The sequence below is a fragment of the Panicum virgatum genome, chromosome 5N (assembly GCF_016808335.1).
Source record: "Panicum virgatum strain AP13 chromosome 5N, P.virgatum_v5, whole genome shotgun sequence".
Taxonomy (NCBI): Eukaryota; Viridiplantae; Streptophyta; class Magnoliopsida; order Poales; family Poaceae; genus Panicum; species Panicum virgatum.
Genome location: NC_053149.1, coordinates 15,328,470 through 15,397,064, shown reverse-complemented (window position 1 = coordinate 15,397,064; position 68,595 = coordinate 15,328,470). Strand labels below are relative to the sequence as shown.

Below are 68,595 nucleotides of genomic sequence, written 5' to 3'. Positions count from 1 at the left end.
TGATCCGAGCTCCAAATCAACTTTCGCCCAAAACGAAAGTTGTAGATCTTCTTTTCCTCTACAACTTTTATTTTGGCCAAATTTCATGTTTCCATATGAAAATTTAAGTTTCAACTGGTCAAACTCGGGCAAAAATCATTTAAACGAAGAAACAGTGTCTCCACTGTGTTCGTCACTGTGAAGCTCGCCGGCCATACCGGCGACTGTGCTCGTCGGCGCCGCCTCCACGCGTCGGCAATCGCGCCCGACCTCGGCGTCGGTGCCCTTATCCTCGCGAACGCCTCGAAGGTTCTTGTCCCGTTCCGTTTTCCCCTTCTCCTTCCTCGGAGCAGCGAGCGGAAGTGAGCAGAGCTCGCCGTCGACGTTCCACTGGCCGAGCTTCGCCGCCCCGCCTCGATTCGTCGCACCCTGAGCTGCGCAGCCTCGCCGTCCACCCACTCTGACCACCCACGAGCGCGGCCGAGCCCCTACTCCGACGAATCGAGCCGCAGATCGCCCCGACCGCCATTGCAGTTCCCCGGAGCTTCGCCTCTCCGCCGACGACCTTCCTCCCGGCTACCCTCCGCCCCAAACCGAGCCGTGGTGAGCTCCTCGCAACCCCCTCCTACTCTCCGACCCCCTCCCCGCCCGAATCCGCAGCCGCCGCCGCCGTTTTGCCTCGCGCCGCCGCGGAACGCGCCGCCACCCTCACTGCGCACGCCGCCGGAGCTCCCTGCTCCAGCTCGCGGCCCCCTACCGCGCGCCCCTAGGCCTCTTGGCCTCCCTGAGGCTCACGCCGCCCGCTCCCGCCGCCGCCTTGCGCCGCAGTGGCCGGAACGTCGCCGCCGCCGCCGCGCCGCCGCTCCAAGCCGGGCGCGCCGCCACCACCGCCCCTGCGCCGCGCGCCCCTGTCCCACGCCCGCGCCCCGACCCCGCCTGCCGTCCTGGCCGTGGCGCCCCGCAACAGTGCCGCCGGCCGGCCCCTGCCAGCGGAAGCCCCGCTGCGGGCCCGTCAGCGCCGCGCCGGCCATGGCCGCGCAAGCGCGCGCGAAGCAGGGGAGGGGGAGCAGCTGGGCCGGCGCCCACTGCCAGGTGGGGCCCGGCTGTCAGCCCCCCCCCTTTTCATGTTTTCCAATTCTATTTATTCAGCTGATAGTTCTAAATTGTGTAAAAATTCGTAGAAAATTCCTAAAAATGCAAAGTTAATTTTGTTAGGTTTCTAAAACTGAGATCTTTAGAAGAAAAATAGCTGTGCAGAGCAATTGTCACTTTTGCTCTGAGGAAAATTCAATTTGTGTTTAACCTAGTTTATTTTGTACCACTTTTTCTGTTGTTCGAAAAATTATGAAAAATTTGTAGTGGCCTTATCCTTGCATGTGTAACCCACTGAAAAATTTTCAGGTGCATAGCCTGTGTGCTTGGTTGTGCATCTGTTAGTGTTTGTTTTCCTTTTCTAGGGCTAAAAGAAATGTGTTTCTATATCAATAAATGTTAGAAAAATTTAGGTGGCATGCTTTACTGGTTTTCACATTTTGCTGATTAATTTTGTTGATAGATCTTGTATGCAGGTTAGGGGTTTGCTTATAATTAACCCCTAGCTTTACTCTTTTCTTTATATAAATGTTGTTAGTTGTTTGTCTCTTGCATGCAAAACAAATCTCTGTTTTAATCCCTACTGCTCTAAGCAGTTAGTAGTTGTTTTTAGAAGGAAACACTTCAGGCTAAATGTTTGAACTTTGGTGTTCGCATCGTAAGCATATGCATTGCTCTGTGTCCTAATGGTTGCATGGCATATTTTATTCGTGTAGACGACGCGAACGCAGCTGTCCACGAGCTAGTTGCTGAGCCGGTCCAGGAGCCACGAGCAGAGGAGCAGCAGCAGGTCGCCGTTGAGCACGCTCCAGAAGATTTCGTTAACCCCGCTGACCTGCAAGGCAAGCCCCGGAGCATATCCATAATTTAATTATTCAATGTTTATTTAAGTATTGTGCATTTATGTTCTAGGAGTTGAATGGAACCATAGTATGCATGTTTTCCCTAGGTACCGTGGGCCTATACTAGTATGCAGGTGTCGATAGAAATGCTTTGCTAAATAGGATTTCGGTAGAAGTCGAGTGATTACTGTCACTCGCGAGTTTAGGATCTTGATCCCTTAGCTTTGGCTTGGTTTTTGCGTTGATGAGTAAAAAGAATTGGAGACCGGGCGGGAATGAGTTGGAATAGATGAGAAAATGAACTCCCGCCTGTGTCGATTGAGGACCGTACCGTTGTTGGCCCTGATGACCGAGTTTGAACAGTACTAACCACATACCGGAAGGAGGAGGTAGTCGAAACCGGTAAGCTGTGTACCACGTTACAGCGGTGATTTGAATTCCGTCATGCTACGCTGGGCGTGGGAGTTGGCGGGTGTTGGATAGGATGCCGCCTCCGGGTTCTCCGGGAGTTCACTGCGAGGGGCCCATCACCTGGGTTTTAGCAGGCGTAATTCAGATGCCGTGGTAATGTGGAAACAGTTGACGCGCATGGCCCGACGGGGCTTACATGTGTCGTGTGAGTTAGGTCCACCTTGCAAGGTTATATCGGATCGATTCGCCGTCTCTCTCGGTTAAGAGAACCTTGGTCACTGCGTCACATCGTAGTAAGAAAGTGAATTGAAAACGGAATGGAAAAAGGTTGATTTGTGAGTTCTGAAAGATAATCTGTTCCACCATGCGTGTTCTAGATAATTAGGCGAATTTAGTAAATACTTGGTATACTAAGTGGAGCTAAAATATTGAAAGTAAGGATTCACTCCTAGTAGCATTTCAGCAAAAGAACTCCAGAACCAAAAAGCCTTGCATGTCTAGGTATTGGGCTAAGTATACCCAGAATCGGGTAAGCCTTGTTGAGTATTAGTATACTCAGGGTTGTTGTTGTAACCCTTCTGAGCAGGTTGTGTCCCTGCGGACTTCGAGGAGATCTGTGCGTCCTGGATTGGACAGCCGCTTCCTCCGGGTTGGACCGTTGAGTGGGCCCCGTCTTCCCCGTGAAGGTTGGGCAGGTTGGCGTCACATCGGTGGGCAGGATGTGGAGCTCACCTTTTATCGTCATCGTAGCTATCGTATTGTATTTCGAACTCAGTTTTAAACTTCCGCTGTGCGTTTGAACTCTGTTGTTTGTATTTAAACCTTTTATGTAAAACCTGTGTTGTAAATTAATTTGAAGATTTTTGTATGCTGGTAACACCTGTGCTCGTCTTCGTACGGGTCTAAGTGCAATTGTGATCCTGGAGTACAGTAGTTTAATCGGGATTTTACCCGACAGCCTGTCAGGTTACACCGTTTTAAGTGCACAGTAACTTGATTAAGTATTAAGATGATGGTTAGTGCATTTAAGCCGGTTTAATTTGGACGGTGCTGCTACATGATCCATATATATCTGACATCTATGTCCCAATAAATAGTGTCTCCATATCTTCAAGGCATGCACCACGGCTGCTAGTTCCAAATCATGAGTGGGGTAGTTCTGCTCATGCTTCCTTAACTGACGAGACGCATAAGCAATCACATGTCCCTCTTGCATCAGCACACAACCTAGTCCTTGCCGAGATGCATCACAATATATATCAAAGCTCTTGTGGATATCCGGCATAGCCAACACTGGTGATGTGGTCAATCGTCTCCTCAATTCCTCAAAACTGGCTTGGCACTCATCTGACCATACAAACTCTTTTCCTTTCTCCAATACTTAGGTAAGGGGTTTCACTATCTTGGAGAAGCCTTATATAAATCTTCTGTAGTAGCCTGCGAGTCCTAAGAAACTCCGGATTTCTGACACTGTCTGAGGTGGTTCCCACTTCAACACATCTCTGACCTTGCTGGGATCAACTGCAATTCCTCCATCTATTATGACATGACCAAGAAATGAAACCTCTTTCAACCAGAATTCACATTTGCTGAACTTGGCATACAACTGATTTTCCCTGAGCTTCTGCAAAACAAGCCTCAAATGTTCCTCATGTTCTTCCTCATTCTTGGAGTACACCAATATATCATCAATGAACACCACTACGAACTTGTCGAGATACTCCATAAATACCTTATTCATCAAGTACATAAAGTAAGCTGGTGCATTGGTCAACCCGAAAGACATAACCGTATATTCATACAACCCATATCTGGTAGTGAAAGCAGTCTTGGGAATATCCGACGGTCTTATCCTCAACTGGTGATACCCTGACCTCAGATCGATCTTGGAGAATACCTTAGCTCCTCTCAGCTGATCAAACAAATCTTCTATACGAGGCAACAGATACTTGTTCTTGATGGTAACTTCATTTAATGACCTGTAGTCCACACACATCCTCTGTGTACCATCCTTCTTGTCCACAAAGAACACTGGTGCTCCCCATGGTGATGAACTAGCACGAATAAATTTCTTATCTAACAATTCCTTTAATTGTTTCTTAAGTTCTTCTAGTTCACCAGCGGACATCCTATATGGTCTCTTAGCAATAGGTGCAGTACCAGGTAAAAGATCTATAATGAACTCAATGTCACATTCAAGTGGCATACCTGGCAAGTCATCGGGGAACACATCTGAGTACTCACATGCTATCCTGATGTCCTCTATCAGAGCAGCCTTCATCTGATTCACCGTACAATCTGCTGGTGTTGGAGGGGTTGCAACAAACTCAAACCTCTCACCTGCTGGGCTGGTAAGGAGCACTGATCTCTTGGCACATTGAATGACAGCATCGTGCTTGGTTAACCAGTCCATCCCAAGGATAACATCAATTCCATCCGAATCCAAAACTATAGGTCTTGCATCAAACTCTCTACCCATAATCTGAATTTTAATTCCATGGCACTGGTACATAGATCTCATATTTCCCCCGGGTGAGTTTACTAGCATAGCTCTAGGCATGGTGCAAAGCGGTATGGAGTGCTTGGCCATGTATTGAGTAGATATAAAAGTATGTGATGCTCCAGAATCGAATAAAACTGATGCAGGGGCTGAGTTGACTAAGAACATACCGAATACAGCGTCCTGAGCCTCCTGGGCGGTGTCTGCAGCCACGTGGTTGACCCTGCCGTGGACGTAGCTCTGCTGTCCTCTGTTGCTCTGCGGGGTCTGATTGTTGTTCCTGGGCTGCTGCTGCGGAGTCTGCCTCTGTCCGCTGGCATTGTTCTGAGCAGGAGTGTTCTGAGGAGGATTGGTGCAACGGTTCGCATAGTGACCATGTCCACCACACTTGAAACACACGGTGGGCCCAGTAGGGGCTGTGTTGTTGTTCCTCACGGGGGTACCGACAGGAGTGCTCTGACGGTTCTGCTGGGAGTTGAAGCGTTGCGCCGACTGCTGATTCTGTTGATTCTGCTGAACTTGGCGCGGGTACTGATACTGGTTTTGCCCAAAGTTGGCATTATGTCCTCCTGGGCGAATCTGGTTTCCTTGTGGAGGTCCAAAGCGCGGGCGCGAGTTGCTAGACTGGCCTTGTGACTCGAACTTCCGCTTCTGTTCGCCCATTTCCTTGCGAGCATTCTCCACGGAGATGGCATTGTCCACCAGTTTCTGGAAACTTTCAAACCTGTGCACCAACAACTGATATCTGATGGGTGCAACCAACCCTAGCCTGAAGTAGTCCTGCTTCTGCCCATCTGTGGCCACGTCTGCGGAGGCATAGCGGGACAACTGGATGAACTTGTCCCGATACTCACTTACGGACATTCCACCTTGCTTCAGAGCTAGAAATTCCAACCTCTTCAGCTTCATCAAACCCTCAGGTATGTGGTGCTCTCTGAATTGAGTCCTGAACTCTTCCCAAGTGATGGTGTTTTGATCAACATGGGCGGCGGTATAAGCATCCCACCAGTCTGCTGTAGTTCCTTCCAATCTACCTGAAGCATACAGTACCTTCTCCCTGTCTGTACACTGAACTATGTTCAGCATCTTCTCAATGGTCTTGAGCCAGTCATCGGCGTGAAGAGGATCTGGTGAGTGGGAGAAAGTAGGAGGTCTGTGACTCATGAAGTCACGGTGGCGATCCCTCTGTGGCGGCTGTGGTACTGGAGCTTGGTTCGCTTGAGCTTGTAGATTGGCCATGGCATTGGCCATTTGAGTCAACAGCTGTGTCTGCGCAGCAAGGAACTGCTCCATCCCTGCTAGTGGTGGTGGCGGTGGCCCGTTGTTCTGGTTGTTGCCTCCACTCATGTTGTTGGGTTGCTGGTTGTTGCCTCTTCTCTGACGCTGCACTGGTGGCTGATCAACTCCTGATCCAGACCTGGTGTTCACCATCTGACCGGTTAGACAAGTAAGACTCATGAAATAATCATGGTAAAATATAGGTGTAAGGATGAGATAGAGACAATATAAAATAAAATAGATAACCCCAAGCTTTACTAACTAGCTAACTTTATTAAAAACTTGATGCAATTATGGTCATCACTCCATAATTACACCGCATTCATTACAAAAAGCCAACTCACAAGTGTTCACAAAACCAAGCATTGAAACACACTGATTAACTAACACACTTAAACAAACGTTCACGAGCTAGCGATTACAAAAATACTCTTTACAAGACTCAACCTAAACTCTTAAGCCTATCATCTAATAGAAACGGTTCTGGTAGCCACGGTCGCCGAAACGAAGCCTCTTGCGCGGGGGTGCCAAGGCGGGAAGCGGAGGCTCCTCCTCTGGAACAGGTGGAGGCGCCTCTCCTGCAAGCTGGGCCTCAAGTTGGCGAATCCTACGATGAGCTTCTCGCAGGCGGTCTTGGGTGTCGTCCAGCTGGTTGATGACGCTCCTTAGGTCCGTGTCAACTCCGGCGAGAGCCCGCACTGTGACATTGACGCGGTTCTCCTCATCCTCTCCAAGTGTCAACTCCGTATGTTCTGTCCCACGAGCACGGAGAGGAAGGTGCTGATAGTCTGTGCTCTCCAAGTCTCGACGGTTAGTGTGGTTGAGAGACCAGAGAGCCCTCCTGGCAGCATGGCTGACTGAGGCACGGTAGGTCGCCATGGGTGTCGAGGAGTCGTGTGCGGAGACGGTCATCATGCCTCGGGGCCCAGTATCCACCCTTATGTGGACCCGAGTGACGTAGTAGTCGCCGAGGGCTGGGTCTTCATAATGCCTTGTCTCGTACATGGGAGCCACGGGGTTGTGAAGCTCTTCCAGCACGTCCCGAAGCAGAAGGGGAAAGTGACCCTCATCATGGAATGAGGTGTAGACGCAGTACAGTGACCTTTCTTCTGGCGGGTCGTCGTCCTGATCATCTTCATCATCACCCTCGTCGTCCGGGTCCTCTAGGCCTTCCGGGTCTCCTCCAGCTGGTGTAGGCGCTGAAGCTGCTGGAGCAGGAGGTGCAGGTGGCGGTGCTGGGGCTTCATCCTCTGACATCGCCAGGGGCTCCTCCTCTTCTCCTCCTCCAGCGACGGCAGTCGCTGGAACCTGAGCTTTGAAATAGGCCAGTGGTGGGGCTAGATCGTGTGCTGGCATTGGCGATGGTAGAGATGGCTGTATGTTTCCGTCCGCATCAACTTCCCGGATGTTGCCTTCTTGGTCTTCGTCAAAGAAGTAATCCCTCCCGGGCACTTCCTCAACCTCTTCCTCCGGCTGAGCTGGCACTGGAGCAGGTGCTGGGGCGGGTACTGGCTCGGCGGGTGCAGGGACGGTACGACGGGCGAAGGCACGACCTCCAGTGCTCTTGCGTGCAGTCTGCCTGGTTCTGGCCATCTGAAGAACAGGATAGAAAGGTTTTAGAACATACTTGAAAGAAAAGACAAGTATGTGATCAAGGATGAGATAAAAGCTATCAAATAAGGATTAAGCAAATAAGCATGAAAGAGCATGGCAACTAAGCAAGATAGACCTTAATTTTTCGACCATTTCTATCTAGGCTAACGTCCTACAGTCAACACTACTCTGATACCACTTCTGTCACACCCGGTTTATGAAAGCAAACCGAATGCATCTCATATGTGCGCCAGGATCAGTTTACACACATATGATTAACCATAAAGTGAATATCACAACTAGTGCAAGCGTAAAGAGAGTATTAAAGACTTTATTACAAAACCAAATGTCTTAAGCGAAAAAATAAACGTCTATAGAGTAGCAGCGGACAGTTGTTATTACGGTCTGAGCAGCAAGTATGCAAGGGTGAGTACACTTATGGTTGGTACTAAACAAGTGGTAGGGAAACAACTATAATATATGCAAGGCTAATTCAAGGAATAGCTGACACGGTTTAACTACACTCGGCAAATTTTAGTTGATCATATTTTATTAGCAAGCATCAGCTAGATATAAGTATATACCATTAAACCCACAAGATAAGCATATATATAGAGATAAACAACAATTAACCATAAATTAGAGCATCGATTTAGATCAACTTCAAGTTCAATTATCATGTGAGGGTCCAAGCCGCTCTTGACCGTGAGCACGGCCTACCGGTTAGTTTTACACTCTACAGAGGTTGTACACTTTACCCACAACTCAGGTTTCCCATGTCGCCCGGGTTTGCAAAGCCCTTAAACACTTCCTTTGGTGAGTGGCTAGGGATTCACTACGAGGCTTTTCCAAAGAATCACTATATGTACGCACTGATCCCTTTTTCTGCGGTACCTCAGAAGACGAAGCTCCCTTCACCCGCTCCTCAAAGCACGATAACCCGAAAAATCCACCAATCACCGCCCCAGCACGACATATAGATCATCTAGTTACTTAGCCAAGACCAGAGCCATATAGTATTGTGGTTGCACTGTTTTCCTGGGTGGTTCTCCATGTTCCAATTAAATCATATACTCTTGATTAACAACATTAAGCATCATGAACATGGGATAAAAACAAGTATAACATTTGTATCATCATTAACCAACCATAACCCAAAGTATAGCAACTAGCATAGCTACCCAACATGAAATTAAACCCAAGTTGATCAAGGAATAAGATAAACAATACTAGGCATGTCCTTAACTCGGTTCCCATCATATTATAGACACATGCATGAACATAAAAGTAAATGTGATAGTTTTGGTGATTTCATGTGTAAAAAATATGATCAAGGGTCCACTTGCCTTCCTCAAACTGCTGCTGGTCCGATCCTCCGAAGCCTTGGTCTTGCTGCTGCTCCTCGAACTGCAGATCGTCTATCGCACCAAACACGCACATGCAAGCAAACAAATACAAACAATAAGAAACAGTACACCAAACAACATAAACAATACAAAAAGAGGTTACTAAACTATACTACTCGTTGTAACGATCGCGTGAGCGTAAAGATCATCGAAAACAGATCTAAAACGAGAAAGTTATGGCTAAAACAAGATCTAAGGGTTAGAACGCAATAAACCTTATACGCAGGGGCTAGATCATAAAAACAGGGGCTGTTTTGTAAATATTTTTCAACGGAAGTGGACGGCGGGTTAATTTTGGAAAAACAGAGGGGCTTAAGTGCAAAAAGACCATGGTTGACCGGTTCTAACTTAGTTGACTTGGATGGGATCTAATCTAGGCCGTTTGATTTAGATCCGACGGTCACCGAGGGTTGGGGCTGAGCGGCGGCGCTGGCGGCGGCGCAAACGATCGGCGGCGAGGCGTACGCGGCGGCGGGATGGCCGGACTTGGCCGGAACGGCCATCCGTGGCTCTTTTCGAGCGCGGGTTGCGCGGTTAGCGAGCTCGCGAGTTCGCGAACTCAATTAGGGGGGTTTGGGAGGGCGCTAGGGCAGCGGAGCGGCTTGCGGCGGCGCACGTGGAGCTGCGGCACCGGCGAGCTAAAGTGGGCGAACAGAGCGAGAGGGAGAAGGAAAACGGAGCTGGAGAGCTCCCTCACCTCGACGCGAAGCTTCGGGGCTGTGATGTCGTCGAGAAGGCGAAGTGGGGCGGCGGCGCAGCGCGGAGCTCCGAGCTCTGGCGCAGCAATGGCGGCGCGAGCTAGGTTTCGTGAAGGCGGCGGCTGCGGCTTCGGGTTTATGGTATCCAGGGGGGTCTAGGGTTCCTTTTATAGGGGCGGAGCGCGGGCCTTGGCGTGCGGGCCCAAGGGGGACGCGGTGGCGCAAGCGCGGAGATCTCGGTAGGTTTCGAGCTGGAGTCCGGCTCGGTCGGGAGAGGAAGACGGTCCCGACGGGCGGGGCCCGCCTGGCGGTCAGACAGGGAGGGGAGGGGCGCTGGGCCGGCTGGGCCAGGAGCGGGGAAGGGGCTGGCGGGGAGGAAAGGGGGATCGCCGGTTGGGCCGAAACAAAAGAAAACGGGCCGCGAAAAAGGAGAAAGGAAGAAAAAGAAAAGGTGGGCCGGGCTGAAAGGGGTGAGGGGAAAAAAGAAAGCCCTTTTCATTTTCTGAAAAGATTCAAACACTTTCAATTTAAATTTGAACTCAAAGATTTGAATTTAAGTTGAACAACAAGCAAATAAAAATGCAAACCAGCATGAGATGCACAAACCTATTTTCCTTACATTTATTTTATGGCTAAATATTTTATTTAAGCTTGCGATAAATGCTCTAAATTCAAGATAAAATAAATAGAACCTTATCGAACCTATAGAAACCTAATTAAATTTATTTAGGTTCCTAATTTGAAAATACGGTGTTACACCGGCGCGCGCCCCAGCTTCGCCTGGCCCTACTGGCCGCTGCGCCGGCTCGCTCCACCGCCGGTTTGCCTCGCCGCCGACGAGAACGCCGCCGCCATGGCCGCCTCCACCACGGCCACCGCGGACAGCTCATCTCCGGCCATCTCCCGCCGCGCCGAGCACCTCCCAAGGTAGCTCATGGCTCCCTCTTGCTTCTCCCCCACCTAATCCTCGCCGACGGCGAGCGAGCTCGCCGGATTTCGGCCTAGAACCGCCGCCGGCCATGCTAGGGGCCTCATGCAAGAATAGGAGTAACTTTAGTGGTTTCTTTGCAAAGTCTGTGACTCATTTGAATAGTTCTTAATAGTGCTGCGTAATTCTAGAAAAACTCAGGGGTCTTGCTGTAAAGTAGTCTTTTCTTTTATGCATAAATTAGCTGTTAACTTCTAAAATTCGTATAAAATCATAGAAAAATTAGAAAAATACAAACTAAAATTTGTTGGATTCCTTGTTCTAAGATCTACAACTTTCCTTACAGGTTGATCTTTGGTTTCTAAATAGTTTTTGCTCTAGTTTAAATATTAGTTTAAGTGGTGGTAAACTTTGAAAATGCATAGTAAATCATGGAAAAATCGTAAAATAAAAAATGAAGATGTTTTGGAATCCTTGTTAGTAGGTCTATGCAGTGGGTACATAATATGATATGTGTTAGTATAAAAATATTGTCATAGAATTTTATTTATATTTGTTAGGAATAAATTTATATTTATAGTTATATTGCTCCGTTTGCTATGAAATTTTTATGGTAGGCTGTTCATGTGATGCATATGCTGTGGCAAAGGTGTTAGATTTATTTGGTGCATGTATACATGAGTTAATGATTTAATGTTGATGCTTTAACGTTTCTTCTATTAAAAATAAATCCCTATAGATAAAAATCATGAGACTTAGTTCAAGACTTTAATTATGTAACATACATCAGTTTTTCATCTTTACAGGATCATAGGAGCTATAAGTGTTATCCGGTGCATTTCATTCCTTTTTGCATCAATGATGTTGTATTTAACAATAGTACTTTATAAAAGCTATTAAAAATCATCCAAACTATAGGCTCTGTAGTTATAATTAAAACCCCACTTTAGAGTAGTAGTATTTATTTTTGAACCAAAGCACCTGTCTTTATGAAATGTTTGCAAATTTTCTAGCTTGGCTTTGTAATTAAAATGACCGTTAAGTAGTAGTAAATATGATTTTATTTTAGTCTGACAAAATAAATAGTGCTATAGCTCAAAGCAATGTCTGTAAGTGCTGGTTTTAGATGATCATTTATTGATACATTTGTTTATGATAATTATGCTCTTTTCGAAGTGTGATTCATCTTTTCTTTAATATCAAATGATATATTGTATAGTGTGTTGCACTTTTGTGAATGCTTTGCGCGTTGTACTTTCATGCATTTATACATATGCATTGTTGCACCTCATTTAGGTACGATAGATGAATCACGTGAAGGACGTGATATTGGAACCGAACAAGAAGACGATGTTTGGTGGACATATCCAGAAGAGACGAAGAACCAGGAGTACATGCTTGGACCGGAATACTCGCCAAGCGAGTGTCATCTAACAAACACTGACCTAGTGTTAATCCCAGGCAAGACCCGGTGCACATCATATTATTTGAAATTATGATACCTATATATATATATATTTATTACTTGTGCATTACGTTTCAGGAGTTGAATGGAACCCTAGTTGCATGATCCCTATGTTTCCCTGAATTATACTAGCATGTATAGGACGATAGAAATGCTATGCTTAATAGTTCTCGATAGAAGTCGAGTGCCTTCTTGCACTCGCGAGATATAGGATATTTAGAAGTCGAGTGATTTCCAATCACTCGCGAGCTATAGGGCAAAATTCGAGTAATTTTCGGTTACTCGCGAGATTTATAGTTATCTTTATATTCCAGTATATGAGATATGGAATACAATATGGAATGATTGGAAATTTGAGACCGGACTGGGGAATGATGATGACATATAGGTATGGTAATAGGACAGGGTTCCTGGGTGTCTTAGCCCCGTCCGAGTCGGTTGAGGACCGTACCGTTGTTGGCCCTGTGAAAGCATCTAGGCCCCTAATTCTAGTTTTGGTAATTAATGACAACGGTTTGTGGATTAATGATTTCTTTTGAGATAATGAGTATAGGTTGATCCACGAATGAAAGAGATTTGATTGTGAACGTATGGAGTTTATGGAGTTAAACTGCGGACGGTCCGCTCCTGATGCGCGGACGGTCCGCAGGCTAATCTCAAAGTTGTTCCAGAGACGTTGTTAGTCTCTGGTGGTGTGGAACTCTTAACTGCGGACGGTCCGCCCCTGGGGCGCGGACGGTCCGCCAGGGCTTAACGGCTAGTTCTGACACGCATTAAATGCACTCTGACTCACTGGTTCATAACGGCGGACAGTCCGGTTTTTGAACCGCGGACGGTCCGCGACTTCGCAGAAAAGAGTGTAACGGCTAGTTTTTGAAGGGGTGTCTATATATACCCAATGCCCGGCCATTGGGTGACTCTCTTGGCCATTTGGATAGCATTCTTGACACATTAGAGCTAAGGCATCCCTCTCTCACACACACTTGCTTAGAGATTGCATTTTAGAGAGTGTGAGAGCTTCCTAGTGCATTGCATCAAGAGTTTGAGCTTTGTGGCATTAGGGAAACTTCAAGCAAGCGTCTTCAACTTGTTACTCTTGGGAGTTGCCGCTCCCTAGACGGCTTGGAGAAGTGGATTTCGTGGAGCTCCTCCAAGGAGATTGTTGAGGAGCCCCGATTTCGGTTGTGAGAGGTTTTGTGCTCACCTCACCGGAGTGGTGAAGAGCAACTCTAGTGGAATCGAGGTGTGGAGCGGTTCCTTGATTCAAGCCGGCTCAAGATCAAGAGGTTCTTGATAGAGGAGCGGTTGATTCTTGGAATCCACCTCAACGTGGATTAGGGGTGACCGGCAAGTCATCGACACCACAGAATAATTTCTTGTGTCAAGCTTGGTTACTTCTCTTGCTCTCTTTAATACTTGCTTTTACTTTGAACAATTCACTTTACTAGAGCTTGATTTGTGTTTTGTCACCCTAGGTTGCAAACCCATCTAGAGATAGTAATAGCATGACATAGGGCTTTCCTTTGTTACTAATTAAATTTCTCTAGTGTTATTGGTTTTAGATTTTAAACCGCCTATTCACCCCCCCCCTCTAGTCGGTGTTCTTGATCCTACAAGTGATACCAGAGCAAAGTACTCCATTAATTAAGGATTTAACCATCTTGGAGTAGAACAATGACTAGTGATCATGGGATTCATGTTGGGAAGCCACCGTTCTTTGATGGGAACAATTATGATTATTGGAAGACTAGGATGTCGGCTCATCTCAAAGCCATGAGTAGAAAGCTATGGAGAGTAGTAAATGATGGATATGTCATTTTGGATCCAAAGAGTTTGACACCCCTAGATGAGGAAAATGAGACACTAAATGATCAAGGGGTTAATTTGCTCTTTAGTGCTCTTGATGTAAATGAATTTAATAGAGTCAAGAGCCTCACAAATGCAAATGACATATGGAAGAAGCTCATGGAAATTCATGAGGGTACATCAACGGTGAAGGAGGCCAAGCTATATTTGCTTAAAGGAAATTTTAGTGAATTTACCATGAAGAAGGATGAGAGCATAGCCGAGATGTTCAACCGGCTAAATGACATTGTAAATGACCTCAAGGGACTTGGATTTGAGGTACCGGATGGGGATTTCAACCACAAGTTTCTTAGATGTCTTCCGGAAAGATATGACACAATTGTGACCTTACTTGTAAGGTCAAATGTGAAGACCGCAACTCCCACACAAATATTGGGAGAAATTCTCACCCATGACATGTTCAAGAAATCTCAAGATGAAGCTCATGGTGGAGAAATTGATATGAAAAAGAAAAGTGTGGCATTCAAAGCTCAAGATAGCAAAATTGAAGAAGAAAGTGGATGCCAAGAAGAAGAATCGGATGAGGAGATGGCTCTCTTTGTCAAGAGATTTAATAGAATGATGAGCAAGAAGAGCTTTGGCAAGAGAGGCCAATCATCAAGAAAAAATCCTTTTGTGGACAAGACTTGCTTCAATTGTGGTGAAGTAGGTCATATCATTGTCAATTGTCCAAACAAGAAAAAGAACAAGAAAAATGATGAAAAGAAGAAGAAGAAGTTCATCAAGAAGAAGAAGAATGGCCAAGCTTATTTTGTTGAATGGGATTCCGATGCAAGCTCCGATGATGATGATGATGATGACAAGCCATCCAAGGGAGTTGCTGGGATCGCCATCAAGGAGGCTCCATCACTCTTCTCTACACCACATTGTCTTATGGCAAAGGGTGGTGCAAAGGTACAACAAGATGGTGAACTTGATGAATTTTCATATGATGATCTTGTTGAAATGCTTAATGATGCCGATGAATTCATGACAAAGGAAAAGGCTAAGTTGAAGGACTTGAAGTTGAAGTTTACTTCTCTTCAAGATTCCTATGAAGAGCTAAAGACTTCTCATGAGAATCTCAAAGAAACTCATGAGAAGCTTGAGAAAGCTCACAATACCTTGCTTAGTCATGAAAGAAAAGCAACATTGAGCATTGGTGTTAGTTGTGATTTAATTGATGATAAATCTTGTGGCTCTAGCTCTACTAGTTCTTTGTGCACTAAAATTGATAACCCTTCTTGCAATGAATCTCTCATTATGGAAAATGATTTATTAAAGAAAGAGGTTATTTGCTTGACTAATGATTTGAGAAAATGCTATGATAGTAGAGCAAAGTTTAATCATTGTTGGGCAAGCCAAAAGTTCATCTTGAACAAGCAAGGGTTTGGATACATTCCTAAGAAAGGGAAAAAGGCTTTTGTGCAAACTAAAACTACTTTTGTGAAGAGTAGTGGCAAGTCATATTGTGAGAAATGCAAGAAGGTTGGCCATGTTGAGAAGAATTGCACCAACAAGAAAGTCATATCCTTTGATTCAAGTTACATGCTTATGAAAAATTCAAATGGCAATGTTAGTGCAAAATTTGTTGGTATACCTATAAATGGTGCTAAAAAGAATGCCATTTGGGTGCCAAAAGTCTTGGTCACTAATGTGATCACTAACGTTCAAGGACCAAAGAAAGTTTGGGTACCTAAAAGAGTTACTTCCTCTTTGTAGGTAAATTACAAGTCCGGAGGAAGACATTGGGTGCTTGATAGTGGATGCACTCAACACATGACCGGAGATCAAATGATGTTTTCTTCTCTAGATGAGAATGTTGGTGGCCATAGTGACATCATCTTTGGTGACAATAGCCGGGGAAAAGTCAAAGGAGTTGGTACAATTCCTATCTCAAGCAATCATTCTCTCTCAAATGTATTGTTAGTTGATTCTCTCAAGTTTAATCTCTTAGCGGTCACTCAACTTTGTGATTTTGGATATAAGTGTAGTTTCACTAAAGATGATGTTGTAGTAACTAGCTTGGATGGAAAAGATCACATCTTTACGGGATTTAGACATGAGGATGTATATCTTGTGGATTTTGCAACTAAAGAGGCAAATTTGTCCACTTGCTTATTCACTCAATCATCTTTGGGTTGGTTATGGCATAGAAGGCTTGGTCATGTTGGCATGAAACAACTCAACCGACTTTTGAAGCATGATTTAGTAGTTGGCTTGAAGAATGTGAAGTTTGATAAAGATAAGCTTTGTAGTGCATGTCAAGCCGGAAAGCAAGTTGCAAATACTCATCCCACTAAGAGTGTCATGTCAACCGAGAGACCTTTGGAATTATTGCATATGGATTTATTTGGTCCTACAACATATAGAAGTATTGGTGGAAATTGCTATTGTCTTGTGGTAGTGGATGATTACTCAAGATATACATGGGTTTTCTTTCTTCATGACAAGGCCGATACATATGATACATTCAAGAAATTCTTTACAAGGGCCGAAAATGAATTTGAGCTCAAGGTGAAGAAAGTGAGGAGTGACAATGGAAGTGAGTTTAGGAATACAAGGGTTGAGGAATGGTGTGATGAGAAAGGAATCAAGCATGAATTCTCAACCAAGTACACTCCGGAACAAAATGGTCTTGTTGAGAGGAAAAATAGAACCTTGATCGATATGGCAAGATCAATGCTCTCCGAGTATAATGTTTCGGATAGTTTTTGGGCCGAAGCAATCAACACGGCTTGTCATGCCTCAAATAGATTGTATTGCCATAGGTTTCATAACAAGACCCCATATGAGTTGCTCATTGGAAGAAAGCCAAATATATCTTATTTTAGAGTGTTTGGTTGCAAGTGCTATATTCTCAAGAAGGGAACTCGGTTATCCAAGTTTCAAAGCAAATGTGATGAGGGTTTTCTTCTTGGATATTCATCTAATAGCAAGGCTTATCGGGTCTACAACAAAACACATGGCATTGTGGAAGAAGCATATGATGTTGAGTTTGATGAAACAAATGGTTCACATAATGAACAAGAAAATCTTGATGATGTGAGAAGTAATGGTTTGAGAAATGCAATGAAAAACATGTCAATTGGTGATGTTAGACCAAGAGAAGAAGATGAAGATGAAGATGGTCCCTCTATATCTACAAGAGTTAATCCTTCAACTTCTATCTCAAATGATCAAGCACAACAAATTGTACAAGATTCAAGTAATGATGATTCTCAAGTACAAGATCAAGTTGGTTCATCTAGTGCACCATCTTCATCAACTCAAGAACCCATTGTTCCTCAAAGAATTCATCATGTTCTTGCAAAAGATCATCCGGTGGATCAAATCATGGGTGATATTAGTAAAGGTGTCCAAACTCGATCTCGCATTGCTTCTTTTTGTGAACATTATTCTTTTGTATCTTTTCTTGAACCTAACCGTGTAGATGAAGCATTGAGAGATCCGGATTGGGTGAATGCTATGCATGAAGAATTAAATAATTTCACCCGGAATCAAGTTTGGGATTTAGTTGAGAGGCCCAAGAATTATAATGTTATTGGCACTAAATGGGTCTTTAGAAACAAGCAAAATGAAGATGGAATGGTTGTGAGAAACAAGGCAAGATTGGTCGCTCAAGGCTTCACTCAAGTCGAAGGTTTGGATTTCGGTGAAACTTTTGCTCCCGTTGCTAGATTAGAAGCTATTAGAATTTTATTAGCTTATGCTTGCTCTCACAACATTAAACTTTTTCAAATGGATGTGAAAAGTGCTTTCTTGAATGGCAAGATTAGTGAACTTGTTTTTGTTGAGCAACCTCCCGGTTTTGAAGATCCCAAGAAGCCAAATCATGTATACAAGCTCTCTAAAGCTCTTTATGGTCTTAAGCAAGCTCCACGAGCTTGGTATGAAAGATTGAGGGATTTTCTTATCTCTAAGGGCTTCAAAATTGGTAAGGTTGATACTACCTTGTTCACTAAAGATATTGGTATAGACTTGTTTGTTTGTCAAATTTATGTCGATGATATTATCTTTGGTTCAACTAACCCAAGTTTTTGTGAGGAATTTGGTGAAATGATGTTTAGGGAATTTGAGATGTCCATGATTGGTGAATTGAGTTTCTTTCTTGGACTTCAAATCAAGCAACTCAAGGAAGGCACCTTTGTGTGTCAATCAAAATATGTGAAGGATATCTTGAAGAAATTTGGAATGGAAGATGCAAAACCAATCGAGACTCCTATGGCCACCAATGGGCATCTCGACCTAGATGAGGGAGGTAACCCGGTTGACCAAAAGCTTTATCGTTCTATGATTGGTAGTTTGCTTTATTTGACCGCATCAAGGCCCGACATCATGTTTAGTGTTTGCATGTGTGCACGATTTCAAGCCGCACCTAGAGAATGTCATTTGACCGCCGTCAAAAGGATCTTGAGATACTTGAAATATTCTCCTAATATTGGCTTATGGTATCCCAAGGGTGCTCATTTTGATTTGGTTGGATTCTCGGATTCGGATTATGCGGGGTGCAAGGTTGATAGAAAAAGCACATCCGGTGGTTGTCAATTTCTTGGAAGATCTCTTGTATCATGGTCATCAAAGAAGCAAAATTCCGTGGCTCTTTCAACCGCCGAAGCGGAATATATCTCGGCCGGAAGTTGTTGTGCACAATTATTATGGATGAAGCAAACTCTTCTTGACTATGGTGTGAAATTTGATGAAATTCTCTTGTTGTGTGATAATGAAAGTGCCGTGAAGATTGCCTCTAATCCGGTCCAACATTCAAGAACCAAGCATATTGATATCCGCCATCATTTTCTTAGAGATCATGTGAACAAGGGTGATATCAAGATTGATGGTATTGGCACGGATGATCAATTAGCCGATATCTTTACCAAGCCTTTGGATGAATCTCGGTTTTGCAAGTTGAGAAATGAGTTAAATATCATTGACTTCTCAAATGTGGCTTGAAAACTAGCACATGTGGCATATGGTTCTTTCATGCACTTCTTGTTTCATTTTTATGAATTTTTGAGGTATTTTTGAGCCATTTATGAGTTTTCATGATTCTACTCGATTTATTTTTGAATTCTTGTTGAAACTTGCTCATATAAGTCGTTTGAAGGTTTTCATGCAAGATTTGAGATTTTTAGATTTTTATATGAGCAATGATCCCAAATTGGAGTTGGAATTGAGAAAATTGGCAGAATTCAGACTTGTAAGATTTTTTGTAGCGCGGACAGTCCGCGAGTTATGGGCGGACAGTCCGCCGTTCATGAGAATGGTTTACCAGAGGCTCTGCAGAGAAGTTGTCAACCGCAGAAATTCATTGCGGACAGTCTGCCAAAGGACCGCGGACGGTCCGCATATGTTGGGCAGAGGCAGTTTCAGTCAATTGCAATGTAAAAATTTCAAAGGCGGACGGTCCGCCATATTACCGCGGACAGTCCGCGACTGGACAGAATTGTGGGGTCGGCCAGACTTGACTTATATTGGATGTCCCCCTCACCTCCCCCACCAAACCGAACACATACTCCAAAAGTGTCTCTCTCTTTCTCTCTCAAGCACGTGGGGAAGACGACAAGGTCAAGCCCTTTTGGAGTGGTTCCCGGACGGTCCGAGCACATCCTCGGACTCTTCTCAAGATAGTGCATCATGTCCTCTCGGTATTTCAATGAATCCCTAACTCTTGTTCTTGGATTTCTTTATTGGAAAGAGTTAGGGTTAGATGCTCCGATCTATTTTTTTGACCATGGATTCGTGCAAATACTTGGGGGATCTTATTCCTAGTGATGAGGAGTTGCTAGAGTTAAAATTTGGTTGGTTGAATTGAATCAAAACTCAAAATGTGGATGAATCAAAGATGAGGGCGATTTTGTGTTCCTGCGCAGAACAGATGGGTCGCGGACAGTCCGCCTGATGGACGCGGACGGTCCGCCGTGGTAGTTCATGAACCGCGGACGGTCCGCGTTCAGAAGTGCGGACGGTCCGCGAGTATCAGATTTTTCAGAATCAGTGCTGAATTGAGTTATATCATTAAGAATTGATTCTATGACTTTAGTAATTGTTCTCATGGTTAAATCTTGATCTCAGGCCACCCCGGAAGATCATCAAGGCTACTGCTTCAAAAATTAAGAAGGCAATGACTTCCAAGAGACAAAGAGACAGTGATGACTCGGATGATGTGGACTATGCTCCAAATGTTAGTGAGATGGCTGCTGCATCTTCAGTGGGAGATATTGGTGATGAGTCTTCAGAGGAAGATACTGAGGGGGTTGACAATGATGTTACAGATTTGATGGGACTAGATCTACCTAGCCGACAGTGGACTGCAGAAAGCTATGCAAATGCAAGAGCAGTGGATCAGTTTAGCTTGCCTCGGGACACCAACATTCTCTTCTTCAAAACCGAGGTACAAAAAGATGTTTACTTTGGTCATCTAATTAAGAAAAATGTCTTCAAACATCAGACCATTGACCTAGCCTATATGAGACAACATCAAGTCATGTCTGATCTAGTGGATAGATTTCACCAAATGGGGTTAGCTAATTTTCTGCAGCATAGGTGTGATTGGAATGAAACAGTGATTCGCCAGTTCTATGCCACTCTAGAGATAAACATGGTTGAGGAAACATTTAGGTGGACAACTGGCAAAAGAACCTATGGTGCTACATTTGCACAGTTTGCTGAGGCAAATCAATTGGATTATAATTTCATCAATAGTGAGCAAAGTATGAATGTTGTGCTAGAAAACCCTCTAAATGAAAATGACTACCCCATGTTCTATGAGCCTGCACATCTTGGAATTGCTAGAAGCTTTGGGGGCACTCAGGGTCTGAGGCATCATCCTGCAGTGATCAATAAAATTGTTAGAGTCACATTCATGCCTAAGAGTGGCAACAAGGACAAGATTAGAGGGCACTATTGGAATGTGATATCTCATATCATGAATGGAAATAGAATCAATATCATTGCTCTTATCATGGATCAGCTTGCAGACTTGAGGCTTAACATGGAGATGAACTTGTACTTTGCTCCATACATTATGTCCATCATCAAGGTTAAGACTAGCTTCAGAGGGTTATGTGAAAGCAAACACACTCCTTTCAGGCCATTTAAGAATGACAATACTTTTCTCTTGAGGCCTTTGACTCCCTTCCCTGGAGATGATATGGATGCCGAAGCACAGGGGCAAGATGATAGTGATGATGATGCTCATATGGGAGCAGCTGCAGCTCAGCATGCCATGCCACCACCGCATTCTCCAGCACAGCAGCAGTGGGCCCCTCCAGCTGGCTACTTTGAGTCATACTTTGCATCCATGCAGGAGAGCATGTCCTCTCAGATTGCGGGGTTGGCTAATCAGATGCAGAATCAGATGAACCTCAACTTTCAGAACATGCAGCAGCAGATGTTCCAGCCCATGATGACTCAGATGCAGGGGTTTCATGAGAGCTTACACTCAGACATAGCAGCTCTTGACTCACGTTTTGAGGATTTGCCCTCTTCTGAGCAGTTTGAGCAGCTTGAGCAGAGACAGGAGCAGCTAGAGCAGCGCTTTGATGCCTTCAGCACAGCCTTCACAGGGTTTACTAATCATTTCTACTCAGTGTTTCCGGCTCCAGTGCCGCCTCCAGAGTTCTACCCGCACCAGCCGTTCTATCCACCGCCACCTCCTCCGCCAGCCGTTTGACCTTATTGGAAATTGATGCCAAAGGGGGAGAAGGAGTTTTGGAGTGCTTGGATCTAGGGGGAGCTCATGGACTTCTAATGGAGATCATTCGTTTTTGGCTTCCGCTGGCCACTCATGATTATTTATGTTGAATTATTGCCACTCGTGTTTATTTGTGTCTTCCATGAACTCTATTTGAGACTTGTGTTTTGATTTGAACCATGGTTTGTAATGTGTGATGAACTATGTTAGTTTATGCTACTTTAATCTATTTATGTTCATCTTGTGGTTGTGAGGTTGTGCTAACCATGTTAAAATTCATATCATATATATCTTGTATCTTGTATGCCTCGATTTCCACTTGTAGGGAAAACTCCGTCAAAAGTTTCAAATATATATATGTGTGCTTGGTATTCATGAAAATTTATATGCACATATCAAGGGGGAGTTCTCTCTACTCATCGAACTTGGGAAATTTATTCATACCATATTCTGAAATTTTCAAGAAAATGAGTAAGTTCTTCCAAAGTTCAATTCCAAGTCCACCTTATGCCTAGTGTATAAAGTTGACTTGAAAATTTCTATCACTCCAAAATTTAGTGTCGTCATCAATTACCAAAAAGGGGGAGATTGAAAGCATCTAGGCCCCTAATTCTAGTTTTGGTAATTAATGATAACAGTTTGTGGATTAACGATTTCTTTTGAGATAATGAGTATAGGTTGATCCACGAATGAAAGAGATTTGATTGTGAACGTATGGAGTTTTTGGAGATGATGAGCAAAGCTCGGGCTCAAGGCAAAGGTATAAAATAGGGCCTTTGTATTTTACCGGTCACAAGGCGTTTAGTGGATGAAAAGTGACCGGATTTGTTGGATAGATAGCCGTACTATCAAGAGGGGTTGTGTACTCATGCTTGACGGGTCTTTAGTGCCATTTTGCTCAAAATGTCTAGTTGCATGCATGAGGGCTAACGGCGTTTTGAAAAGATTTGAAATAAACTAAGTTCTAGAGCTGACTGAGTAACGGCGGACAGTCCGCGCCTGAGGGGCGGACAGTCCGCGACCGTTCCAGAGAGCTTGCAGAGGCTCTGGTGGGCTGGCGGACAGTCCGGCCCAGGTGGGCGGACGGTCCGCCACTGTATTTCAAATTTGTACCAGAAATGGTGTCTAACTGGTGTGGGCTTCAAAGTTGAACGGCGGACAGTCCGGCCATGGTGCGCGGACGGTCCGCCGGCTAATTTCAAATTTGTACCAGAGAGGTTGTTTCTCTGGTTTGGGCTGAAAAGTTAAACTGCGGACGGTCCGCTCCTGATGCGCGGACGGTCCGCAGGCTAATCTCAAAGTTGTTCCAGAGACGTTGTTAGTCTCTGGTGGTGTGGAACTCTTAACTGCGGACGGTCCGCCCCTGGGGCGCGGACGGTCCGCCAGGGCTTAACGGCTAGTTCTGACACGCATTAAATGCACTCTGACTCACTGGTTCATAACGGCGGACAGTCCGGTTTTTGAACCGCGGACGGTCCGCGACTTCGCAGAAAAGAGTGTAACGGCTAGTTTTTGAAGGGGTGTCTATATATACCCAATGCCCGGCCATTGGGTGACTCTCTTGGCCATTTGGATAGCATTCTTGACACATTAGAGCTAAGGCATCCCTCTCTCACACACACTTGCTTAGAGATTGCATTTTAGAGAGTGTGAGAGCTTCCTAGTGCATTGCATCAAGAGTTTGAGCTTTGTGGCATTAGGGAAACTTCAAGCAAGCGTCTTCAACTTGTTACTCTTGGGAGTTGCCGCTCCCTAGACGGCTTGGAGAAGTGGATTTCGTGGAGCTCCTCCAAGGAGATTGTTGAGGAGCCCCGATTTCGGTTGTGAGAGGTTTTGTGCTCACCTCACCGGAGTGGTGAAGAGCAACTCTAGTGGAATCGAGGTGTGGAGCGGTTCCTTGATTCAAGCCGGCTCAAGATCAAGAGGTTCTTGATAGAGGAGCGGTTGATTCTTGGAATCCACCTCAACGTGGATTAGGGGTGACCGGCAAGTCATCGACACCACGGAATAATTTCTTGTGTCAAGCTTGGTTACTTCTCTTGCTCTCTTTAATACTTGCTTTTACTTTGAGCAATTCACTTTACTAGAGCTTGATTTGTGTTTTGTCACCCTAGGTTGCAAACCCATCTAGAGATAGTAATAGCATGACATAGGGCTTTCCTTTGTTACTAATTAAATTTCTCTAGTGTTATTAGTTTTAGATTTTAAACCGCCTATTCACCCCCCCTCTAGTCGGTGTTCTTGATCCTACACCCTGCTGATCATGTTTGAATTGTACTAACCGCATACCGGGAGTAGGAGGTAGTCGAAACCGGTAAGCTGAGTACTGCCTCACCTCGAAAGTACAGGGCTCCATCTCACCTCCTGGGGTAGTCGAGTAGTCGCGGAGAAATGGGGTTGCATATGTTTACTTTTGGTGGTCTCACGTTGAGCTCGGCTGACCATATGATGGTGGGGTGGTCCTGTAGTTCGAGACGGGGAGGGAAATGGTTGGCTCGTATAGTCCGACGGGGCATATGCGTGCCGTGTTGGTTAGGTCCACCTTGCAAGGTTAAATCGGATCGATTCGCCGTCAGTCGCTCTCGGACATGAGCACCTTGATCTCCGAGTCACATCGTAGTAAAAATATGGAAGGGAATGAAATGATCGATATGGTTGTACCTAATCAATTGTTTTTCCACACTAATTGTTGTATAAATGCAAACTGTAGAAAATAGGTACTCATTCCTAATTTTGAGCTAAAATATTGAAAGTAAGGACTCACTCTCAATTGTTTTTCCGCAAAACAACCCACAGCCAGAAAGTCGTGCATGTCTAGATAATGGGCTATGTATACCCATAGTCGGGTAAGTCTTGCTGAGTATTAATATACTCAGGGTTTGTTGTTTACCCTGTTTCAGGTATAGAAGCTAACCAGGAATCGCATCAGTGAGCTCGATGTGAAGTGCTCACGCGTTCATAGTTATCGTTTTGTTTTATTGGTTCTCAATCAAATTTCTTTCTCTCAGGTCATATTCTCTTCCGCTGCTGTCATTTATTTTATGTAAATTCTAAATTTAAAATTGTTTTATAAATATTTATGTTATTATATATTTTTGTGAAATTATATTATGCTGGTACCGTTTGTGCTCGCCGTCGCGCGAGACTTTTGGTGTGTTTCGATCGGCCTGTGGGTTGGAAACAGGCTGTCAGGTTACACTTAATTAAGCTAATGCACCTGATGCGTTCAAATAATGGTCATTACGCTTAATTAAACCGTTTAACTTGGCGGTTTTGTCACATAGATGGTGAAGGATCAAGTGTGGCATGCACTCTGTATATCAAAAATTTAAGAGCAGAAGGCCCGCACGCATACAGGATGTAGCCCAAACAAATCTGATTGAAATTAAACAAATAAAATTTTACAGTACTATATGTGTAGTCATTCAGACAATAACACAAATGGCCTAGATCACCAAGAAGTACAATACTAGATAAGCATCATATGAGAGACAGGCAAACAACAATAGTAAACCACTCTAGTCAAATCAAATAGGTACACCGAGAAGCTACCATACCGGTCAGAGTTGCCCAGAGATGGTTGAACAGCGAAGGATGGGCCAAGAGATGCTGGCGGCCATGACGGACCAGCTGCATGAGTTCGACGAGCAGGAAAGGCACCGCCGGCTTCTAGACTAACAACTGGAACTTGAGGGACTCGACCAACATCCGTTCAGAGCACCGTCAGCGACTGGAGCAACGGCGGCCGGTTCCCCGGCGGCCCGATTGGATCTCGACTGACGCTTTTTGATTCCAATCGATTCATTGTTGCTTATTCCTTGGAGGCGATTTCTTCCTTAGAGATGCACGACTGGGGATTTATTTGGCTGGATCGACGAACCCTAACTCCTAAGAGAGGATGAGATATACAGGAAGGCAAATCTTAGCACTGGATTTGGCGCCGAGAGGTTCAGAGCGCGCCATGGCGGCGGGGAGGCTGCCGCAGCGGATCGAGACGAGGAGGAATTTGCGGGAGGAAGAAACGAGTCGTCCAGCCCAACGTGGATTCAGCTGGTTTCTTGTGTCTCGGAACGACTGCCGAAACCGTATCGTGCATGCAACCCGGTGTCTATGTTTTTTCTTCTCTCTCTTCTTTGATTTCTATGCCACATTAGATTTTTGCTTACTCGGCAGTCTAATTAATGCGATGAACACTAGCTGACATGGAGGGTTGGGGATGCCCTAAAACTTGCTCTAAGGAATGACGCGTGCCGACATGTAGCCACGGATAAGGAATGACGTGTGCCGACATGTATCTAGCTAGCTAGCACGAGCAAGTTTAATAATTTAGTGGGAAAAATTCGATTTACACCCTACAACTATTGTAAAAGTTCGATTTTCAATTTTCAACTACGAAATCGGACAACATAGGCCCTCCAACTGTCAAAACCGGACAAATTTGGCTCCTGGGGTGGTTTTGAAGGTGGTTTTTCATTTTGTGTGAATTAAAAATATTCAATTTTATACTAAAAAATTTATAAATAATTCATTTTAAGTTAAAAATTTATGAAATGAGTATCAAAAGTTTTCTAAAAATGTAACATATCGCGGATTCAGCTGTGTGAAGCTCATGGGAGGGAGAGGGAGAGATGGAGATCGAGACGCGACGCCTCGCTCGATCGTCCCTTTATTTGTTCTGGTTGGATTGGATACATTGAGAAGCTAAGCACGCCGCACGATGGCGGCAAGCAAGCTCATCAGCTCCGGCGGCCTTCCCCCCCTGCTCCGGTCGAGTACTTCATTCTTCAGCCGGAGCGCCGCCGCCGCGGCATGCCGGTGCCCTCCTCGCCCATGGGGCCGACGTCGTTGAACGCCTGCCCCGTCATCTGGTCCGCGTCCTTCACCCGCAGCATCACGTCCTCCTCCTCGGGCTCGTCGCCGCCCAGCTTGGTCCTGTCCGCCGCGGCGTCCCTGGCGCCCCGCGCCTTGTCCGCGGCCGCGTCCATGGCGCCGCGCGCCCTGTCCGCCGCCGCGTCCGCCACGCCCCTGGCCTTCGCCTTCCCTTCCTCGGCGTAGTCTCCCGCGGTAGCCGACACGCCGTCTCCGGCGGCGCCGCCGTGCGTGGTGGTGGTACCGCCCCGGCCGCCGCCGGAGAAGGTGTCCTTGACCGCGCCCATGGCGGAGCGCGCGCTCTCCTGAACGCTGCCCAGGATGCCGCCGCCGCCGCCGCCGCCGCGGGGGCTGGCGGGCGCCTCCTCCCGCCTCGCCGCGTGGAGCTCGTCGGCCGCCTTCTGCGCCGCGGACTGGGCGCGCTCCTCGTGGCTCCTCTGCATGGACGCCATGGTGTAGCTAGCTGACTTTCAGAACTGATCCGCCGAGACTAGGTGTTTCTTTGCTTCGCTTTGCTTTGTGTGCGAGTGGAGGAGCACGGCGGAGCGTGGCAGGCAATAAAAGGGGCGGCGAGAGCTCTCCCGAGAGAGGGTGACGCGGTGGGCGGTGGCTGCCGCCGGCGTCGCACTGCACGCCGCGTGTGCAGCTAGAGGACACGCACGCATTACGCATACTACTGCATGTGCCGGGAACTTGTGCTACTGTCCCATGCACAACGGAGTTACAAGACTTTAAGGTCTTCTTGTTCGGTTAATCTTTGTACACAAAGAGGCTCGCAAGGAATGGGAGAGGATGGAAGGGATTTTTTTTTTTTTGGAATTTAATTCCTTCGAACTTCACAAGTCTGGTTTCACGTGACATGCTATTTGTTTGTTGACAGATTTTGTAGTCTAAACTCTGTCTCACGTTTTAGCCCATTCATATGTCTTAATTTGGGTACCATATTTAATTGATCGCTTGTGATATCACTACTATATCAGGTCTACTGTTTAAAGATGTGTCAGCAATTAACAGTCTCACAGAGCCGAACAAGTCCTTTTTGCTTACTGTTGGATTGCTGCAAAATCAAATAGGAGTCTTTAAAATACATGAGTCTTGTATAAACACTTAAAGATATGATAGAATACACACCCAACTTTATAAAAACAAAAAAGATGAAAAGGAAAGAAAATTTTGCATGCCATCGGCCATCCGATCCGCTTCAGAGCATCCCTCCCTAGCCGTGTGACAACTGACGAATCACTTGTAAGGAGATTCCTCCAGGTGCTGCACCCGGCACCTCCGCCCCATCGGAATGGGCCGGTAATAGAACAGCTCGCCGGGAGCACGGCCGCCGCCGGCAGCAACCTTCCCGTTCGGGCCCTTCGTCAACGACATCGCCACGGTAATCCCCGGTGCCCTCGAGCACGCCCGTAGGGACTCGAACACGACCACCAGCCTCTTCGCGCTCGTTGGCCGGCGGCCGGCGGCGGCGGGTGCGTCCGACTTGACAGTAGGCACGGCCGCGGCGTGCCGCTTGTCGTCGTCGGAGACGACCACCGCCACCGTGGAATGGCCTTTAGATGGGGAGAGCGCCAGCTTCTCTTTCACGGTGGTGCAGGTGGTGGTGACGACGTCGCGCGAAGGAGCCGTATCTGCAGCAGGTTCGCTCTTGCGGTCTGGACGCGGCGGCGGCGGCGACGCGGCCTCCATCCTGAGGAGCTGCTCGAGGCTCGGCCTCCTCCTCGCCCCCCGGCGGCGCTCCACCCCGGCCGTGTCGCCGCTGCTCGGCTGCTCGTCGCTCGTGCCGATGGCGGCCTCACGCGCGCACGTCGTCATCCGGAGGACGGCGGCGAAGGGCGAGCGTATGAGACTCATGACGCCGTGCCTCGGCCTCCTCATCGCCTTAATCCCGGGGAGCGGCGGTGGAGACACGGCGGCGGAGACTGGAGACCCCCCGGCCCCGCCGTGGTCGTCCAAGAGCGACGCGGACTCGTCATCGTTGCGGAGGACGGCATCACCGCGTGCCATCGGTGGCACGCCTTCCTGCTTTCTTTGGTACACGATCAGACCACCTGATCGATCAGGCACTAGCTCTGCAACCACGACGAAAAGGAGAGCTGGGCAGCAAGTGGTTTTTATAGCAAGAACCGATAGAGCTGCTGAGAAGTGAGCTGCTGGCTAGATTGCTGTGGAGTTTCTGCTGGGATGCGACTACTGATGAGTTGGTAGGCTTCAGTGAGATTTTGGTGCGTTGCCGTATGTAGTTCGTTGAGCTACCGTGTAGTACTGAGAATAATCTCAGATTGTGACATTTTTGTTGGTTGAGGAGGTTTCGAAATTGCAACTTCGTGATGAACGATACTGGCTATTGGCACGTTGCCCGGAGAGCAGGAGAAGCAGGGTTGCATGCCACGTAGCTAGCTAGCTAGATAAGGCTTCAAATTTCCCCTTCCTTCCATTATGTGGACACCAAATAAATTGGGTAGGTCGTTTATAGATGAATTTTTAGAGAACTTTGTTGAACTTCTTTGGACGCACTAATCTGCATGAACAAAGGGATCCATGCAACCAAGGAACAAATACTGGCATAGTTGTAAATTGTCGATAATAATATGTTTGGTCAACCTCCAATTCTGGATTTTGAGCTCTAAAAGGCACTAGCTAAAAGCTAGAAGTAGATAATAAAAGTCGCTTTGGAGAAGGCCCTACACTTTGTGCTTAGAGGAGCTGGATTCTAGCGAGGCTGAAAGCTAACCACAATCATACCTGTTTTAGATTTCCATTTTTTTAAAAAGAAAAGATTGTACCATTATGCTACTTTGGAATATAAAATTTGAGTTTACAGAAGAAACCCCTCATATGAATTTACTAACACTCGAAAATATTTGCAATGTTAATAATACAATTGCTTGTAAAATACTGAGAATGGTTGCAACTAAACACCCTAGCTTTTAAAAAGCCAAAGTATTTTACAAAAAAAACATAGTGTTTTATTGAAATTAAGAAAGAAATTATCCAAACACGACCTGACTTGTTTGGATGTGTTTTGTTCAAATGTGTACAAAGTAATCGATTTGTATATTTTTTTCTCAAAGGAAGGTCGAGATTTATTAGCCCAGAGCATAAAGCAGATGCAATAAGAAACAAAGCAAAGACCCTAACTAGTTGATAGATGATGTCTCTGGACAAGCATTATTATTTGAATCATTCATATCGCTATTTTACATAATCTTGACAATATCAGTTTATGTTCTGAACACACTAGATGAAAAAAGGTTCCATTTATGAAACTCGACAGATATCATTTTACACTCCTAGCCCACTCACAATTTAGTGCACAGACATAGTGATATGGGATTGTTTAGAGGTTGTGAGATCATAATTGGTCGATAATGTAGAGCAAGTTTTCAGTCCAATTTTCAACATATTTACTTGAGTATGTTGGCAACAAATGTGAATTCCAGACAAATTAACCATAATGTTTTATGTGTACATAAATATACAAGAGTAAAATGCACCGGGGGTTCTTAAACTAGTTGACCTGTTCTGTTTAGATCCATGAACTTCGAAAATGCATTTTTAGGTCCACGATTTATTCAAGTGTGTCACTTGAAATCCAAAACGCCTCTGACCAGCGTTGATTGCCTACGTGGGCCGCCACGTCCGATCCAATGTGGCCACTGGCCGCCACGCGTGCCTCGCCGGCTCCTACGTCGCCGCTGTGCATTGACCTGTCATCAGCGAGCGGCGAGGCAGCAAGAGAGGCAAGCGGGGGCAGGGATGGCGCGCGCATGCCCCGTGTGGGGGGTGCGGCGAGCCTCCCTGGCCGAGCGCAGGATGGGTAACAGCGGCGAGGAGGCGACCCGACGGAGGAGGGTGGCAGCGGGCGGAGCTTCAACACCGAAAGCTCTGCACGACGAAGCCAATGGCCGGGTGAGGGCTCAAATTGGTAGAGGGGATGGAGGAGGAGCTGTGGGTGCGAGGGATTGATGAATGCCTCATTGGAGAGGACGAATCGATGGTGGCCGGCGTCGGAGAAGGAGCTCGTGGCGGCGGCAATGGAGGAATGGAAGGAATTTTGGGGGCTAGAGTTTGGGGCCGGGACTGGTGGAGCACTTGAAGGAGGAGGGGAAGGGCAAATGGGCGGAGGTGGCCGTGCACGCGAGCATGGCTACGTACCTCGTCGACCTCACCATCGGAACGCCACCGCTCGTGCTCACAGCCTGCAGGAAGAGTAGCCGGAGCCGCTGCTCTATGCCGCCGCCGCTCGCCACGCGCTCGATTAGCCGGGGATCCGCCGCCGCAGCACCGCGCTGCGACCGAGGAAGCATCACCGTCGGTGGGGAGAGCCCGCACGCGCTGGGAAGGACCCAAGCCGCCGCCTCCTCAGCCCATTGCCAGGATCCGAGCGCTTACTCGTGGCTGGAAGCGCGCCCCTGCAAGCCCGCGAGCCGCACCGGCCGTTCCGCCTCCCGCACGCCGCCGATCCTGCGTCGGCCCGCCTTGCCGCCATCTGGTTTCGCGCGCGGCTCCCCTGCTCCTTGCGCACGCCGCTCCCCTGCTGCAGACCCGCGCCGTCTCCCACCGCTCTCGCTCCTCCACGCCGTGCCCCGACCACCGCTCCTGGGCCTCCCCCTCGCACGGAGATGGGGTCCGCCGGAGTAGGAGGGAGGGGAGATGTGGTTCGTCAGAGGGGAGCTGGGCAAGACGCCGGAGCAGCAGCGAGCGCGCGGCGAGGCACGCGTGGCGGCCAGTGGCCACGTTGTATCAGACGTGGCGGTCCACGTAGGCAGTCAACGCTGGTCAGAGGCGTTTTGGACCTCAAGTGACACACTTGAATAGATCGTGGACCTAAAAATGCATTTTCGAAGTTCATGGACCTAAACAGGACAGGTCAACTAGTTTAAGGACCCCAGTGCATTTTACTCAATATACAACTATAATCGCTCTGTTCGTTTGGCTTGTCAGCCAACCAGCCAGCAGTAATGTTCTCTCATACTAAATCAGCACCAGCCACCAACTACCAGTCAGTCAGCAGTACTGTTCTCCCATAACAAATCAGCACCAGCCACCAGGCACAGTCAAGCGAACACAGCGAAATGTTTTATGTGTACATAAATATATTTTCTCGTCATTTCAATACCAGATGAATGATTCCTTGATGGCAAAGCTTGTGAATTTGTAAGAACCTGATAACCTGACAGAAATGGCGCTGCTTTCCCCTGCTTGGCCGTGTTTGGTTTTTTACCAGCACGATTCCCGAGAAGAGAATCTCGCATGCATGGAGTACTAAATGAAGTCTATTTGCAAAAACTTTTCAGGGATGAGTGTAACTTTCCGAGACGAATCTAATGACGGTAATTAATCGATGATTTGCTACAGTAATGCTACAGTAACCATCCTCGAATCGCGCGGCCAAAGACCTCATTAGATTCGTCTCGCGATTTACACCGGGGGTTGTGGAGGTGGTTTTGTAATTAGACTTCATTTGATACTCTAAATTAGAGGTCAAAGCGTGCTACAGTAATTCCACGCAAAAAACCAAACACGGCCAGATGAATGGAAGCTGGCACGCATCACGAGGCAAATCCAACCGCCGGCAGCGTCCGCCCCGTGGCAAGGCAGCCGTCCGCGCAGGCACAGCAGCAACTGAAAACCTTGCTAAAACCCCCTGCTAAAACCCCGACGATTTGACACCCCGCCGCCGGCGCCGCGAAATCACACACAACCTACTCAGACTTCCGACCCCACGCCGCCCCCCCCCCCCCCCCCAAATCAACCACCCGCGCCGCCGCCGCTGCTGCCATGGGATCCTCCGTCAGCCACGCCGCGGCCCCGCCTCCTCCGGCCTACGGGGCCCCGCCCCCCTTCGCGGCCGCCGACGCCGCCCCGCCGCCGAAGCCCCATGAGGAGGAGGCGGCCGAGGAGAAGGTAGACTACCTCAACCTCCCGTGCCCCGTCCCCTACGAGGAGATCCAGCGCGAGGCCTTCAGTAAGTCCCCAGCGCCGTCCCCCCCTTTCCACCCTACTCGTGTGATCTGCCGTCGGCGCTTTCGATCGCCGCCGCAGCTGGATGGCGAGTAACGATGTGATCTTCCTCGCGTGTGTTGCAGTGGCGTTGAAGCCGGACACCTTCGAGGGCATGCGCTTCGATTTCACCAAGATGATTAGCCAGCACTTCGCATTGAGCCACAGGTGCCCGACTCGGACCTCCTCCCTGCCTTTTTTTTTGTCTGTACTGGGAACCACTAGCTGTTTAGCGATGTTATCACAATTGCTTGGCTGTGCGTTTCATTGAACCAGTGTAAACATGGGATCCGTCGAGGTCCCAGCCCAGGGGAACGATGTGATCAAGATCCCCACCTCCAACTATGAGTTTGGCGCCAACTTTATCAATGAGAAGGTTGTACTCATTTGCCTCTAAGGACTCTGTTGAGCATGTCTAGTTTGGCTTCATGTTCTCGACAGGGTATCATTCTTAATCTTTAGCGGGATTCCCTTGTAGATGATGCTCATGGGGAGGGTCTCGCATGAAGGGAGGGAGAACATCCGCGTCAAATTCGATCTAACAGAAAATCTCTCTGTAAAGATAAATGCTCAGGTAATTTATTTGAAACTGCTAGTAAAATTGGTGATCATATGGGTGAAACTTTACAACACATCTTTAAATTCATTTGTTGACCGATTTGGTGCTCTTGCAGTTGACAAGTGAGCCCCATTACTCCCAGGGCATGTTTAATTTCGACTATAAGGTCAGTTTCCCTTTGTACAGATGTTGGCATGCAAGATATGGTCATCTGGTTTGATGGGCTATCGTAGCAGTTGTATATTTCATTTTGTTTGTTTAGCAAGTAATTATGTATTGTATGGTATCTAACTCGTTTCTCTTATGAGCTACATACGTCAATACTATTGCTGCTGTGCTGCTTTTGGGTATTGTGTATGACAAAGATAGAAATCATTTAACCTGTTTTGCCCTGCTATTTTGTTTTACATCTCAGAAGGTCTGCTCGTTCTCTATTTGAATTAGATATGCATATGGCTTGAGTTGTGTTGAAGTTAGTGAGTGCTAATGGCCCGGTCAGCTCAGGCAACCACTTGATGACATTAATGTATCGTTTGTATCCTAATTTTGTAGTGTTCCATGAATCATGACTGGCACTACCAAATTTTGTTGATCTGTATGAAGTTTTCAGAATCCTTTTTATTTTCAGTATAAGTTTGACAAAAGATTGTAGAAATGACCCCCCCCCCCCCCACCCACCCACAATGAATCGGGCAGGATTTGGTGTCCTCAAGTTCGCAGCTGTGTTTTTAGGCTGGGGCATTTTTTCATTTTTTTTTCAATAGCGGACTAGTTATGGCATTTAGCAGAGAGCTCTGCTCAGCCCCTATTTAGTAGAACACTGTCATCACGGCAGCTAGCATCAACCGCTATAGCCCGCTATTTGGAACAATGATTTTTTGAGACAAGCACTTATTATTTTCATATTAAGATTTACAAATATTATGGTTTCACCTTCCAATCTGGTCTATCTTTTAATGCCTTGCTTTCTCTGCCCAAATATGTGCTTTAATTTGTAACTTGATTGCTTTTTTACCCATGATTACAGGGCAAAGATTTTAGGACTCAGATTCAACTTGGGAACAATGCCTTCTATGGAGCAAACTACATTCAAGTACATACTTCCATATTTTCTCATAAAAACCATTGTATTAATATATTGTGTTTAATTATATTTATGCTGCCTTTTGATGATAACGTGTTATTGCACTATTATCCACCTCCCTCACTAAATATTAGAAACATATTTGTGTTTTAACATTGTCTGAGTGGTAACATTTTCATAGAAGGGCGGGCCTGGTGCAGCGGTAGAGCCTACCGTCTGTAACCGGAAGGTCCCGGATTCGAGCCCCAGCCTCTGCACATTTGTGTGGGTAAGGCTTGGGGCTTAAAAACAACCCTTCCCCAGACCCCGCACAGTGCGGGAAGCCTACGGCACTGGGTACGCCCTTTTTTTAATAAATCGCATGAAAGTTTCCCTAGTAATACATTTGTTTTGGTTATTGTTGAATGAAACATATCTGTTTAATAATGTTTTTGTAATTCTAATTCCTACTTGTAAGTTGACATTCTACTACAAATTCAAAAAATTTGCTGTTTCTTTGCACGGGACGGTTGGAATGCAGAACGGAGATTTTACTTCCCCTTTCATTCACTTGAAGTTTACTTTAAAAAATTTGTTATTCGTGTTACAAGAAACCATTCATGTTTCAAAGCATTAAAACTCCTGAATAACCTTGTCAGTGCATCAAGCACTAACTAACTTAGCACCGTAGGATCCCAAACAACATGGCTTGAGCAGTCAACAGTTTTGTGCTTTGCTTTTGATTCTGTTGTTTGAACTGGAGGTTAGAAGGGATGGCAGATCTATACCTGCTTAAGGTCATGATTTACAAGGTAGTGCCTATTTCGCTCAGTCTCATGAGTCTGGTTTAATTGAGACAGAAGGAAATTTCATGGAATATGGTGAATACACAAAAGTTAATTTCATATGGAGCATGTTCAGCTAGCATGTTTGTTTTATCATTTCATGAGTAGGACACGATATTGAATCTTGCTTATTTCTTATGCATTTCAGAGTGTCACAAAGAACCTTTCCTTGGGAACTGAAGCCTTTTGGCTTGGTCAACAGAGGAAATCTGGAGTTGGTGTTGTTGCTCGCTATGACACAAAGAAATGGGTAAGTTCCGTTATGCACAGCTTTAAATTATACATGTTCACGATGTCATCCACTATCAGATTTCTCATTTTAGAATTGATCAGTCTGCATTTAGGAACCATAGCTACTACTTTCCGGGACTATTTAACTATATTCGAAGAAGGATGCTCAAGTTTGAATCTGCAATTTTTTCCATACTTAACTTACTGTCTTACTGACAACACTGATATTCGGGTTGCTAGAATTTTGGAAAGTATAAATTCTACCTTTTAATAACAGGTTTTTCGATAATGTTATTTTAGGCTCGAATTCCCTGAGATTAGGATAAAATGAACTTGTTCTTTAAAGGAAATTCATCTGAAAAAAAAATTAAAGCAAAACTATCAACCTTGTCTGAGTACATGCATAAATATTCTCTTAGTAGTTTCATAGTAGCATCATTTTGGTTTTTTGGTTTGTCTTAAATATTCCAAGTCACGTGATTCCCCACCTCTCCAGTAAACTCCTGGTAGCAGTCAAGTAATACATGTTTGGTTTTGTGGTCATCCCCGTTATATGCCTCCCTCTGCCCTTTCCACAATTTGAATCAAACTGAGAGATGAAAAGGTATCCTGAAGTCATTAAGTTGCATGCGATCAAACATTTTGGACAACTGATAAAATTTGTCAGTGTTCTGTCTACTCTCTTACTGGCTTGCAGGCAAATCGTTGACGACTTCTTGGAATTAAATTTAGCACTTCTGCTTCTTATATTTCTAAGAATGAAGTGTGTAATTAATTTTTTATGCTAGTCTTAACAGTATTGCTAGGAAAGACTAGGACTTAATCACAGGAAGCTGAAATTTAATGTTCCTCAACTGGTCTTCTCCAGATATGTGTTTTCAAACCTTGAAGATAATATTGTCATTGAGGTTTCCTATTTACTTTCTAATCTCAAGCTCTCAGCTAGAATCTAGATTGTATCAGAAGGTGCTCTTCTTGAAATGTAGGGCAGTCTGTGCTTCTTTTGGTGATGCCATTCTATATTTGGTAGTGGCTTTTGTTAGTTTTATTTCTGGACTTCAAAAAAATGTTTAAGTTTGATATAATTGAAATACTTCAGACAGGGGGTTGCTAGGTTAAAAATAATTATTTCCCGGTCCGAGTTTCTTGGTTGGTTATCATCCAACAACTGCCATATGCTCTTCTAGGAAATACTGTTGAAGCTAAAAATATGCATGGGCTCTGCACCATAGTATTTTTTTTTCAGATGAATTTAACTCATATATTCTTGCAATTGATCGGTGAAATCTGGTTATACGGTTCTGTTTAGCATATTTTTATGCCTAGGAAAAATTGATCTACCTCATTCATTAATTGTAACAAGAGTGTCAGAACTCATCTTGGTAGAACACACACTATTGGCACGAGACATTGGATGGTTTGATTATACATTAAGATGGGGAATAAAATATTTGATCTGTACTGATGAAGCTTTATCACATATATGTGCAGGTTGCAACTGGTCAAATTGCAACCACTGGAATGGTTGCACTTAGTTATGTCCAGAAAGTATCTGAAAAGGTTAGTGTTCGTTCATAATTTTACTACTTGCCTTTTTTTTCCTTTATGAGCAGCTTCATTCCATCGCTTCCTTGTACAGGTTTCCCTTGCATCCGATTTCATGTACAATCAAATGACAAAGGATGTAACAGCAAGTTTAGGTTATGATTATATACTGAGACAGGTATCCTTGTTTTTTTTTACACCTTTGTTCCATGCTTCAAAGTGATACTAGAATGTAAAAGTTAGCGTGTTTTGCTTTCTTCTTTCTTTCCTTTTTTTTTTTGCTAAGTTAGGTGAGGTGACATTATATTGTTTTTCAACTTGCAGTGTCGATTGAGGGGGAAGCTGGATACCAATGGCGTTATTTCTGCTCTTTTGGAGGAGCGATTGACTCCAGGCGTTACTTTTCAATTGTCTGCTGAGGTCAGCCTGAGAACCTCACTCTACTATTTAGTATATGTTACTGTTTCACTGCTGCGCCTCTATTAACATATTAGCGTATGTGCATACATTGGTTGGTACAACTCAATTACAGCTCATCCAAAAGTTGAAATCACTTGGATGCAGAATTCAAATGCATCGGATAGCCTAGGTGCATTGTTGTACTTGAGTTGTAGTCAAAGCATTTTCCTTAGCTTGAGCAGGGAATAAGTCTGAATTAATTATCTGGAGGTGATTGAAACACCTTGAGAAGAAATATAAATTTGCCCAGCACCCATAGTTCAAAACATCAGGCATCTGCTCCAATTCATTTTCAATTTATTATGTTTTTTTAATTTAGTCTCTATGTGATGGAACTTCCACATTTTCTGGATACAAGTTCCTAGCTATACTGCATGTTCCGTAATATTAGTAAATACAAGCATTCAATTCGATACTGAAAGGACTGATTAAAAAACAATGGCTGATTTTATCCCACAATCTCATGCAGATTGACCATTGGAAGAAAGACTACAAGTTTGGGTTTGGTATGGCTGTTGGAGAGTAAGATGACTGAGTAATAGAACTTAGCAGTTCATCGGGAGACATGTACAATCATAGTGGTTGGCATTCGTCGACAGGGACTAAAGATGATTCTAGTGTTTTTTTTTGCATTTATTTGTCTCCAGTTCTTCGTTTAGCGGTTGTGGCCCTAGGCCATGGAGAGGCACGTTTTGAAGTTTTGATTGCACTGGGCTCATTACTTAGTTGAGTGGAATATGTAGCTATGCACCTGCGTTAAGCTGGAACAGGGTAAGCCTGAATAGATTTCACTCCTACATGTTACACCGCCTTTTCTGGTACTAGGATTCTCACTGTGTGGGTACGCGCAAGGAAGGACTTCCTCGATGTTGAATGCTTAAATCCTAGACATAATGGTTTTTGTTTTGTACTTAATTCTTCTGAATAAGGTCTAGGACTCTAGGTACACTGTGGAGTTTGATACCATGGAGATATGGACCCATAGATATGTATAGACGCACCTAACGTTGTGGGAGCGGCATGCCTGAGGGGCGACCGGATTGGGAGTGCCCGCGGCTTTTGATATGGAGACAAGATTGTCTCCTTCTCCTGAAACCACAACTTCGTTACATTTCATTTCCCGCTCCTTGAATCTGTTCTTGGAATCACGCATCGAGTCGTGCAGCAGCAAATAGTTTGCCAAAAACATCCTCTAACTTGCAGTTTTTATGGATCTCCACCTCCTCCCACCTCCCTAGACCCTGATAGATGGATCCAGCATGAGGGATAAAGTGGACCCGATTTAAGTGAGAAAAATTTTCAATTATTTTCGATCTTTATAATATAGAAATAGATGAGCCCGTAAGCGATGTAACCATATAAACAGAGGGTAAATTTGAATAGCATGACTGTTGAGCCAAAAAAATGTCATTCAAGCCGCTTGGTCCGTTATTTTAAGAACGCAAATGAAATAAATACTATCTGCTATAATGCTGACGGGATTATTACATGCAATTCTTTGGCTCGGTTGCAGAGTAGAAAGAATTTCTGAACAGCAAGAAATGTGACAAATTATTTTACGGTCTGAAACCCGTGTTAAGCGACCACTTGGTTGAGGTGCTGCCAGTTAACCTCTTAAAAAGCTAAAGCTTCTCTCAATATGTGACAAAAAAATTAGGCAGATGAAAACAATCAGAACGAAAAAAACTACATCTGATTCTCAGATGTGATCGCAGACAGCGTTTGTGAATTCTGATGTTGATGCCTTTCCGCCAAGATCAGCAGTCCTGTACTTTCCCTCTGCAATGGTCTGGAGGATGGCATTGTGGATCCGGTCCGCTTTGTCATTGAATTGCAAGTGGCGCAACATCATTACAGCACTCAGCATAAGAGCAGTCGGGTTCGCGAGGTTCTGGAAACAATCAACAAAATCATCCAGTACAGTTAAATACATATAGTATATGCCGATATATTGTGATGTTAACAGGAGGAACATTGGGAGCAATCAACAAAGCCATCCAGTACTGTTAAATAGTAAATACGTATAGGAACCACAATACCAATACATTGTGATGTTATCAGAGACATGCCAGACAACTTTCAGGCCTAACAAAATATTGAAAAAAGTATGAACTGCCTTGAAACATCAAAATCCCTTATGAATCAAGATTCAAGAGGTCTATTGATTCCCTAACACAAAATGAGAAGATGCGGAAGCAAAACACAATAAATTATGGCATAAATTGGCAATATCAACTGACCTTGCCAGCAATATCAGGAGCAGAACCATGAACAGCTTCTGCCAGACAAATGCCACCTTCACCAATATTGCAACTGTGTAAACAAACAAAAACAATGTGAGCCTTAGTAATGCCAATGCCCAATAGGTTTAGCCTAATCGAAGCAAATCTACCTTGGTGTTAGGCCCAAACCCCCAACCAAACCAGCACATAGATCACTGATAATGTCACCATAAAGATTTGGCATCACTAATACATCGAAAAGACCAGGTTTCTTCACAAGCTGCAAAGAACATGCAGTTCATAATCAGTTACGTTACTATCAGCACTGATAGAACAGTAAGAAGAATCATGGATATCCAACCATCACGATATCAACAACTGACAGAACAATGGATACATTTAACTGGCAGAACATACCGTCATACAGCAATTGTCGATGATGACCTCCTCGTATTGAATTTCAGGGTACTTCTCAGCCACTTCACGACAACACTACAAGCACAATAAAGTGAACAAAACATAAGCCCTCAAGGCAAAAAGAAATGTATTCCATGGTTAATAGGAATGAACAATGATAGCCCACAAACCTTGAGGAAAAGACCATCTGTCTTCCTCATAATATTAGCTTTGTGGATCGCAGACACTCTTTCGCGGCAATTGGCCTTGGCATAATGGAAAGCATACTCTGCCACTCTCAAACTTGCTTGGCGGGTGATGATTTTCAAACTTTCAACGACACCTCTCACAACCTGGATAAAAAACGGAACACAATGAAAAAGAATCCAGCTCAAGAATAATTGAACCAACATGTCTTTTAAGAATGCTTACCTGATGCTCAAGACCACTATATTCTCCTTCAGTATTTTCACGAATTGTCACAAGGTTAACATCATCATATCTGGTCTTGTAGCCTGGGAGGCTGTTGCAAGGTCTGACATTGGCGTAAAGACCAAGCTCTTTCCTTAATGTAAGATTCAATGATCGATGGCCCTTTCCAATAGGAGTAGCCATAGGTCCTTTTAAGCCAACTTTGTTTCTACGCACAGACTCCAGGCTTTCCCATGTCAAGAAACTCTCTGTTCTGGGATCAACTTCCGTGCCAACATAATGTTCTTCCCATTCTATTGGTACACCTGCAACATTGAATACCTGAAATAGAAAAACAAAAATCATAAATCATGACATTGTAGAAACAACATACTTTCTCAAATATCATATAGCAATGGAATTCATTCACTAATATAGCACGGTCAGTGCCATTGCAGATTTCAGTTGAATGCTACGGTTTCACAATTGAAGTAATCAGCTTCCAGTTTGCAAGCACTCAAATTTAAGTGGTAAGACTACATAGAATCAATGGTCAGAATAGTTCTGTCTGAATGTCTGTACGTAAGGTTTCATTCCAGCAAAAAATTCTGAGATGCATACTAGAAAGAACAATTTGTTTTTGGAAGGTGGCAAGCTACTAAATACCACTTGATACAAGCAAGATAGTAACATTGATCAGCAAATCTTCAACTTGATATTGTTTAACCACAAAAAAGATGCTGATGTAAAGGTATTGCCATATAAGACTAAGGAGATTAATCATATATGCTTAAAATCCTAGGTACTAATTGTCAGGAAAAATCTAATGATAGTTCCTCAAACCAACTAGTAGCAAGAGAAACTCTTAAAGTCTTAATCACTTCAGTAGTAATAAGATAGAAGCTAAGCTTCCAAATGCCCTGTAACCTCGTGTCCTCATTAGGATATCAAAAAACCGTAAATATTCCCTAGAATCCAATAGTTCCATTAGCAGTAAAAAAAGGGGGGAGTATTAGCATTCAAATACTCAATTTATCTATAAAGAATATAAGTCCATAAAAAAAGGAGATTCATTAGAGGAACCTAGGAAATTAGGAACAAAACCTATGATCATCGCTAGCCATATAGATGCAGCAGGAGTACCAACATCTTTGCAGGAAAACAAATTGAGATAACTAATCAAGATATAAGGAGCTCTAAGCTAGATTAATGCAATAGGTATGCTGCCAAAGACATAAGGTGTGCGCCTGTGGCTCATTAAAACAGCATGCCACATCTAGTACAGCGCATTCACAGCAAAATATGGTTACATAGGAAAATGAATGAATGAAAGAAGATAGAACATTTATAGGCCTAAATGAAGCTCAACACAACACAGTGGAGTCGTCCTTAACTGAGGGTGCCCTTGTGTTTTAAGACTGTTTAACACATTAGTTTATGAGCCACACAAACTGAATGAATATCAAAGGCAAGAGATGAGGTATAAGTGAACAGAGGTTATGATCATGAAATGACATAGAAAAAATCAAGTATACAAAAAGCATCATCAGAAGTAAAAAGATGGATATAAAATTTAGTATCCTTTGACTGATTATTTTGATGTTTGGATCAGCTAGGAAATAATATTTTGTATCATGTTTTTTTTCAGTTGACATGGCAATGATAACCCCTGATGTACACAGATAAAGCTGTTAACGCTGATTTACTTTGTATGGCTTCGAGAGGATTCAAACAATTAAAATATGCACAACTAACATAAATAACATTTCCCGGAAGAACACAGCCTGCATCAAGTACCCCTGCAGTTATAAATATTCAGATCTCCTGATTTCAAGAATAGCATCCCCATGTTTATTACCCCAACTTATTATATGCTAATGCCTGGTCAATAAAAGAGTCTTAAAATCTAATCTAGCTCAGCAGTAGCATACAAGCTGGAACTTGAATTTAGTTACCGCTACAATATTCTAAAATCCAGGATTATTTATCTTTCCCTATATTAAGGATCGATTTCAAACCATAACAAACACAAGCTATTTAATGTCATGTTAGAATACATATAAGGTGCAGCGAAGATATTCCTTCAAATATATTTCATCTTTCAGCCACACAGTAAAACATAGAAATAATCGATCTCATTTTTCTTGAGTTACTTGGTTTCGCAACCATGGGCACAATTATAACCTATTACCCCCTTCAAGTTCATTATTGAATGATAAAAAACGTTTTAACTTTTTTCTAGACAAAACTTTGGAGTTAAGACGCCAAACAAAGGGTCAACAACAAATCATTTTATCATGAGGCATTAAAAAATAGTACACCATCCAGCCTGGCATGGACAATATACCCGTACCAACTTAGCTTCAAAACTAGCATTAGGTTTCCATCAAACAGAACTTGCTGATTACATGAAGGTGGTCCTAATTGTAATTGTACACTTGTAACAATATATTATAACGCGCAACAGAACCAAAGCGAAACGAAATTCTGTACCTGCTTGACGGACTCGGCGATCTCAGGCCCGATGCCGTCACCCGGGAAGAGCGTGGCGCGGACGGTCTCCCCAGCCTCCGTGGAGAAGGGCGCCACGGCCGGGGCAAAGGCCCGGCTGGACACCCGCGGCAGGACGCTCCCATGCAGCAGCCTCCGGAGCGCCATGCGTGCCCCCACAACCCTGCAACGACCAACAACACGCACGTCAACCCTAATCGTCGCGGAACGCGGCGCGCTTATTCTAGTGTGTAACAACACAGCCGATCAACGAGGCCGACCCGTGCCCAGGCGCGGAATCCGATTGCGAGAGACCCCCCAGATTCGCGCGTAATTCGATCGGGGAAGAGAGACGCCCGCCCCCGATCGAACGGGGGGCGATCCTAGGAAGGGAGGGAGCGGGAGGAGGTGAGATCGGACGAGGGAATGTACCGGAGGACGGAGATTGGCGAGGGTTCGCGGCGGCGGCGGCGGTCGTCAGCGGCGGCGAGGAGATGGGTGGAGGGGGCAGAGAATGCTAAAGGGAGATGCGGAGGACGGGAAGGAGAGAAGGGTGGCGGTGGGAGGGAGGAGACTTCTTCTGGGCCTGCTCCGATTTATCGGGCCGTCGATATGGATCGGACGGCTGGGGTTGGGCGGGCCCATGCCCACCGCTGGTGACTCTTCTTTCTTTCTTGCGCAAGCAGAAGAGAGAAGGATTTTGTGTTTCCTTCCAGGAAGGGGAAGAGAAGATTGTTTCGGAGTTGGCGTTGCGCCCAATATTTTTATTTCATCTTGATCGACCGTAGAAAAGAATTCGCATTCCAAAGGCTGCTATCATGTTGGCTTTGGCCTTTGGAGGCCTTAGTTTAGCACTCCTAATTAGTATAAGTAGTATAACAATAATCTCAAATAGTTGGTTATTTCAAAGATTTGAATCTAGTTATTTCGTTTCACATGAAATCTTTCTGTGCATGCAAAGCCTATAGGTGAAACCTACTATGAGAATCTATTAGAATGTAGGAATTCTTAACAAAGAGACGACCGATATGCACATTGAATATTCGTACTTTGTAAAGTCAATCAAACATCTCTTTAACACAGTCCTATTATTTTTGGTTCTAACACTCTTTCTGTCATAACTTTGTGTTGTTTTACATTTTTCTATGGATGCTATTGATTAATAGCGATATAAATGGGATGTTCCCTTTTGATCCTTAGTTTTAGAAGAAAGAGCGCCGCAAGGGGATAAAATAACCAGTACTGGTCTATCAAGAATGAATAATTGTAGCACTAAGGTCATCATGTTTTAGAATCACGCTTCATTATATTAGAGAAAAATTAATGCAATGGTATCATGGTACGAACATCCGGAATTTTTTTAAAAAAAACGGGCGTCGAACATATGTTGCAATAGTTAAGTACCAATGTTGCAACTATTTTTTCTACATATTTCACCATGGATGTTGTATGATCTCATCAGCATTGTAGATCGCTTATTAACAATGATTTTTTGAAAAAAAACAATCAGGGTAACCTAATCCTAGACAAATGTACCTAGCTCCGCCCCTGGACGAACAGTACTGGTGGAAACTCATTTGATCCTCCTATACGAAATTACTTTTGTATGTAGTGATACAGTGATGGAGCGCTCGGTAGGGCAAGGTATGGCAACCACCATACCTTAACTTTTATTAGGAGTACATGCTCAATTTTGGGCTCAACTGTTTTGGATATATATAAACCTGTTAGGCATCAACACTAGTGTTAGACTGAACCCAACAAACGAATGCAAAGCCATTTTTGCACCTCGGGCATCACTGTGCCGCACGAAATCATTCTCCAACAGACGAGGCAACGCAGCAGGCACTTTGCATCGTGAGGAGAGAGACGAGCCAAAAATGGATTCCCTCTCTCCTCCTACGCAAATACGGAGGCTCGCGGCGCGGCAGGCAGCGCGAGCGAGCGGCGGGGCAGCGGCGGCGGCTTCCCTGCCGCCACCCACTCCCTCGTCGGCACACCTCCCATCCTCCACCCCCTCCTCTCTCCGCCGCGACCTCCGTCGGCCATCCCCATCCTCTCTCCGCCGCGACCTCCGCCGGCCTCGAGCTTACCGGCCAAGCGGAGGAACGGCCTCACGCGTCTCGAGCTCGAGCTCAGCCAGCTCCGACTCCCCTGCGCCGCGAAGCCACTGCCGCTTCTATCCCCACGGGCGCACCTCCATGCTCGCCGCCGCCGCCGCGCCGACCCGGGGCTCGCCGCGGACTTCCTCCGCGCGGTCGTCGCCGCGGGGGGCCGTGTCCCAGGCGTGCTCTGGTCCGCGCCCCCGACCTGCCCGTCCCCGTCCCACCTCGCCTAGCTCGCTGCGCTCGAGCTCGCTGTTCTCCCCTTCACCCCAACCCCGAGGCGCTACGCCTCAAGGTCGAGTTCCTCATCCTCCTCTAGCCCATCGCCGACGACCCCGCTGTTGGTGCCGAGAGCAGGGGAGGGGCCGTGCCGGGAGAAGGGGAGGGATGCGGGGTGGCGGTGGCAGCGCGTCGATCCGGGGGTGGGCAGAGCTCCGGCGGCGGCGCGGGGCAGCACCGGCGGGCGAGGAGGTGCGCGGCGGGCCTCCCGGAGGATCGTCCGCGGCGTGGATCTGCCTCGCGTTGTTGGAGACAATGAATTTTGCGTGGACGAGGCAACGACTGTGCGCGATGCAAACTCGTATATGCATCTCGCATTTTGGCTCGTGTTGTTAGAGTCAGTCTTATAGTGCAGCTTTTTACTTCGCCACTCCACCTCCGCCATACCTATATTTCAATCCGTCCTCCGCACTGTATTGATATATGCATGCCTCACCTTTCCCTCCTGGCTGAACAAGTGTCCAGCTTCCTTTTATTGTCCTTGGGTCAAAAAGTCTGCCAGAATTTATTTTCAACTCGTGCACAACTTCCACGGGCGTTGTATTTGAGATTTTTTTTTCTTTCTCGGAGGAGAAAAAATAACGATATTAATAAAAAAGAGGAGCCTAAACCTAATTCTGCATCTGGCCCCAAAGAATTTGTAAGCCCACCCTAGAAAGCCCACGGGGCCGAACCCTTGCTTCCCGGGTCTATATAATGATCAAACCCTAGCGCTCCCACCCTTCTACCTCGCAGTCATCCCCGAGAAGGAGCCGCCGCCGCCGCCGCGCAAACCCTAGCAGGCTTCGCCGCCGTCACTCCTCCTCGGGGCGCAACCATGGTGGCCACAAAGAAGACGGTAACAACTCATTCCTTCCCGCTCCCATCTCTCCCCGGGTGTCTTTATCATCCTTCCATCGATCTGCCGCGGTTTCCCGCTCTGAAGAATGAGGATATGAGATCCTGCTGCATTCCGCTTGAATCGCGTTTCCGGGCTTTCCGTTTGCTGCTCTTGGCTCTAATTCTTCGTTTTTGTGTGGTGGTGATGTCCGCAGAAGAAGTCCACGGACAACATCAACAACAAGCTTCAGCTTGTTATGAAGAGCGGCAAGTACACGCTCGGCTACAAGACCGTCCTCAGGACTCTTAGGAACTCCAAGTGTAAGGAAACTCTCTATCGCCTTTCTACTTGATGCTTCCGCGGCTTGCTTCCAGAATTAGTTTGTAAGCGGAACCATGCTGCCATGTCGTAGTTTAGTTTGTGTGAAGGCGAATCATGACGATCGATGGGTCCATGTAGTAACTTGTCGCTGCGCATCGTAGAAACTGATTACCGGTGGATCTCATGGCCACTGTGTATGAGCAGATGCAATATAAATTAGTTACACTGCCGCACCTTCTTGATAGTGACTTGCTATTGTTGGTCATTACCTGGTGGTAGCTTATAATATATGTAGTGGTAGTAATTCATTTTTCTTATTCCAATTTAAGTGGTCTATTTACATGTCAGTATGGAATACGGCTTTGAGAGAAGGAGAATAGGGTATTGAATCCATGACATCAGCCACCACAACCTCATGGCTACATGGTCTCCCCCCAAATTATTCTCTGGACAACGTATTTATGGACATGCTATCTAGATGGTATTTTTCCCTATATGATTTAATATTATGGATGGAGGAAATGATGATCCTTTCCCCAGATGATCGACACTGAACATACTGTGCTATGTAACTTCTCTTCGGAGAACCAAGCCAGAATTCTGAACCTTCATACATATATCAGTGTAGCTTTTTGTCATTTAGTGAATATCATGTACTGCTTCCTTTTGTTTTTTCCCTTCTCAAAACTGATGCTTATAATGTTGTCCTTTTTGCTCTATTAGTTGTGTTTAATACTTTGGAGGATATGATGACCCTTTCCCCAGATGATCGACAATGAACATACTGAGCGCTATAATTTCTCATTTGAGAAAACCAAGCCAGAACTCTGATCCTCTGAATCTCTTGTTGCTTTTTTGGTATTTCGATTCCATAGATAATTTCATTCTTGATTGCGCCTTTTGATTTACTAATTATAATCTATTAAGCTCATAGCCAGCTTCTGTTCAGTACTCTTGTATGGAGGAGTAACCAATCTTCACTTTTATTTTCAACGATCTGACTGCTTTTCCATTTTAGCGTTGAAAACTGATTACCAATGGATGAATTGATATGGCCATTGCGTATGAGTCAACGCCATATTGACTATCCCCATGTTATGCATATAGTACCTGCGCTTGATTTCACTGGTTATTAGCATGTGTGGGGATATTTATTCTGATTGTTCTTTACCTTAACTTTGTATTTATTCATAAACAAGATCAGGGTTATGTGCGTTCAATTGCTATGGTATCTTTCCTAACCAGTCCTCTTGATTTATTTGTCTCGACTTGATTTATTTGTCTAATCTGTTTTTTTGCATGTGACATCTTTCTTATTTTTTTCAAGTATGTGGGGATGTGTAAATTTGTAATGTACTGTATCTATCTGCCTGTAGCATCAGACTCATCACAGTTACATGTGTTCTGATTCCTGTTTCCCTGCTTAATTTGTTATGACATGCCTGTAATATGCCTACATATCTATTGATTACAGCGAAGCTTGTGATCATTGCTAACAACTGCCCTCCCCTTCGGAAGTCTGAAATTGAGTACTATGCTATGCTGGCTAAGGTCACTGTTCACCATTTCCATGGAAGTAAGTTTGCTAACATGGGGTTTGAGTATTGATGTTGCATAATTGTTGGATTATTTCTATGATCTAGTCCAATGTTGATTTGTCTGCCTTGTCGCTCTGATCTTTATTAATTTAAACCGAGTTGATTGAAGTAAAACAACTGTTTACATTTTTCTGTAATGTGTAGTCTTTGCTAGGCTTTGAACTACAGGATGTGCATGAGCTTGTTCCTGTGATCCTGTCTTTTCATTTGGAATAGGATTGTGGTTCTGTTTGCTGTTTCACGGCTTCATGACACAATTCTTATTGTAGTTGTGTACTTGTGTAATCTTTGGTTTCCAGACAATGTTGACCTGGGTACAGCCTGTGGGAAATACTTCCGTGTCTGCTGTCTTAGCATTATTGATCCAGGTAACTTGTTCTTGTTGCATTTCAGAAAATAAATCTGAAAACATGTTTAAATACACATCCCAGAGTTTGTGATTATGTTGTATATCATTGTTTTTGATTTCAGGTGATTCGGATATCATCAAGACTACACCAGGTGACCAGTAAGGAAGAGATGTCAGTACCCTTCGCATCGGTGTTCTGAACTGTTTTAGTGTATTAGTGGATCTTTCTGGACTTGTTCTTTCACCTCATATTGTGTTAACACAGCATTTACCTGCCTGTAATCTGAGATCTTGGGAACATAGTCTTGCATTGAAAATTTTGTTCCTGGAATTGACACTATCAATGGAGCTGTGGCCTATGGTTGTCCTCAATTTTAAGTTCAGCTCGTTAGTGATTCCAGTCAGAGCGATTGTGATGAGTGGTCATGTGGCAACTTTTTTGAGAGTGAAGCGTTTCATTAATTGCTTGTCCTGGACTTGCTAGGATCCCTGGATACTTGAAAATAGTTAGGACAATGTGTTGAATCTGAATTGAGGTTGATCATGGCTTTCCTGCCCCTCATCCATCGATGTCTTCGATTTTGGCAAAGCATCTGGGATATGACAAGAAAGAAACCGGTTGGACTTGCGCCCTATCAACTTTTTTTTTTGAGCTCAGAATAGGGTTTCATTCCACCAAGTACTCAGTACAATCACCTGCTACCAGGTTCTCCAGGCCCTCAGGCACACCATCCCAAGACATGTCCGCATTCGGAGAACACACAGCCGCTAGCAGCTAGCTCATGAGCTACACTATTACAATATCGGGGACAGTAATTTACAGAGAAGGAGCTAAAGTACGCGGCTATCGTCGCCTTGATCTCGTGTACAAGACCCCCTGTAGATGCCAGGGCGAAATCTGAACCACCGATAGCCATCTTCAGTTGCATGGAATCTTGTCATGCCCCGTTCACCAGCAGCCCTCACGCCAGCCAAGCAACCAATTAGGCCAGTCCCAATGCAGTTTCATGGGTGATTTCATGGTTGGACACGCAAGCAAATAGGCTGATTTGGCACCTTCTTTAATAGGAGAGAGAACCTTCCCGTTTCATGGCCACGAAACTCTCTCGGCGCGGCTACCTAGTTTGGTGAAACGGGATGAAACCCGCACTGAGGGCTCCGGCGTTTCATCGCCGGATCTGCTACAGCAATCCACTGCACCTTGCCTCCTGCACCCTCCCAGCTCCCGCACTCCCGCTGGGGCGGCGCTGTGCCTGCTCCCTCCACTCCCGCGCTCGTGCTCCTGCCCCCGCGCTCACGCTCGCCTCCGCTCCCTCCGCACTCGCGCTCGCCTCCGCACTCCCGCGCTCGCCTCCTCGCCCTCCGCTCCCACGCCCGCGCTCCCGCTCGCCTCGCCCTCCGCTCCCACGCCCGCGCTCCCGCTCGCCTCTCCCTCCGCTCCCGCGCTCGCGCTGCCGACCCCGCGCTCAGGCCGATTGCGGAGCAGCAAGATGCCGACGGCTCCGGCTGCGATGCCAGCGCCGGTGGCTCCTACTGCGCCGCCGCCGCCGTCACCGGTGGCTCCCTGGTGTGTCTCCTGTTCTTTGGTGTGGCTCGCCGGTTGACCATATTTCACATTCGTGTATCCATTTCACAAATACATGTGGCCACACAATTGCGGGAGCACTAGATCACCATATTATGCTAGCAGTAAATGTTATGGATGATTTAAGAAACTGTGGAATCATTCTCCTGAGATGATGTGGCATCCTTAGAAATCGCAGTATGAAACTCTGCACTGGGACTGGTCTTAAGTACTTCTACATGGAGGGCATTCAAAGCGTTGGGGATTGCCCCTGCACCTGCATGGATCACCGTTCCCTGCGAATCCCGAATAACGAAGTCCCACCCTCCCTTCCTAGTAGCTGGATTGAAAGCACCGTCGGAGTTTATTCTCAGCACATCTCCCGCTGGGCGCGACCACTTCTTCCGATTCCCATTTGGGCTCGAGTTCAGCTTTGTTGCCAGGTTCAGGAACTCCACAGCCTGGGCTCGGATGATGTAGATAAGCCCTGCCAGGTCCCTCCTCTCCCCTTCCCTAATTCGGTTTCTCTCCAGCCACCAATGCCACAGCAGGAGTACCACCGTCAGGCTCTCCTTCTGCTCCAAACCCCAAATCTCCTTCAGCATCTCCTTGGCCGATCCAACTTCTCTGACTTCATGAAGCGAAGTCACAAAGAGAAACATTGTCTGAGTCTGGATGAACAATGCTCCCTAACGTGATTCACTGTAGCAGGTACTGTTCACGGAACACGCAGCCGGTGATGGTCACGGGACACTGTAGCGATCGATCCTATCCATCCATCTCAAAGCGGGCGGCCCCACGGAGGCTCAAAAGTCAGGCGAGACCGCACATGCTCTAAGCCCAGTTCTTGCCATAAGTGTTTCACAAACTTGCACGTACAAAATAGGTGGCCTCCATTTTCATCAAGCCGGTTACAGACCACACAACGCATATCTACCTCCATTCGCGTTCCTGCCAAGTTAACCCTCAGCGCTAGGCTGTTGTGAGCCATTCTCCATAAGAAATGCTTTACCTTGCCCGGGCAGTCCAGCTTCCATAATTTCTTCCAAAACATGTCTTCCCCATTGTTTTCCTGCGTGCTAGAAGAAGCACCTCTGCCTTCATTCATCCAGCTAATTTCTCTGTGAATCTTATATGCTGACCTGACCGAGAACAAGCCCCGCTCATCGAAATGCCAAGCAATGACATCATCCATATCTTGGAGGACCGGGATCGCCTTGATAATCTCAACATCCTCCTCCCAAAAGATTTGAGCAAATCATAGTCCCAACTTCCCGTATATGGGTCAATCAGTTCACTCACTCGGCTCAAAATATTTTGTCCTCTTGGGGTAATCACTCTCCTGGTAAAACCTCTTGGGATCCATGGGTCAGACCATATATTAATGCTTTCACCATTTCCAACTCGCCAAATAACTCCCTCAGCAAGCAACTGCACTCCCTTCATGATACTTCTCCACGTGTAGGTTATCAGACCAGATGATTTTGCCTTCATAATATCTTCATGCGGGAAGTATTTAGCCCGCAATATTCTTGCACATAGTGAATCCGGATTTTGGATTAGTCTCCACCCCTGCTTGGCTAACATCGCCAGGTTAAAAACGTGGATGTCGCGGAAGCCAAGATCGCCCTTGCACTTGGGGAGGGTGAGTTTATCCCAGCTGATTCAATGAATTTTGTTCTCCTTCTCTTGTTGGCTCCACCAAACCTTCCTATCATGATACTGATTTGATCACACATATTCTTTGTCAAATCGAAGCAACCCATGGCAAATGTAGGGATAGCCTGTGCTACTGCTTTTATCATGATCTCCTTTCCTGCCCGCGACAGCATTCGCTCCTTCCACCCTTGGATCCGCTTCCAGATTCTTTCCTTTAGGTAGCCAAAGACATTTGTCTTAGATCTCCCTAAAAAGACTGGAAGCCCCAAATACCTCTCGTTCATTGTTTCATGCTGGATATCCAAGGCCTGCATCACCTCGGCTTGTTTCTCCGACCGTGTATTAGGGCTGAACATCACCGCTGACTTCTCCTTGTTTATCATTTGCCCCGAACACTCCTCATAAATCTGAAGAATACACTGTAGCCGCTGCGCATCCCCCCATCTGCACGACATAGAATTAGTGAGTCGTCGGCAAACAAGAGATGAGAGACGCTCGGAGCTCCATGGCAAATTTTGACCCCCATCAAACCTCCATCCATCTCAGCCTTTTCCAACAATGCCGAGAATCCTTCTGAAAAGACCTGTTAGTCAAGAACCTTTGTTCCACCAATGATGCGGCCCTCTTCCCTTGCGCCAGCTCGTCATTATGAATGATGGATTCCTAATATAGGGTGCTCGTCATTATGAATGAAGTTGCCGTGGGTTCTAGAAAAGATGTTTTGACGTGTAGTTTGTGAGAAAGCCGCAAGCTGATTGGTTGGTCAGCTGTGATTTGTGAGAAAACTGTTAAGCGAACCCCACATATCATCCACGGTCCTCCCCACTCAACTCTCCCTCTCTCATTGACAAGCTTACCCCACTTGTCACCTTTTTCCTCCCACACTGTTTTCCCTAAATATCCTAAACGTAGCGGGGTTTCGCCGATGTTGAGAAGTTGTTCCGCACCCAAGGCTGCGGCAGCACGGCCGACACCAAGGAGCTGTTCCGCCACGAGATTTTCACCAAGCAGGAGCTGTTCCGCATCTCCGGCTCCTCCCGCTGCCCGAGCCCTCCCTAGCTACGAGCGCAGCCTCGTCGTCCCCATTCGGTAGCGGGCGGAACGGAGCCGAGGTGCAGGACGGCGGTGCGAAAAGGAGCGCGGGCAGCAAAAAAGACGAGCGGAGTGAGGAGGAATTCGATGAGAAAAAAATCGGCACTAACATAATCAGTGACAAGTAGGTAATTTTGAGTAAAAAAACAGGGAGTAAGCTGCTATGAAAATTAACTAAAATAAGTTGCTTTTGGCTGTGGCTTTTGGGGAGAGTCAACCCTCAACCCCTTTAGTTGTCTTTTGATTTTTGCAAAAGTAGAAACAAGTTGGAAAGTCCAACCAAACCAAACACGCCACTGTTAGTCTGTACTCCTACCCCCGGTTAATTTAAACTCTTGAGATTTCTCCTAAATAAAGCTGAGCAACCATGAACCGTGGACACGCCTCCAAAGGCCGGCGCTCACATGTCTCCTTTCGTCTAGAGAGAAATCCCTAGAGAACAGCAGACTCAAAAAAAGAAAAAAAAAAGAAAGCAGTAAATGCATTGGGCTCTCCTAAGTAGGTACTCCACCAGGCCGTGGCAGGCCAGCCGGCCCGACAGGATTAGCTTCGTGTTAGAAAGCCCACCTTCGCCTGACAGGTGGGATCCGCATGGCGAGCGTCGATCCGGACCGTCCGTGCGCGTCACAGACCGTCCGATGGGGGACACCGCGCCAGAACGAAAACCCTAGACTTCCGCCGCCGCCTCTTGGTCTCCGCTTTATATAAATCCCGGGCGCCCCGTTTCTGAAATCGTCAGCCGTCTGCGGATTCCTTATTCCGTCGTTCGATCTGGATCGGTGTTGCTATAGGTTCAGGTTTCTTGTTGTGGTTTCGCCCTTCGATTGATCTGCACGTCGCAGCCTCTGCAGCTTATTTTTTCAGCTCATCGATGTTGCATTTTTTCTTCTCCGCTTTATTCCTTTCTTTGTTGCTGCTCGGAGGGATTTCGGAGGCTGTTGGGTGGATGCAGATGAGGATTCACAAGTTTAATGGGTAATTTGCATCTGAGGCATCTCGGTGATGTCACACCCTTTTTCACCTTGGAGATCTGATGCGTGCTCCGTCTCGATCTAGTCCTTCGAGCAGTTGACCACTCTCGATTCAATCCCTTGAGGATTCCACGTTTTTGTTGCCTCATCTGATTTCTCTCTTTTTTTGTGTTCTCGATTTCTGCCATGGTTCGATGCTCTGGTGAGAGGAGATGAGATGATGACGATATTGTTTCCCTATTGGTTTGATTGGCCGCCATGATGGCTCAAACTGTATTAGCTCTATCTGATCATCTCCTACGCTTTACATCCCAAAGTGATTTTATTAAAAGGAGTGCAGCAAATCCATCGATTTTATGACGAGTGCTTATCATATTATAGCATCTAATAAAACTGATGCAGTAGTCGTTGCTATTGAGCCAGAATACAACTGATTAACCTCATAAACACACAGGAATACAGGATAAGATGTTTTTGAAACTGCTTGGGCTGCCAAATCTGTTTCTGAACTGCGTTTCAAAATTCATATCCAACTTTCAAATTACATGTCCGTCTGGTTGGATGCAGATGAGGAGTCACAAGTTTAATGGGTAATTTGCGTCTGAGGCATCTCTGTGATGTCACACCCTTTTATCACCTTGGAGATCTGACGCATCCATCCGATGACAATTTTGTTTTGTTTCTTGTCTCTTCCGTCAAATGGTTCTAATTTGTTTTATTTCGGTTGTATTTTCCAAAGCAACTCGATGGCTCAAACTGTATTAGCTCTATCTGATCATCTGCCACGCGTTTTTCTGAATGTGGAGAAAGGTTTGCATACTAATACACCAAATAAAATTTTGACCGGAGATGTTAGAATAAATCTGCGATGGCCTGATGAACTGCGTACAAACTTTTCTTTTGCTGCTAACTGATGTGCTGCCATTAGTCTCACATTGATCTGGGCTCGACTTGCGGACAATTGGTTGAAAATGTTGGGTGGGCCATGAATTCAAGCTGAGTGGGCCAAGAACTCAAGGTGGGTTGTGATTTCATGGGCTGCCAAATTTGAGCCCGCTCGGACTGGGTTTTATGGTAGGACTAAAGGACCTGCTTGGAGTCGGTAAAGTTAAGTGCCAAACTTTAGCGTGAACACCTTTCCTAAAGTTTTTAAGTTTGGTTAAATTTTAGCTCATCCTATTAGTCACAAGTTTAGCATTTTCACATATTAGCACTTGGAGCCTCATTTGTTTGCTATCAATTTTTGCCATGCCAAAATGCCAAGATTTAGCTAACAATTGGTTTGTGTCTAAAAATTGGCCACCTTGATCAAAACCATGATAAGTTATAAGAGAAAAAAAGTATTAGTTGGCACTAAATCAAATGAATATCAAAATTTATTGTGAACAATTTGGCATGCCTAAATTTTGACAAGCCAATATAAGCTCCATTACTCCAGTCATCCTACTAGTGTGAAAAACCTTCTATGTCGTCAACAACTAGGCCTATTATAAATAACTCAAGAACCACTTTGCAGCTAGTTCCTGTAATGGAGTCATACCCAAACTTTAGCAGCCACAACCCACCATTTTCCATTCCTTGCTTATGGTTTGCTGTCCTTGGGAATGGTATCTCCTTGAACAAGGTGGCTGTGTCTCAGAGTGGGCATAATAATTAACCAAAAATTGAAAATCGAACTAAAATAATCGGAACTGAAACTAAAAAATTCGATTCCATTTTTTGTTCCAGAAACCATGGAACCGAAAAAAGTTCGGTTCCTACTCTCGGTTAACCGAATTAATTGGGAATTATATAAACCTTGCATTTTATAATAGTATATTTAGATTTATATGTAATGTGTCATATTTCAATTGCTATGTATTTCTCTTACTATATCATTATTGTTCCCTCGTCAATTATTATTCTCTAAAATAGAGAAAGCATTGCCTAAATTCTCTATAGAACATGTATGTTTTTCTTGTTATCTTAGCTTCTGCTAACAAATTTTGGTTAGTTCGGTTAGAACCGAAACCGAACCGAAATAACCAAGAATCAAAGTACCTGGTTCCTGAAATTTCTCGAAAGTTGGAACCGATCAGTTCCTATTTCTTAGGAATTTCTTTGGAATCGAATTTCTTCAAAAGTCCGAGAAATCAAAAACCGAATGCCCACCCTGAGCTGTCACATGGTAAAAATTGGTAGCAAACCAATCTGGCTCTTGGATCTAAATGGTGCATAAAATAAAGTAAGAGAGATAATTTATTAGACTAAATATACAATTTTTATTAGCAGGGATGTGTGGGGGATGTTAATTCGTAGGATTAATTTAGTAAAGTTAGGTTTAAAATTGGCATGTGAATGATGAAGCAACTATTTATTGCCGTTTCACACACACCTTATTTATTGCGGAGCAAAATACTCTCGTCTACAGTGCCTAGAATCCGCAATGCTGAGTCTACGGCTAACCGCACCCAGCTCAAGTCCCGGTCGACCAACCAACGTGGTGGACCCCACACCACGTGATGTTATCTCCTCTTTCTCCCCGACCTGCTCTGTCCATCCATTTCCTTTCCGCCTTATCCTCTTCCCCTTCTCTTTTCTTCTCCGGATCCACCTCCTGATGGCGCCCCTCTCCTGCCGCGACCTCCCCGCTCGGCTCCCGGCGCTCCCCCGGCGCGCCACCACCCACGCACAGCTCTCCTTCCTACGCGCTCCGGCCCCTCGCCGGCCACTCATCACCTCCACCGCAAGCACGAGCGCGGGCACGCTGCGGCTCCCTCTGGCGGCCATGAGGGACGAGGAGGTCGTCGCCCCCCCTCGGCCACCTCGAGCCGCACGACGTCGCGCACGGCCATCAGTACTGCGACGACGTCCAGCAGGAAGAGGAGGAGGAGGAGGACGACGCTCGGCGGCGCGGCGCGAGGAAGCAGGAGGAGGAGCTGCCGGCGCGGTGGCGCGAGATCCACGGGCGCGACGACTGGGCGGGTCTCCTGGACCCGATGGACCCGCTGCTGCGCTCGGAGCTGATCCGGTACGGCGAGCTGGCGCAGGCCTGCTACGACTTTCGACTACGAGTTTTTTTTTCTTTGCATACAATTTTTTTTTAAAAATAATAGCCGAGTTTTTTTTTGATGTACATTTTTTGTTTCTTCCCTTTGATAAATTTCTCTCTGTCAAAATTTTCTCGTAAATTTTTTTTATCTCACCAATTTATTTCTTGAATTTTTTTCTACCCACCAATTTTTTCACTTGAAAAATTATTTGACTCATAAAAAAATGTCTGACTTTATTTTTCTCAAAAAACGACAAATTTTTTTCTAAAAACGAAAAAAAACCGCCGGAAAATCGACCGTACGGGAGCCTCCCGTACGGTTAACCGTAAACTACAATACCCCCTAGAATCTCCGGTGCAAGGCAGCAAGGGTGTCCGACGGGGGTACACCACACGTGCTCACCATAGCTCATGGTCTCTGGTTAACCTGCCCCTATCCTAGTGCAAACCCAAGAGGCTCGCAGAACAGATGAGCCTTACCTGGCTGAACTCTTTCGTTTCTTGTCACCGTGTTTAGCTGTTAGCGTATTTTCGTTCCGAATTATCACCACAGATTAATAAAGTCGCTCACTTTCGGTAGCTTTCTACAGGGTATGCGATAATCGCCCGAAGAAAAGACTATCCTGTCCGACCCGCCATCATATCCTTTTTCCCCCCTATGTACTATAACAAGGGTCACCATCTTGTGCTGCACAAGAGTGCCCCTCACCTCATGTCACGGCGTTTGCCTCGTGAAGTCGAGCGGCACCCAGCATGTTTCCGATGCGCATGAACTCCATGCAGCGGAGAATCTCAAAATAAAATGGAAACGTTAGAGCCAGTGTACTAAGTTGCCAATGTTTAGGTGCCTCCGCTCTATCATGGGGTTGGTACAACAACTGCGATTATAGAAGAGGGAGACGCTGCTCTGTTGGATCTTGAGCGCCATCAGTGGGAGGGGAATCTTGTTACCAAGTGATTGAGATTCCTGGCGATTCTCAGGCCAGGAGTAGAGATCCCATCTGCCGGCGTCATCGTCAGTCGCCGTCGCCTTTGGGATCAAGCATCCACGTGTGCTGACTGCTGACCGGGCAATCAGACAGGGTCCCTACTCCCCGCAGACGTGGGCGATCACCCGCCGTTGGGTGAGAGGGGCACGGCTTCCAACCCGTGAAAAAGATATCGAAGTGATCGAGCCAACAGTCAACGTTCCAGCCAGCAGGCCCTGTAATATGGGCACGGTAACTGTTACTAGACCGATTAGCAAGCAATTCAACTAAGATTCTCTGCTAGTGCTATACCTATCTATGAATCTATCTGGACCTCGCTTCAGAACAAGCTATATCAAATACAGAACGACCCTGCTGTTTATCTTTCTTTCTTTTTTAAGGAAGCGGCTCTGCTATTTTTCTAATTTTCTGGTTTCGCCTGTGTATCAAATTGGTTTCATTGAGATTTTCCATGAGATTCGTTTGTTAATATTGGGTTGAAAAAGGGGCAGATAACGAGAAACCGTTGGCAGAGTACAAAATTTGAGTGATAGAAGATAGAGCCACGAAATTCCCATGAATAGAGTCCCAAAATTAAAGCTAGGGATAATTGTTTTTCGAGCTAGAGTCACATACCAGAACTGGCAGTAGCAGCCGATCTCTCTCGGTTCATGAAAATGGGCGGCTAGCAGCGAGCTCCTCGTGACCTGCCGGTGCGCGCGGCAGTGATAAATCCATGAAAGGAAACTCTCTGATCACAAATTCACAATGGCTCAGTTTGTACGCTCTCAATATGGGAAGAAAAAGGGGGGGGGGGGGGGGGGGAAATCCAAGCAAGGTTCACAATTTCGGCGGAATTTCGGCGAAATTCCGGAAAAAATTCCGTTTCCGCTAGTTACCGGGAAGAGAAATTTCGCTACTTTTCGGTGAATTTCGTTTCAAAATTCAAAAATTCAAAAAAATTTGTAAAAAAAATATGAAAAAATTATGATAAAAAACTAGGTGCATTTTTGAGCGACTATCACTTGAAATCGTTCAAATATAAGTTGATTTGATTGGTTAAAATCACTAAATGAGTTCGGACCCGTTAACGATGAGTGGACCCGTTAACCCGTTAACAAGGTATACCTTATCTGCTCGTCAGCGTGAGGGGTGACGGTCGCCCGAGCTCTTTTTTCCCCACCACGTTCTCCTCTCTGGTCCCCTCCGCCGCCGGCGGCGATTTTCGCCTCCCCGCACCGAAATTTCGGCGGAAAGGCGGCGAAATCCGGGCGGGGTGTAGCGGATACCGTTCCCTGGAGACGCTGTCGGAATGGATCCGTAATCCGGGCGGATTTCGGTGCGGTTTCGGCGGAAAACCGGTGAAACCGACCAGATTTCGCCTCGGCTCCGGGAACTAAGGTATGAGAAGGTTTTTTTTATGTTGATGCTTGTTGATGTCGATCTAAGTTAGTTGATTTGAGATTCTAGAGACCAAGTGACATAGAAAGCATAGAAAAAATCAGTTAGTTGATATGTATGAATTTTTTCATGTTAGTCTCAATGTATGAATTGGTAGTTTTAATGAATTGTTAGTTTATGTGATATTCATGGGTTGTTAGTAGGTATTCATCAAAAAGAACATGAGTTGCTACTTCATGTGTTATTCATGAACTTACACCTTACTATTTTTCTGTAATTGTAGGACAATGCCAGACCTAGTGTGGGAGCATGGCCAAAAGATCAGGGGTGGTTTCAAATGCAAGTATTGCAGGGAGGAGAAGAGTGGGGGAGGAGCAACAAGGTTCAAAGAGCATTTGGCACATAGGGGGAAAGATGTGAAGGACTGCCCTTCGGTTCCAGCCGAAGTTAAGGCCTTCTTTAGTGAGCAGTTGGACAGGAACAAGGCTAGAGCTAAAGCAAGGGCCCGAGAAAAGCTCCTGAGGGACCAATCTGCAAGGAGGCCGCACATTGATCTAGAGAAAGAGGAAGGCCAGGGGCTCGACGAGGATGCAGAACTACAAGCGGCCTTACACCAGTCCCGCCAAGAGTATGAATTTATGCAGCAAGCTGGGCCACGATATGATAGGGGTGGCGGATCGGGTGGTGGTGTTGGAGGCAGTGGTGGACCGCTGCCTTCGATGTTCAGAAGGAGCCAGTCACAAGTCCCCGAGAGGGTTAGGGACTACCATCTAGGGTTGAGCAGTGGTCCACGGCAGCAAAGGATTGATACCGGCCCATGGACTGTCAAGGGGAGGACATCAAGAGAGCTTCTAGGGAGGGCATGGGCGAAGGCGTGCCATGCTGTCGGTATTCCCGGCCGGAAAGTCGATGACCCATACTTTAAAGCTGCGATCGTGGAGACCCAGAAATAAGGTAACAATGTATATTTTGAGCTACATTACATATCCTTCATTGTGATCTTAATGCTTTCTCTTCTATGACCGCAGGTGTTGGAATTAAAATACCATCAGGGAGGGAGATGGATGGAAAATATTTGGATGAGAATGTGAAGGAGATAGAGAAAGAGATAGAGAAGTGGAAGAACGAGTGGGATGAATGTGGAGTCACGATCATGTGTGATTCGTGGACGGGGCCTATGCGTAACTCGGTCATTAATTTCTTGGTGTATAGCGGTGGCACCATGTATTTCTTGAAGTCCATCAATGCGTCCGACAAAATACAGGACCATCAATACTTGTTGAAGGTATGTCCATGTATCGAAGCATTGTTCTCACCTTGGCATAAAATATAGGACCATACGCATATCACATTGGCAATGTTGTGCAGGAGATACGAGCAGTGGTCATGAAAGTGGAGCCTCACAATGTGATTCAGCTTGTCACGGATAATGGTTCGAACTACAAAAAAGCCTGCAAAATTATATGTCATGAGTTCCCTACCATTGCATGGCAGCCTTGCCTTGCCCATACCATCAACCTTATGCTGAAGGACATAGGGAAGTGGCCGGAGCATGATGCTTGTATTCGAAGCGCGCAACAAATTTGCAGCTGGCTCTACAACTCCAACAGTTTACACAGCATGATGAGGGAAGCCATCGGAGGAGAGTTGGTCAAGTGGAATGTAACAAGATTTGGGACCAACTACATGTTCCTTGAAAGCATGTATAGGAAGAAGGACCAGTTCATGACATGGTTAGTGTCACCTGAGTTCCGACGGTCCCGCCACTTCAAAAGTGAAACTGGAAGGTACATTTACGAATGCATCACAAGTCTTCAATGGTGGGCGAATATGGAGTATGTGATCAATGATGTTGAGCCTCTGTACATGTTTTTGAGATTTGCTGACACAGACAAGACACCTAATTTGAGTGAGGTGACAATGGAGTATCAAAACATGAGGCAAACATATGCCAGCAAGTTCAGCAATGACTACCCCCGGTTTGAAAAGATCATGGCTGTGATAGATGCAAGGATGAACACAGTGATGTCAGGCACATATATGGCCACTGCTTGTGCTCTTAACCCTTACGTGCAGTACAGTTTGGGCACATCACAGACAGTCATGGCAGTAATGCGCAACGGTCTGGAGAAAATGTTGAATACTAATTCAGCAGCAATTGCATTGCAGGAATTTGAAATATTCAGGACGAAGCAAGGTGAGTTCTCTAGTGACATTGCTAGGCGAATGGCCATTGACCGGAAAATTTCACCAGCTGCTTGGTGGGCAACATTTGGGGGAGATACACCAGTGTTGCAAAGGGTCGCTCGACGCTTGTTGTCGCAGTGTGCAGCCTCTAGTGGATGTGAAAGGAACTGGAGCACCTTTGCTTACATCCACACCAAACTGCGCAATAGGTTGAGCCACCAGAAATTGGATAAATTGGTCTTTGTGAACTACAACCTCCGCTTGCGTCTGCAACGTGCTACTAGAGGGGCCGATCCATATGACTATGATCCAGTTAGCAGTTTCATGGATCTTTCTTTGTACCGGCAGTCATCAGCAATTCAAAATTGGATGAAGCTTTCAAGGTCCAATGGAGACCCAGCATTTGATGAAGACTCAGACTTCACTGACACTCCATTGCCGAGCCAGATGTTCACTGACATAGGCTCTTCTCATGGTCACGATGAAGATGTGGAGACATGGGCCGAAGAAACAATTGGGGACACACATCTGGGAAAAAGGAAGACTAAGATTGGTCCCGAAATGAGAAAAGGGAAGAAACCACGCACTGAGGAGGAGTTAGGTAGTGACGATACCACACCTGAGCCTAGTGGTGGTGAGGACATTGGTGATGATGATGATGATGATGATGATGATGATGATGGTGATGGTGATGGTGATGGTGATGATGATGGTGATGATGATGATGATGGTGATGGCGAAAGTGGTGGTTATCGTATATCTCCTACTATAAGGTTCACTGGGGAGGAGGACTTCACCCATGCAACACAAGATACAGATCATGGAGCACCTACTTCACAACGACAAACAACATCGACAAGTCGACATGGTCGACAGGCCCCACTTGCATATGATGAAGATAGCTCCAACTCTGCCTCCAGTGGTCAGTACTACAACCCTTACAGTACTTCTCCCCCTGCAGGGGGTTTTCTGTGGCCACCACCAGGGGTGGTGAACCCGCCACTTCCGCAGACAGTTGCAGCATTGCCTTATTTGGATTATCACGGCTACCTACCATATGGAGCTCCACAGTTGCAACATCACCCACCTACGTACGTGTATTTGCCACCAACAGACGAGCCGTATGAGGGACCACCGGGAGAGAGATTTGAGGACTGAAGAATGCAGGTACTTATCCTATCAACAGAAATTATCTATACGTTTTGCTTCCTCTACTTATTTAATTTATTTCACATAAATATTTAAATGCAGAGAATATGCTACATGGATTATTCTGGACTATGCCTTTGCCTCTTTTGTATCTTTGGATTGTAATAATTCTAATGGACTTTGGATGTATTGCGTTCTATGTGTGGACTTTGGACATGAGTTATGTGTAATAATTGTAATGGACTTTGGATGTATTACGTTGTATGTGTGGACTTTGGACATGAGTTATGTGTTAAATGGTGTATTTGTCATTGTTTTGTGGAGTTATATATATGTTATGCATTATAAACTGTCAATATACACATAATCAGGGGAAATTTTGCCAAAATTTTCAATTTTTCCATATGTACACATCATTTTCTGTTAATTTGCATCATTTTACGGTGACAAAACCGAAATTTCGGTCAAAATTACCGAAATTCCGGTCGGGAAAACCGAAATTCCGGTCGGAATGCAACGAAATTTCGTTTTTCGAATTCAAAAACCCATTTCGGTCGGAATTACCGAAATTTAGCGAAATTTCGCCCGGAATTCCGTTTCCGCCGGATGGCGGGATTCGGTCCAAAAACGAAGAGGAGAACCCTGAATCCAAGCAGATGCTAACCTGCCTATGCGTACCATCCGTGTACGTCTGCTCCTTGATGAGAGGACGGTGCACCAAAAATGGCTTGCGACTCGAGGGAACGACAGGCAGGTGCGGTGGCGCCTCCGGAACCGCACCGTGGCATGCACGCAAGGACACTGGACACGCCTTTCTCCGTTTTGCCTGCCTGCCCGCACCAGCACCACCGTGCTTCTTCCACTGTTATCAAAGCGATTCGGTACGAGTGGTCACGGTTCTGGGAGATCGGCAGATCAGGCAACACGAAAATGACAGTTCAGGTTCAGTGTCTGCAACTAAGATCACAGCGAGCCGAGCAGATCAAAACTTTAGAACAGGTAGGAGCAGGCTATAGCTTCGCAATGCAACTCAGCAGCTGGTAGCCGGTGGCCAGAATTTTGAGTACCACTAGTGTTGATTGAGGTGTTGGTAGCACTGCTAGAAGTAAGTAACATGCAGGGGGGCATGTGGCAGGGCAATTAGTGGCCTGCTGAAATCGCAGATTTAACAACTGGAAGATCGTGACTCACCTGTCCTTTTAAAATAAAAGTTTCAGGGAAGAGGAGGCCACTGGTCTTATTCTGCACGAATTACTAGACAAATACAAGATGTTGATCGAGGCTAATTGATGACCGGTTACTTCTAGTGAATAAACAAACCTTGACAGCCAATAATGGAAAGAGGGAGTATTCTTGGTAATTCAAACAGCAGGTCAATGGTGACGCAGAGCAGAACTCACCTTGGCACTTGGCCCCACGCCGACGGCTGGCTATAGGTTTCAGCTGACTTCGGGAGGATCAATCAGCAAGACCTGATATTCCAGTCGCCACGCCAGGAGATGACAAACAGCGTGTAAAGTTTTCTGCAAGCCTGATATCAGCAATGGATTTCCGCTCACCTGTTCTTCTCTGTGCCATGGGGTCATCAGTGGTAGGTTAGCGTCGGCAACTTGCGTATAGACATTTGAACTCTTAAGCAACCATCACTGTTGTGGTGTGCAGATCCACAGCCGAGTGGCGTAGTGCACCCGACTAAACTCAGAGGGTGAGTACTCGGGGGTTAGCTAGAATTAGCCTAATCTCGGCGGAAGAACGCGATGAACATAGCAGATTTAGAGTGGTTCGGGCCGCCGGAACGTAATACCCCACGTCCACTGTGTGTTGTATTGCTTGCGCTCTCAAGAGGTTGAGAACAGGGTGGTTCGGAGTGAAACCGAGCTTGTGTTGTGAGAGTCTTGGCGTGACTTCGAGAGTCCCCAGTGTGCAGCGAGCGCCTCCCTTTTATATCTCAAGGGAGGCGCGTACATGGCCGTTGAGTCCCCGACAGGTGGGCCCAACGATATAGTATAAAATGACATACTGTACAGACATTATGGCATTGCAGGCGACGGACATATCATTCCTGGATTTCCTTGCTCTGCCCGTGGGAATCTTCCGTCCGGCATAGCCATGCCCTGTCTTGTCGAAACGACGCCAGGGTGTAGCTTGCGGCGTTGCCTGCAGCGTAGCTGAACGGGTCGTGTAGCTTGCGGCGTAGGCGGTATGATGAAAAAGTGACGTGTCGTCGTATCCATTTAATGCGGCAGACGGGCTCTGCGTGGATGCGGCGCATGCGGCTGCACTGTGTACCTCGGTAATATGCGGTCTACAGTGAGGCCTGACAAAGACTGCTCCGCGTGCCACGGCGGCAGAGCACGCCTCAACCACCCGCATTGAATGCGGTGGGTGGGCGAGTCTTCCACTGGAAGACATGCGCCCGCGCCTGCGCCTGCGGGACACGTGGCGCCCCCGGACCCCGCCCCGGCGGTATGTTGGTTCTACGCGCGTGGGAGGTCCGGACGGACACGGGGAGGTCGGGGGTCCGAGCCCTCGGCTGTTGGCGCGGAGCTTCCCCTCCTCAGGGACACGTGGCGTCACCGGACCCGTCTCAGAGCGGGGAGCGGGTCCGGGGCCGTTGGCCCGGTGAGGTAAGAGCCTGACCCGTGGGGCCCAGCTGCTCCGCCCCTTATGGCATAGTTACGCATGACTACGCGAGTCTTGCCTTGCTGCAGTAGGAGTGGGTATCCCTGTTACAGGGTACCGATAGTGGCCCCCGGGCCCATCTCGGGAGAGGCGACGAACCCGCAGGTGGGGCCACTACTGTGATTTACATTTGCATAACTTGAAGCCTCTAGCGTTAGACTATGCACACTGCAGGAGTCTTGTCCGGCTTTGACCATCCATCGGGTTTTTCGCTGCCTCGTCACATCGCAACGGCTTACTGACTCGTGGCCCCCACATACAGTGGTACACCTAGTCACGCGAACGATGCCCGGCATTGTTGCGGCCGGGGTAAATGGAATTTTTATCACCAGCGCAGTTCCCGAAAAGCCTGGTCATGCCACCGCTTTGTGCGCGCACGTCAGCTCAGCTTCCGCCTCGCTTCGCGCGCGGGCGACGGTTTAGATCCCGCCTTTTCACACCTTTGTTTGTTACCCGCCCTCCCTGACAGGCGGGCCTGGGTCCCCTTGTCATGGATAGGGCGGCTAACACCAAGCGTGAGCGTCGCTTGGCTTCCAGCGACGGTTCCGGGGCGCGCCGGACGGGTCAGGCTTCATAAAGGGCCGAACCGCATACCGCTGTTACTTTTCCGCATTCGCCTTCTTCCTTCCAAACCTTTGCGCCCCTTTGCCTTCAAGCCTCCTCGCCCCTTGCTCTTTTGCGCAGATTGTTCCTCGCCTCCATAGCAAGATGGCGTCCCTCGTTCGTCCCCATCGTTTCCAAACTGAGGAGGAACTGAACACGGTGCGCCGCCTGCTTGGGTGGAGTCCACAGGAGACTGCCTGGGGGATTCGAGCAGGCTCGGTTCCCCTCGGCGATCTACGCACCGGGGAATTTGTGCTGTTTATTTCGCACATTCCCACCGGTTTGGGGCTGCCGATCTCTTCGTTCTTCCTGCTGCTGCTGGAGGATTTCAGCCTCCAGCTCTAGCATCTCACGCCCCACTCCATCCTCCTGACATTAATCTTCGTCCACTTATGCGAGATGTTCGTGGTGGTGCGGCCCTGCGTCATTCTCTTCCGCCACTTCTTCATCCTGGTGAAGTCTGTGAAGGGCAAAGATGAAGTGGGGGCGTACTATTTCCAGACGAGGAGCGATTTGCGGACGCCCTACATCCCCGGGCTTACTGGCGGGAAGTGGGAGGATTGGCGCAAGGAGTGGGTGATCGCCACCACCGAAGCCAACGAGCGCCTGGTCATGCCGACCGGCGGACCCGTCTCCGACCGCTAGTCCTGGAGGGCCAAGCCGTCCCTGCCGTCGGAGTTTGACCCCGTGCTGAGCAAGATCAGGGCACTGCCGGAGCGGCCTCACCTCGCTGCATGTGCTCGGGGACTTCCTGAAGCGCCGGATCAAACCTCTGAAGCAGCGGCCGCGTCCTGCCTGGAGCTTCACCGGGCCCCATGACTGCAGCAGGACCCACCGCGGGGAGGACAGCGATCTGACCTAGGAAGGCCTGGAGGTCTTGGTGCGGGCGGTGACAGGGGAGATCTTCGTCCCGGAGCACCTGATCCTTCCTCAGGGTGTCGTTCCTCTCTGCGAGGACTCACGCCTGAGGACTGCGGTGCTGGCCACTCTGCCGACCCTCGACGACGGTGGGCTAGCAGCGCGCCAAACTGGGGGCGACCCGGACCGTGGGATCCGAATCACTGGTGCGTCCGGGGAACAGGCCGTGCCGAGCGTCGCGGGGTCTGGCCCTTCTGCCAAGGGCAAGCAGGCCGTGGCTGGTAGCTCCGCCACGAGCGGTCCCAGCCAGGCCCGAAGCAGCTCCGGTGCATTGCCGGAGGAAGCGAGCCGGCACCGGGACCCCTGGAGTAGCCGCATCGCCACCACCACCGCCGGGAGGTGCCTCTCCCCGGCAGCAACAGCAGCAGTAGCAGCCACGAGGTGCGCCTCCGCCACCGCCATGGCAGCCACAACCACTGCTGGGAGGTGCCTCTCCCCGGCAGCAGCAGCAGCAGACATGAGGTGCGCCTCCGCCGCCGCCACGGCAGCAGCAGCAGCAGCCCCAACGTGCACCTCTGCCGCCGCCTCGGCAGCAGCAGCAGCCTCCACCACCACCACCGCCACCACCAGGGCAGCAGCAGCAGCCACGGTAGCAGCAGTCGCCCAACCTCCGTGGATGCTGGAGACCCGGCGCCTCGGGGTAAGTGTTCTTCCGGTCACTCCCCTTATTCCCGGTGCTTCACTTTTTGCTGAAGGGCTTCTTCTCTTTGTTTGCCAGGGCCTCTCGCCCAGGCAGCTCTTCCACCGCCGCTGGCTCGTCAGCGGGGGTCCAGGAGACCGGCGCCTCGGCGGCAACGACGGAAGTGACGGCGGATGTGGGGAGCTCGGGTGTGGCGACCTCCGCTAACTGGATGGCGCCCAACGCGGCGGCGGCGGGCGCGCCAGTGCCAGGCTACGGCGGCAGTCACGTCGACACTGGGCCTGGCGACGGCGAGCACAGCGGCAGCGGGCTCGGCAACTGCGAGCACCTCGGTCCTCGAGGTCCCGACGTCTGTGCCGGATATCCCCTCCCCCAGCTCCCAACCTGCATCAGAGGAAGAGCTGGAGGTGGTCCCTGGTAGGCGGCTCTTGCAGGGTCCCCCAGAGGAGGATGTGGTTCCCCTCCCCCGGGTGCTGGTCCAGGGCCGGCGGACGATAGAAGAGGCGACCTCTACCGCCGAGGCGGCATTCCGGCGGGAGTGGGCAGCTCTAGAGAGCGAGCGTCAGTGCCTCGGCAACTAGCATATCCGCTTGGAGGAGCGCACGAAGGCCGAAGCCTCCCATGCCACCGCCGCCCGGTCCGAGCTTGAGGCCGACCTTGAGTCTTACAGGAAAGGGCTCCGGAAGGTGTTCGACCGGGAGTTCGCGGCATCGGGACGGGAGAAAGCCCTGGCGCTGCGGGAGGAGGCTATTGCCAAGGAGGAGGCCAGCCTCGCGGCCTAGTGATCCGAGTTCGAGTCTCGCAGCCAGGGACTCGAGGTCCGCAAGCTGGAGCTCGACAAACTCTCCGAGTCCCTGCATCAATGGCGCCAGGAGCTGCAGGAGACCGCCAGCCAGCAGGTTGTTGTCGCGATAGAGCTCGAGGGGGAGAGGAAGTCCCTTGCCCGGTGGGAATCCCTCACCATCAGCATGGAACAGGCCCTTACGCGCCAGCGCGAGTGTCTTAAGACCCTGAAGGCGTCAGCGGCGCGGAAAGAGGCCTCGCTCCAGGAGAAGGCCCGCCAGCTGGAGGCGGCTTAGGCGGCACTGGATGCCCAGGTGCAGGAGACGGTCCAGGAGGCAGTCCGGAAGCTGCAGGAGGACCAGCGCACGGGGGCCCAGCGAATCATCGACTTGGAGAGAAAAGCAAGCTCAGCTCTGGTGCCACTTGTAATGAGTCCAATCCAAGTGGTGGAGCCGCCCGTTTCAATTGCTGATGCCCTCCCAGTGCTGAACTCTGCTTCAGATAGACTCCGGCGCCTGGAGCCGATCCTTGCTAGCCACCTTGAAGCCGAGGGCGGCGAGCTGTGCCGGATGGTGGCGGAGTACATTTTGACTTGCCTCCGGAGCCATGACCCTGCCATCTCGCTTGCCCCCGTCGTCGATGG

At 46.8% G+C, this 68,595-nt stretch overlaps 7 protein-coding genes, 1 long non-coding RNA gene, 4 other non-coding genes and 1 pseudogene across 13 annotated transcripts; 8 read left to right on the top strand and 5 right to left on the bottom strand.

Annotated features, from left to right (window-relative positions):
* Positions 1–3,738: 3,738 nt before the first annotated feature.
* LOC120674597 lies at positions 3,739–6,255 on the bottom strand. Its single transcript, XM_039955755.1, has one exon. It carries the CDS (start codon positions 6,253–6,255, stop codon positions 3,739–3,741), a length of 2,517 nt encoding a protein of 838 aa, XP_039811689.1.
* Positions 6,256–26,319: 20,064 nt separating this feature from the next.
* LOC120673498 (late embryogenesis abundant protein 17-like) lies at positions 26,320–27,099 on the bottom strand. Its single transcript, XM_039954347.1, has one exon. It carries the CDS (start codon positions 27,052–27,054, stop codon positions 26,518–26,520), a length of 537 nt encoding a protein of 178 aa, XP_039810281.1. The 5' UTR covers positions 27,055–27,099; the 3' UTR covers positions 26,320–26,517.
* A 524-nt stretch (positions 27,100–27,623) lies between these two features.
* On the bottom strand, positions 27,624–28,700 carry LOC120673497. The gene has a single exon (XM_039954346.1). The coding sequence runs from the start codon at positions 28,610–28,612 to the stop codon at positions 27,842–27,844; it is 771 nt and encodes a 256-aa protein (XP_039810280.1). The 5' UTR covers positions 28,613–28,700; the 3' UTR covers positions 27,624–27,841.
* Positions 28,701–32,293: 3,593 nt separating this feature from the next.
* Positions 32,294–38,134, top strand: LOC120673496 (mitochondrial import receptor subunit TOM40-1-like). The gene is made up of 11 exons (XM_039954345.1): positions 32,294–32,576; positions 32,698–32,779; positions 32,888–32,987; positions 33,090–33,185; positions 33,286–33,336; positions 34,198–34,263; positions 35,227–35,328; positions 36,801–36,869; positions 36,949–37,032; positions 37,179–37,274; positions 37,783–38,134. Exons 1-11 carry the CDS (start codon positions 32,390–32,392, stop codon positions 37,837–37,839), a joined length of 990 nt encoding a protein of 329 aa, XP_039810279.1. The 5' UTR covers positions 32,294–32,389; the 3' UTR covers positions 37,840–38,134.
* Positions 38,135–38,718: 584 nt separating this feature from the next.
* LOC120673495 (isocitrate dehydrogenase [NAD] catalytic subunit 5, mitochondrial-like) lies at positions 38,719–43,409 on the bottom strand. Its single transcript, XM_039954343.1, has 8 exons — positions 43,265–43,409; positions 42,836–43,016; positions 40,364–40,684; positions 40,123–40,284; positions 39,953–40,027; positions 39,706–39,815; positions 39,554–39,626; positions 38,719–39,204 (listed from the first exon to the last, which is right to left on the bottom strand). Exons 2-8 carry the CDS (start codon positions 42,998–43,000, stop codon positions 39,013–39,015), a joined length of 1,098 nt encoding a protein of 365 aa, XP_039810277.1. The 5' UTR covers positions 43,001–43,016; positions 43,265–43,409; the 3' UTR covers positions 38,719–39,012.
* A 2,487-nt stretch (positions 43,410–45,896) lies between these two features.
* LOC120673494 (60S ribosomal protein L30) lies at positions 45,897–48,678 on the top strand. Its single transcript, XM_039954342.1, has 5 exons — positions 45,897–46,054; positions 46,251–46,356; positions 47,832–47,933; positions 48,255–48,323; positions 48,427–48,678. The coding sequence occupies exons 1-5, from the start codon at positions 46,034–46,036 to the stop codon at positions 48,465–48,467; spliced, it is 339 nt and encodes a 112-aa protein (XP_039810276.1). The 5' UTR covers positions 45,897–46,033; the 3' UTR covers positions 48,468–48,678.
* Positions 46,873–46,966, top strand: LOC120677077 (annotated as a pseudogene).
* Positions 47,098–47,193, top strand: LOC120677075. The gene has a single exon (XR_005676141.1). It is a non-coding gene; the product is annotated as a small nucleolar RNA Z103 (small nucleolar RNA).
* Positions 48,679–53,562: 4,884 nt separating the features above from the next.
* On the top strand, positions 53,563–53,661 carry LOC120677106. Its single transcript, XR_005676169.1, has one exon. It is a non-coding gene; the product is annotated as a small nucleolar RNA Z101 (small nucleolar RNA).
* A 139-nt stretch (positions 53,662–53,800) lies between these two features.
* LOC120677107 lies at positions 53,801–53,886 on the top strand. Its single transcript, XR_005676170.1, has one exon. It is a non-coding gene; the product is annotated as a small nucleolar RNA Z102/R77 (small nucleolar RNA).
* Positions 53,887–54,148: 262 nt separating this feature from the next.
* Positions 54,149–54,248, top strand: LOC120677104. Its single transcript, XR_005676168.1, has one exon. It is a non-coding gene; the product is annotated as a small nucleolar RNA Z101 (small nucleolar RNA).
* A 3,171-nt stretch (positions 54,249–57,419) lies between these two features.
* Positions 57,420–63,899, bottom strand: LOC120673493. Its single transcript, XR_005674669.1, has 4 exons — positions 63,727–63,899; positions 62,991–63,188; positions 58,226–58,340; positions 57,420–57,825 (listed from the first exon to the last, which is right to left on the bottom strand). It is a non-coding gene; the product is annotated as an uncharacterized LOC120673493 (long non-coding RNA).
* On the top strand, positions 58,488–62,577 carry LOC120673492. 2 transcript variants are annotated; one of them, XM_039954341.1, is made up of 5 exons: positions 58,488–58,990; positions 59,274–59,944; positions 60,019–60,275; positions 60,359–62,344; positions 62,429–62,577. In XM_039954341.1, the coding sequence occupies exons 3-4, from the start codon at positions 60,051–60,053 to the stop codon at positions 62,333–62,335; spliced, it is 2,202 nt and encodes a 733-aa protein (XP_039810275.1). In that variant the 5' UTR covers positions 58,488–58,990; positions 59,274–59,944; positions 60,019–60,050; the 3' UTR covers positions 62,336–62,344; positions 62,429–62,577. The 2 variants fall into 2 exon arrangements, with proteins under 2 accessions (XP_039810275.1, XP_039810274.1); XM_039954340.1 differs by lacking the exon at positions 58,488–58,990 and having other exon boundaries at positions 59,010–59,944.
* Positions 63,900–68,595: the final 4,696 nt, after the last annotated feature.

What these genes read in the sequence shown, in the direction of transcription:
- LOC120673496 (XM_039954345.1), top strand. Translation starts at nt 32,390, where the DNA reads ATGGGATCCTCCGTCAGCCACGCCGCGGCCCCGCCTCCTCCGGCCTAC. An exon ending in GATCCAGCGCGAGGCCTTCA is followed by an intron (nt 32,577 to 32,697) that starts GTAAGTCCCCAG and finishes CGTGTGTTGCAG; the next exon opens with TGGCGTTGAAGCCGGACACC. An exon ending in CTGTAAAGATAAATGCTCAG is followed by an intron (nt 33,186 to 33,285) that starts GTAATTTATTTG and finishes GTGCTCTTGCAG; the next exon opens with TTGACAAGTGAGCCCCATTA.
- LOC120674597 (XM_039955755.1), bottom strand. Translation starts at nt 6,255, where the DNA reads ATGGTGAACACCAGGTCTGGATCAGGAGTTGATCAGCCACCAGTGCAG.
- LOC120673492 (XM_039954341.1), top strand. Translation starts at nt 60,051, where the DNA reads ATGGATGGAAAATATTTGGATGAGAATGTGAAGGAGATAGAGAAAGAG. An exon ending in ACCATCAATACTTGTTGAAG is followed by an intron (nt 60,276 to 60,358) that starts GTATGTCCATGT and finishes AATGTTGTGCAG; the next exon opens with GAGATACGAGCAGTGGTCAT.
- LOC120673495 (XM_039954343.1), bottom strand. Translation starts at nt 43,000, where the DNA reads ATGGCGCTCCGGAGGCTGCTGCATGGGAGCGTCCTGCCGCGGGTGTCC. An exon ending in ATAGTGGTCTTGAGCATCAG is followed by an intron (nt 40,285 to 40,363) that starts GTAAGCATTCTT and finishes TTTTTTATCCAG; the next exon opens with GTTGTGAGAGGTGTCGTTGA. An exon ending in CTCCTGATATTGCTGGCAAG is followed by an intron (nt 39,205 to 39,553) that starts GTCAGTTGATAT and finishes GATTGTTTCCAG; the next exon opens with AACCTCGCGAACCCGACTGC.
- LOC120673494 (XM_039954342.1), top strand. Translation starts at nt 46,034, where the DNA reads ATGGTGGCCACAAAGAAGACG. An exon ending in TGGTGGCCACAAAGAAGACG is followed by an intron (nt 46,055 to 46,250) that starts GTAACAACTCAT and finishes TGATGTCCGCAG; the next exon opens with AAGAAGTCCACGGACAACAT. An exon ending in TGTTCACCATTTCCATGGAA is followed by an intron (nt 47,934 to 48,254) that starts GTAAGTTTGCTA and finishes TTTGGTTTCCAG; the next exon opens with ACAATGTTGACCTGGGTACA.
- LOC120673498 (XM_039954347.1), bottom strand. Translation starts at nt 27,054, where the DNA reads ATGGCGTCCATGCAGAGGAGCCACGAGGAGCGCGCCCAGTCCGCGGCG.
- LOC120673497 (XM_039954346.1), bottom strand. Translation starts at nt 28,612, where the DNA reads ATGGCACGCGGTGATGCCGTCCTCCGCAACGATGACGAGTCCGCGTCG.